The following is a 60948-nucleotide window of genomic DNA, read 5'->3' on the forward strand; positions in this document are numbered from 1 at the left end:
CTGAAATAATACAGGAAATAACACACGTCTTATAGAACAGATGTCTACAAGAAGACACACTTGCATCAATACACTGAAATAATACCAGATATAACATGTCTTATCAATAGATCTACATGTCTACAAGAACACAATCACATCACATCAATACACTGAATACCAGAAATAACACGTCTAGGGCTGTCACGGTTACAAATTTAAGTTGACGATTAATTGTCAAGCTTGTAGATCTGTTATTTCTGATTTTTTTAATATTTGAAAATGTGTGTAAAATTTTCAACATGGAAACGATTATGCAAAAATAATTGCGATAGACGATTATGTAATAATTGTGACTGGCCTACACACGTCTTAAAGAACAGATCTATCTACAAGAAGACACAATTAAATCAATACACGGAACTAATGCCAGATATAACACGTCTTATCAAATAGATGTCTGCAAGAACACATAATCACATCACATCACATCAATACACTGAAATAATGCCAGAAATAACACACGTATTATAGGACAGATATCTACAAGAACATATAATCAATCACATCAGTTAAATGTACTTATAATAATAAACTAACGACAACGTTAAAAGCAGCAAACGGAGTAAAATAAGATACAACAATCATAATCAAACGGAACATAAACAAGTTACAAACAGGACGGTCACATGCAAAAACAGTGAAGAAAAACACTTGACATAGAGATGTCAGAAGCGACTTCAAAGAAGCCATTCTGTTGCTAGACTTAGATCCTGAGCCAGGTAGGGCGTTTCAAAGCCTAGGTGCCGCAAAATCCTGATTGCCCCGGGTAATGAGGCTAGTCTTAGGGACAACCAGGAGGGCCCTTTCTGAGGATCTAAGGCACAGGCTAATAAGAGATCAGCATATTTGAATATTAATATTTGTTAAAGGTCGGAGTCAAACATCACACCGAGGTTGTGGGCTGCGAGTGTAACATTAAAGCTTTCATGACATTCACTTTTACACCACATTCAAAGTCTTTGTCCTGGTCCTTCAAAAGTGTACAAAAAGTTTAAAGTGAAAATTCCATTCCAGTGATCAATGGCAGGTGTTTTTCTCTCACATTTCTAAAGCCTTTTCAACTGCAATGAAAAAAGAAATCTTTGCCTGCGGGTGTCGCTGGTGAGGGATTTTGCCTGTCAATCATCGCCTTTGCTCCGCCCCCCCCAAAGGAAAGGATAGGGGAGGGGAGGGGCGAGGAGGAGAGTGGGCGGGATTAATCGACTGTGACCTCACTGTCGAAGGGCCAAGCTCAGATTACTTTTCAGCCTAATTATTCAGAAAACCCCAGACCACAGAAAATCCACTGAATGTTCTAAGTTCAGTTTTTTTGGGTGTAATTGAGGTCATAAAACCCCAAATAAAACATTGAAAATAAAAAAAGTGAAAATGAATGTCATGATACCTTTAAAGGATAGGAAACCAAGTTCTGACTGTAAGGAGTGGGTGGAACTAGGGCAGCCGAATACAATAATCTGATTTTGCCTCATTTAAAGGATGCATAGCCTGCGAGCTAGTTCAGGCAGATACACTCCAGAGGTTTACATGCATGTGCATTGTAGCTCTATGTGGACGATGTACTGTATGTGACGGGTCAAGCAGATGACCAAAATTGGCAATGTGCTTTGTTTGAATTGCTGCCACCACCACCAGTAGGCTCTGCTTTCCCTAAGGGTTCTGTTTCCCCCTGAGGGGGTTTGTTATAGATCTATATCTATCTGCTCTCAATGGTTGTCTGCTAATGTGCTGAGCAGGGGGTAATGTATAGCAGAGCCTGAACGCCAAGATCAAATATAATATTCACACTTGTTTGTGTTTACATTTTATAAATAAAATGTTCTCAAGCTATTATTGATCCCACCTATTCATGAGTTCTCTGACTGAACTGGAGGAAATTCTGGGACATCCAATGCTATCGGACTGTCGGACAGACATGACAATAAACGGGACAAATTGTCTGCAATACCGTTTTTTAGCGGCCTGTAGAGCTGCGTACCGTCAGCATAACAGTGGAAATTAACTCATTCAGTGCCATTGACGTGTTTGACGTGTTTTTGAAAAAAATATAAATAAATATCAATATCTGCGGGTGTCGCTGTTGAGGGATTTTGCCTGTCAATCATCGCCTCTGCTCCGCTTCCCCCCAAAGGAGAAGGGGAGGGGAGGGGAGGGACGGGGAAGAGAGGAGAGGGGGCGGGATTAATGGACTGTGACATCAAAGTCCAGGGGCCAATCCCAGCACCTTTTTTAGCCTAATCATTCAGAAAACCCCAGACCACAGAAAATCCACTGAATGTTCAAAGTTCAGTTTTTGGGAGTAATTGAGGTCATAAAACAAAACAAAAAATTTAAAATAAATAAAATGAATGTTATGAAACCTTTAATGTCATGAGTACAAATGATGTTACCAGGTATGTAGGCTGTTATCGTACCTGCATGGCAGTATCCTGACCACATCGTTGGGTTTGTAACCTTCGATACAAACAGCACAGTTGTCAAAGTCGGCCTCGGTCTCCTGGTCTCCTTTCCTGATGGTTCGAACCTGCAGTTTACTGATGGCTTTCTTAGCGGCATCACCCAGACGACGCTGAGACAAGAACAAAGACATGACAGCCTCAGAACATAGTGTATATGATCATCGCACATATGCATGCATGAATACTGTTTGTCTTTCTGGGTGTGTGGTTGTGTGTGAATCAGGGCTGAAACTAATGATTTTGGTAATAATTGATTAATCTACCAAAATGTTTTTCTTTAATTGACTAATTGAAGTTCAACTAAATACAGTTTACTAAATTAATCAAGAAATGGCACATAATAGATTATTGATGAATTATTTTAACCATTATATACTTTGTTGACCGGGGTACCCCTCAACACCAACACTCTTTGCCGAAAATAGACAATCTTAGGCCTGTCACAATTATTTCATAATCGTCTAATCGCAATTATTTGAGACAGTCGCAATTATTTTTCCATAATCGGTTCCACGTTGAAAACTTTTCACACATTTTCAAATATTAAAAAAGAAAAGCAGATCTACAAGTTTACAACGTGTCACTTTGTGACGCATTGTAAGCTTGTAGATCAGCTATTTCTGCTATTTTTTCATGTATAAAATTATTAAACATGTCAATACTTTCTTTGAATATTTAAGTTATGTCATATCTTTTTGATTACGAAGCCTAAAAGGCAAACAGAATTCTTTTTTATTCATAATGTTCCAATGGCCAAACCAATTAAATCGTTAAATGCAATTATTTGAGTGACAATTAATCGACAATTAATCGACAACAGCCCTAGACAATCTACAAGCTCACAACTTGTTGTGAATCCATTACATTTCACTATGGGAGTATGATGATCCAGTGTGTGGACACTGCAGCTTGTTCTTCTGTCCAACAACTGATGTGTGTGCTTTGTTAAAGTTTTTTGCAGACCTGAAGACGCACACTGCTACCAAAGAAGCTGTGTCAGCAGTCACTTCAGTGAGTGGTGGGTCTTATCACTGAGCCAGTGCAACCAACCATGGAAGAATGATTAAAATTCAGTGCTGCTCAGCTTCAAATCGGTAATAAAGACCAAGCCAGGAACCTCAGACCTGAACTTCAACAGCCACATTAACACAAATACAGAGTAAGTCTTCTATCACCTTAAGAATATATCAAGGATTAAAGGACCTATGTCTCAACAAGATTTTAGAAAAACTATCTATGCATTCATCTTCAGCAGACTTGACTAGTGTCTTTACAGGTCCCCCTAAAAAGAAATTGATAAGATGCCAGCAGTTCATTCAGAACACTGCTGTCCTTACGAATAGGAAAGTGGACCATATCAAATAGACTTGCCTCGCCAAACAGCACCTGACAGAAAGTGGACGTACACTTCATTCACTCTTTGTCTTCCCATTGCATGAAAGTAATTCTACTGACACCGCCGCTGATGCTTCCTATCGTGCATTTATTATGTGTGGGTTTGAATTTAGCTATAACTCTGTTATGATGCACCAGCAGCACAATTTCCTTCCAACAATGTTCCTAATCCTCGTCAATTTTGTCGACTTACAGTTACTAGTCCATACCCGTCTGTTAAAGACCATGAAAAACGGGCGTTGCTGCTCCGTGCACATGCCAATGATCAATCGCCGTGTGCAAATACAGATCAATTGCTCCAGCCACTGAGGAGAACCGGGCAGAAGAGATTTTGTGGACAGACAGACAGACAGACAGACAGAGGTTTGGGGAATTCTTGTAAGGATGTAAGGATACTTAGCTATTTTTGGAAAATAGCCGTGATTCGTTGTGAGCTTGTAGATCAGCTATTTTCAAATAACCAGGTTAAAGTATACAGGGGTAAAGTGGTTCAAAAGATGTTTATGCTAAATCAACTTTGCGTGTGGGTGTGGGGGGTACCTGGTTCCTGTCGCGTGCGTTGGCGTATCTGAACCGCTGGATGTAGTAGAAGACCAGCCAGGCCAGAGAGATGATCATCAGGACGATGAAGGAGATGGACACGAACACCACGGACGTCCTGCTCACGTACTTCTGCAGGTTCCTCGTGCCGATGCTGATCGTCATGGTAACCGTCACGTTGCGCTCCAGCAGGGAGACCACCTCACGACCTTTTGGCTCGGGGATCATGATGGCCACGACCTCGCCTGTACCTGAAGGAGAAGGATTGTAACGGATCAATCAGGGGTGCAAAAGTTCATCGAACTAATCGACTTGATGTATAATAAAAAAAGATATCTGAAATAGCCGATCTACAAGCTACAATGCATTGTGAGCTTGTAGATTCCAGTAGGCTTAGCTCTGACCTCAAGACTAACCCTCAGTCCTTATCAATACAAGGATAACTTAAGCACTATGTGTGGTTGTAAGGACACACACACACACTTTCTCAGTGACTCTGATAACATTCAGGACAGGAATTAACACAAACCATAAAACTTGGCATGTATGAAATCAAAACGTGTGTGTGTGTGTACTACTACGCCAAGGCTGTTCTCGAAAATCAGCAGTTTACGGTCAACCTTATGACTGGGACCTGCAGCCAAGCAAGTATGCGGTCAAACACACACACAAGCCTTTTCTCTTGAGACTGTAAATAGCACAAGGAAGGTCATTCTGTCATTACAGTACATATGGACTGTGTGCGCACCGTGTACACACACACACACACACACACACACACACACACACACACACACACACACACACACACACACACACACACACACACACACACACACACACACACACACACACACACACACACACACACACACACACACACACACACACACACACACACACACACACACACACACACACACGATCCCAGCTGTGTTGATGACAGGATGGGGAAATTGTCACGTTTCAAACAGGAAAGATTGTCTCTCTGTCTGTAACACTAACACTCCTCCAGGTGTACACTGAAATAACACACACGCGCACGTGTATGTGTGTACACACACACACACACACACACACACACACGTTTCTCTTTAGCTGTACTTAACGAGCAGCACGTTACACAGGCAAACACAAACAAAGTGCACATCACCACCCACACACACACACACACAAATGTCAAAGCCTGCCCTTCAAACAGTTAGGCAAGAGACTGTAAACATGTTAGAGCCTGTTAAAATGACCTACCCAGTACCTGTCCCCCCCACACACACACCCAGGGCGTTCTTTCCACAGAGGAGAGGAGCAGATCCTGTTACGTTTATTTCTATAACCGTTCTAGGTTTATACTAGTAGAAAGGGACATTTCTATTAATAGAAAATACCGTCACTATTCTGTTCCGATTTCTTTGGCTAATAAAAAATAGCAGCTATACAAGCTCATAGCGCGGCACCGAGTGCCCCACTATGAGCTTGTAGATCTGCTGTTTTTGGGGAAATTCATGAAAATGTGTGGAAATCTTTAAATATATATATGTTTTAAAGCGAACGTTTTTTACTTCGATCTGTGCTTCTGGGGGTCCCTGGAACAACACAATTTGAGATGGGGGGGTCCTTGGCCAAATACATATCATTTTGGGGGTCCTTGACATGAAAAGGTTTGAGAACCAATGATTTATAGAAACATACGTTTTTTTATTTTTAAACTGTTAGGATTTAGAAGACATTTGCAGGAACCCTAGAAGCAAAGATTTGAGTTACAATTGTTTGCTTTAACAAATATATATATATATATATATTCAAAGATCTGCACACATTTTAACAATCTTTCAAAAGATAGCAGATCTACAAGCTCATGAATGGCAGATTAAAATGGCAGATATGCAACCTCATAGCGCGGCACCGAGTGCCGCGCTATGAGCTTGCATATCTGCCATTTTTTAATAGCCAAATTATAAAATAATGGTTCTAGCTAAAATCTAAAAATGACACAGATGCGTTGCCGGTCTTAATGGATTAAATAAATTCTAGCCTGTCCTGTGACTCTCCAGAACCCGTGGAAGTCTAAAAAAAACAAGGTCGGGCAGTAGGAATGCGTGCAGTGAAGTAGCATGTATATACACAACTGCAGGTTTACACATGCTAAACGACACAACAGTTTGGCGGTGAAGCGGCTGTTTGTGTGTGCACTGTGCAGGCACACTGGCACTCTGGCAGCACTAGTGTTGACATTTCTGTGGTCAACTACTGTGGTACCCATGCGAATATAACTGCACATTAAACTGCCCAGATTACAAACAACCTCTCTTTCTGTGTGGGAGACCTTAGAGTGGCCTTTCACCAGACAAGTGAGCGTGTGAGCAAAAGTTAGGTTATTTTTTTTTTAACCACATGATCCCTAGTGAACATTCGGTGAATATACAGCCGATCTACAAGCCCACAAAGTGTCGCATCCAGCGAAGATACTGTATTTTAGTGTATGCGGAAAACAGGAGGTGGCCTGGTATGGAGCCATGGGGGACTCCGGTCAACTAAGTGTAGGGTTTTAAGTGGTTACAACTCTTGTTTTGGTGTTTTGTAAAAGTCGCTGCAACCAACCGTTCTACATTCTGCTGTGTTTTTTTCATTCATTTATCATTTTATCATGGTTTTATCACTTAGATTCGACATGTTCTCATTTTAAGGAAACCAAATGAAATGAACGGAACTAATCTCCTTTAGAACCGTGACAGACAAACGAGGAACCACGGATCACTGATTTCCACAGTGGTCAGGATGCGTGTCTGGTCTCATAGGCGTGCGCACACGCACGCACGCACGCACACACACAGTCCAGCTGTCACTGGCGAGCTGGGCACCCACCGGGATCAATTAGGTCCACTCCTAAAAATACACCCATGGGATCAATGACATGCACACATGCGAGCTCGCATGTTGACATGGATGCCCTTAACCGTATCCCCCCCGGCATGACACGCCTAACCTTCACCATTGACCCCGACCTCACAAATATGCTGCTGTGACTCTAAAATGACCCCTTATAAACGTTGCCAACGGACCCTGACTTCATAGGGCATGCCATTTGGTCTTAGTGACAGATGTTTGCACACACACACACACACAAACTATTTTCATGTTAATGGCTTCATTTTTAAATCCCACATGTGTTTACATATTCTTTCACGCTATGGTTATTATAATAATTTGACCTGGTCCGTTTTATATTAATGTTAACTTTTGTTAAATAAATACATACTTTTTCCAGGGAGGGACTATATTCAGCTACACTTTTCAGACCAATCAGCGCTTAAAAATACATCAAAATCATAACTATAGCCTACCTTGAGAAGACATAAATATATTTACATTGTTTGATTATCAATTATGTTTAGATGTATTTGTATAATTGATTAAATTGATTTGTTTTATTTAAAAAAAGGGGGTGTTCAGTTTGTTTGTTCAGTAACAGATGTCTCCATGTCTCCCAGCTCTTTAGTAAACAGAAAATACATTGTCAGGTTGGGATACCAATATCATCCAATCATGTGAAAGAACTCAATACAAGTTACAGGATGGAGGATAAACAAGTGAAATTGGAAGTGCTGAAAGTAAAGAAATGAGCATAACAAATTGCAAATGGAACACCATAAAATTGGACGGTGATAAATATGTTCTCCCCTGATTTAATTGGAAAAGAGCTGGAGAGACGGGGAGACCCTTGTTACTGAACAAACCCTCCATACCAGGAGTCTTCTTCAACGTTTTTAACTTTTCAGGCCAAGGACCACTTAGCTGAGAGAGATGGAGCAGGGACCCCCTACTACATTTCAACGCCTTGCACTGCGAGGCGTTGTGAGATCGTTGTAGATCTGCTATTTTTGGCAAAAGATCTCCTCAGAATAGGGATGCTAGGGTTCAAAGTGGTCAATGTAAAAAAAGAAGTTCCTATCACACAAAGATTTGGCGGCCCCCCTGTAGTAACTCTGAGGACCCCCTAGGGGTCCCGGAACCCCTGTCAAAGACCCCTGCTACTCTATATACTATAGCAACGATTCTCAAAAGTGGGGTCCAGCAACCCTCAGGGTTCCTTGAGGTGGTTCCAAATGGACCCTTACGTAAGTCTCTGAGTTATGGGGGTCGTTAGTCGTCGTTAAGTCACTGTACTAAACTGTACTGTAAGACCAGACCCCCCCCCCCCCCAAGTCCCCAACCACTGTGGAAATGCCAGACCACCCGTATGGTCCTGTAACAGTTGTGTGGTACTTAAGGCTTACAAATAACAGGTGATAGACTATTATGACTCTACACATCTCTATATAGGCCAAATTGTGAGTGTATAATACCATGTCCTTTGCAAATCTCTCTTCCACCTTGTACAGTGCTGCCAATATATATATGTGTACTGATTCATGCCGAATTCAAAAATAGCCGATCTACAAGCTGACAACGTGTTGTCAGCTTGTAGATGGGCTATTTATGCAGGACACTATAATTGTACAGCGATGTATACAATAGGTCATAAGTGGTTAATTAGACTAATCCATTTTCCAGTAGTCTGAGGCTTTCTAACTGTAAATCACAAGTTCCCCCGTGCTCTGCCATAACCCTTTTACATTCTTCCAAGTTACCAAGAACCACATAAACCTAAATCATGCATAGTGACACACACAAACACACACACACACACACACACACACACACACAGTTTGCAATCCCATTTTAGCAGGTTTCCCTTGCATTGTATGCTTTGTATGGGTGCCTTGACTTTGATACTTGTACTCCATTCGTTCGTTATCTGTAGTTGTATCTAGACGCTTGAACATCCAGAGCTGACCCAAGTTCAGTTAAAAAGGTTGAAAATGGCCTTGTTTAGGCATTAGGTTAGAGATTGGTGTACAGACATGTCTGTATTCACAGCTTCGGCCATAGGCTATGGAGTACATTTCCGACTAGACTTTTCAATCAATCCTCGCTTTGCAGAGCAGCTTTTAATTAAGAATAGCCCTGCAATCATGTTTGCCGTGTCGAGCCTGGTGAAAGCTAACCTCTTTAGACTCCAACTCATCCCCTAGCACTCCTCATTCGTTGTATTGGCAACACTTCATGTTGTCAAGTTATTGATAAATGCTGGTTATACTAACAATGCAGATCTTATGTTGGTTTGTTACTTATTCACATGTTATTTGAAAAGACACAGTTTGCTTTATATAAATGTAAAGATGTCTTTTTATTTGCACTCTACTTATGTGACCATTTACCAATGTACACTTAAATGCCTTACTTGTAAATTGTGTATTATACTGAAATGGTCATTTAAGTTTAGGTAAAGTTACGTTGAAAATGGTTGTTTAGGCTTTACATTAGGGGGTTGTCTCGCAGTAGCCAGATGATCCAACATCTGAGGCACTAACCCTAACCCTTTAAAGTGATTAATGAACATAAGTTTCAAGTGTCTATAATTAAGTCACGATCTAAAATCGGATAAATCTGCAACAAAAAAAAAAACATTCAGAGGTGGAGGAAATGAAAAAGACCCGATTTAGAGGTTAAACGCGTGGCAATTGCCATCCCCTGGAACCCCAAATGACGCCCCCTGCGTGAGACTACATCAGAGGCGGTTCAGTTCAGGCTTCGGTTTGTTGTGTGAGACTACATTAGAGGTGGCCCAGTTCAAGCATGGGTTTGTTGTGGTGACAGTGGCTCAGGATTGCAAGGTTGAGCTAGACACTAAACCCCTTGACCTCACGTCACCAGGCTTTCCACACAGAGGAAAGTCTACCAGTTTTCATTCCGAACTGACCAGTGTGATTCAGTCTAGGCCACACCTTCTAGAATGTGGTTTACGGGTTGTTTTTGTTCCCCCCATGAATGCTGAATCGAGTAATCTAACTAGTATCGGTACGAGTTGGAATAAAAGACGGACGGATTGATCAAATTACTTATTTTATGTTTTGTAGAGGGGAATCATTGTGTGTATAACAGTAGCGCCAGTTTTCCAGAGGGTGGTACATCCATTTCCTGTTCAGTTTCACTTTCCCATAGCTTTGTTTGATTGGCAGCAGATTTGACCTGGAAACACATACCTGTATGACATCTTCACGTGTTCCCCCTTCCAGTTGTAAATAACACATATTACAAATGTTTACACAACATAACACCTAATTAAACCATTACATTACTAATACTTGCATACATGTTATTCCACTACTCTAACCTATTATAAATCTTGACTGATTATTCTCTTCAACTCTAGTTGACAGTAACGACGATGACCAATTATTTGCATAGTCAAATCAACCAAATCGATACAGATATTGCGATACAGTTTCCAGTAGGGTTTACCTTACACCTGTTATACAGTAGCTATGATTGTAAAAAAAAAATGTGAATTTGAACATTTTTCAAACAAAGTTTGCAGCCTCATCACAGAAAGCTTGTTCAGCTTCACATTCAAACATAAATATATAATAAAATATCGGCTAAAACCGATATATTATTCTGATAAGTCAGATTTGTGATTTTCTTTTTTCGGCCGATATTGCTTTTTAATGCAGATGGCAATATTGCCACTACCGATATGACTGTTTGCTGATTAATCGTGCAGTTACTGGGTTCTGGTCATCATAATAACGTTACCTGGGTGAGGCATGGTGATGGTCTCGTTGGCGTTGCTGGAGCCCACGTTGAAGATGACCACGGCCGACGCGTTCTGGTTGACGGCGTGGCGGATCTTCTCCTTGAAGGTGCAATTCCCGTGGGCTATGAGGGCGATCCAGGGCACCGCCTGGCCGGCGGGCAGCGCGAACCGGGCGTTGGCGTCGCACGCCGTCCGGTCGTGGGGCGAGCCCGGCAGCACCACGATCCCCTTGGCGTCGCGCTTGAGGGAGTGCTCGCCGTAGCGGCCGCACTCCGTCTTGTCGGTGCGGAGCTCCGCGGCGGCGGGGTCCAGGTAGGTGATGTTGACGAAGGCGGTGTACCACTCCTCCCGCTCGGCCACGGTGAAGTCCAGGCACAGCAGGTGGACGAAGCAGAAGGACAGGAGCCATGTGGACAGAGCCAGGCTACGGCACGCCGCCACCAGAGACCCTGCCATGGTCGGAACGATATCGGTATATCGATATCGGTCCGACGCCGCGGGAATCGATCCCACGATATATCGTACCACCCGAAAGAGACCGAAAAATCGAAACACCCGTCACTCCACCATGCTAGCACACGGAGACCCAGCCTAAGAGGTGTTCGGTTCGACTTATCGCTCCTCTTCACATTTATTTCACCATTTATTCATCAATCCACTGTCTTTTCGGGTTCCGTTCCCAGCGTTTAGCACCCAGGCTGCGTTCTGGGACGGCTTTTCCGGTGGTTCATGTTTACACACGGCATCAGCGTCCAGTATCACAACATTATATAACGCCCTGTTCAACGTAGAACATGTTTTATAAAACAATAAAATGTGTCATTGTTCCAGCATGCTAACAAGTAGCTTCCTAGCTAGCAGCAGTGAGTGAGTGAGGGGTAAGGGGGTTTGTTTCCGTCGTCCTCCTCTTGTGTTTTCGGGGTCTCCTCCTCCTCTCCTTTCTCTTCTCTCTTTCCTCTCTTCTCGTTGTGTTTGTCTCTCACGCCTCCTCTCTCCTCCATCCACATCACTTCTTTATGTTTCTTCAAGCTGCTAGTAGCGGCGGAGGACACGCAGAAGAAGCCATTTCACACACAGGTTGGTTCAGTTGAACCGACGCCGAGGAACAAAAACAAAACAAACGCCCCCCACCGCCCCCAGTGTTGCCAGGTTTCGCGAGAGAAACAACAAGCAAACAGGTCTATGAAAACAAGCCTAAAAGAGGCGTTGTGAGCTTGTAGATCAGATTTTTTTTTTTTTTTTTTAATCTTTAAGACATTTTCAAAAATGTTGGAATATATTTTTTAACATTTTAACAACACAAATGTTGTATGTGGGTCCCTGACTCCCTGTCATAAAATATTTTCAGATGGGGGGGTCTGCAGATATATTAATTTGGGGGTGACATGAAAATGTTTGAGAACCACTGGTTTAAACAACATTAGGAAACAAGCCCAAATAAGCATTTGAAAAAAGCCCCCCAGAACTACAACTTGCAAATATTTACTAGCAACTTAAGCCCAAAGTCGCTTATAATAAGCGGACATGGCAACACTGGCCCCACTCCCCCCCCGACGACCCTCCTTTATCCCACCGCGATAAAGAAGAGCGGTGCGCTGCTTTTCATCCTCCTCCCGCTCCGTTTCCCCATTTTAGTTTCTATTCTTTAGAGATTAATTAAAACACTCGTCTCTTCCCTTCTGTCCACATTGTCTGGTCTTATTCTGCTTCCTTCAGCATCAGCAGACAGAGCAGAAGGAGACAATTATTTATTACACACCGCATCCCCCCCCTCCCTCCCCCCATCTAAAACAAACCGCCCACTGGAAAGGCTCCACACACACAAACCCAACGGACTTGCACTCATACACAGTGGTGGAAAAAGTACTTTTTTTTTTATTTTTTTTTTTTACATAAGTAGAAGTATCAATACTGCAATGTAGAAATACTCTGTTAAGTAAAAGTGTGGTATGCAAAAGTAATGTTATCAAAATGTACGTAAAGTACAAAAGTAAAAATACTTATTTTGCAGAATGTCCCATTTCCAAATGTATACAATTTATTTAAAATAGCCGTATATAGGGCTGAAGTGGTTAATGTATGTTTTGTAATAATTAAAATCTACAAAGTAACTAGTAAGTAACAAAGTTTTCAAATAATTGTAGTGGAGTAGAGATGTAGTGGAGTAGAAGTAAAGGTAGGCCTACAGAAAATTGGAAGTAGGCCCTACTCCAGTAAAGTAAAAAATACCAAAACATTGTAAGTACAGTACTTGAGTAAATGTACTTAGTTACTTTACACCACTGATAGTGATAATATGCTGCCTACAACGAGAGGATTAGTTCTAATGTAGTTTCAGTTTTGCTGTGTGTGTGTGTGTGTGTGTGTGTGTGTGTGTGTGTGTGTGTGTGTGTGTGTGTGTGTGTGTGTGTGTGTGTGTGTGTGTGTGTGTGTGTGTGTGTGTGTGTGTGTGTGTGTGTGTGTGTGTGTGTGTGTGTGTGTGTGCGTGTGTGCGTGCGTGCGTGCGTGTGTGCGCGCGCGCGTGTGCGTGTGCGTCAGATGAGGCGTGTGTTGAGTGTGTGCGTGTAACAACTGGCTACGGAGCATATTCGACGGACAGACACCTAGCGACCTTGCAGAACAACTACACTCACAGAAAACCATCCATCTCAAATGTATTTTATAATAGCGTTATATAATATTACTAACAAAAATATAATGATAATACATTATATAATAGTGTTGGATTATACAATGTAATGATTGTATTGAATGTATAATACTATTTGATTATCAAATTTACATTGATTTTGTAAATTTTATATACACACACACACAGACACACAGACAGAGTTTGGCCTTCATCAGAAACCTGATGAAGGCCAAACTGTGGGCGAAACTTTGTGCTGACACTTTGTGTTAAGGAACATATTTTTGAGCAAAACGCAAAGGAAAATAAAAGCCTCGAGATCGAGGCTAGGAACATATTTGTCAGATCAAAGCTGTTGTGTGGATTCTTTTCATTTTAAACTCATGAATGAGACACAACATAGAATTTATATACAGAAATTATTCTTCCCTGCAGTCCATTGTTCACTAGGTTTGTGCGTGCAATGCCGAGTAGGTATTCCTGTGAAATGTGTTTTGTGTTGCTGCAGTATCCCTCAATGTCTTTAGATAATACTATTGTTTTTATGGAACAAATTAAACAACATATTAGTTTAACTCATTTAAAAGAAACCTATAATGACTGAGAGTTGTATGTGTCAAACAGTACCAGAGTAGATGTAATCAAATAAACGATTCAATCAATTGATAACATTGTTGAAGAGACTGGTGGCAGAGTTGCCAATGAATTATGTATATATAATGTAAATGATTAACAGATTAATTGCAGACAATGCTTAGTTTTTTGGAAATCAAACCATTTTCTCACAATGTACATAAAAAATAGATAGACCTTTATTGATCCAGAGAGAAAATCAGTTGTCATAGCAGCACTGCAGTAAGGATGAAATGGGTTTAAATTAAAATACATTGAAATACAATGTAAATACATTGCAATAAAGTAAAATAAATGTTTTTAATCCAACCAAAAATAATTACATTTGAAACAATCGTTCTAATTTGATCAAATTACAAATGGTAAAATTGAAATGATAAAAATAAAAAAGTCTCAAACAAATACAGCATAAAATGATCAAAATCACTCTTCATGAAGAAAGAAGAGTGACTATCTATAAAAGTGAATTATTACATCAAGTGACTCTTTGCTTCATGGATCCATCAACACTTTCTTTAAGCAGCACCTTTACACTGTGTTGTCTGTCAAAATAGTATCAAAATAGTTCACAAATCAGTTTTTGTTTTTAAAGAACAGCAGAAATGTCTGAAGTTATCACGACTGTTCTCTTTCACATTCACTCCCTATGAATATTACGTTTATTCATGTTGAAGTTGGTCAAAACTCAGTTAAAGGTCCAACCAAACAGACTATTTCTTTTAGACTGCACACACAGTAAAACCCTCAGGATTTCTGAGGATCCAGAGAATGAAGAGGCTATTCTCCCTCTCTCTACCTCATCTATCTGTTCTCTCTCTTCGCTCTGTTCCATTGTTAAAATACATTCTCACAGGGCCAGATGTTAAACAGCTCCCAGATCTCTATAAAGGCCTGAACACACCAAGTTATTGTCGGGAAATCGGGTTGTCGAGAAGCGGATGTGAAGCCCCATCAACAGATTCAGTTAGTTGATTTGACGCCAGTGGATATTGTCGGGAACAGAGAGTTTTTCCCTCACATTTAACCCTAATAATACATTATGTGCAAACTGGAAAGATAATTTGGACAGCACACTCAGACAGAGAGACAGAGACTTGAGGGCACTTCAGGAACACACTTATTTCACGGAACACAGTCATTTCTGGCAATATAACGACATAGGTTCCATCAGGAGGTGTATGTGTGTGTGTGTGTGTGGGGGGGGGGGTCTGTCTGTCTGTCTGTATTACTATACTTGTGAGTAGACCATTTTCCTGGTAGATACTAGATACATATTTATTTAACGATAAAGAGGGATTGCAGCAGTACAAAAGTTGCAACTAACACAACACAAACACAAAGTAATGGTTGTTTTTAAGGTTAAAATTTGTTTTAGAGTTTGAATTACAACTAGACGCGTCGCAATTATGGGAAATTGCTAAGTGTGGTTGCGCCGACGCCGGTCGCAGGTTGCCGCCACCCGGACTTGAGGAATATGCTTGGAGGAATACCGTCGGAGGTCGCGTGACGTACCATTCGAATTTGGTGCTGATTGGATCCTGTGTTCGTGATACATGGCGTTTTGATTTGAAGAAATAGGCCCCTCCCACTAAAATAAATAAGCCCCTCCCACAAATGTAGCGGGCCAATGACATCGTCATGTCACTCCTGAGATCACCTGCTTTTCAATTTGAGAGGAGTGATCCCCCCAAAAATCATGTTTTTGCATCAAACGGTTACGTTTTGCAGAGTTGTGGTGCCCCCTATGGGTCAAAGTGGAAATGCTTTTGGGGATTCGTTGAGTAAACCTCCCTCGACATGTGATTCAAATTTGGGATCGATTGGACGTTTCGTTCGTGATTTTTGGCCTTTTTGGTGAAGCGGGCTCCTCCCACTAACTTTGGAAGCCAATTACGGACGAACGGTAGGGACTATCAAAATGCCGTTTGGATAGGTTTATCGCATGAGTCCATAGATCACGTGTACCGATTTTTGTGAGATTTGGAAAAAAAAAATTGGAAAAGGTGCAAAAAGTGTGTTTTGAAGAAAATTAAAAATGGCGGAAAATCTATCCAGACGCAAATGGGCGTGGCCTATATGGGGAGATGCGTAGTGACCCAAGGAATCCAGGGGAAAATATTTTTTTATTTTACGACCTACGGTTCAAGAGTTATAGGCCAAAACGTGAAGGGAGCTGTTATAGCGCCACCATGAGGCCGACTGGTGTATAATTTTGTTTAATAATTTCGCACTAAATCATGAACCTCCCCTGCAAGTCTTGTAACTCTAGCCCTTACAGTTTCTGAGAAAAAAATACTTGAATGGGCATTTTTTCATTTTCCCATTAAAGTGGATGGGAAAATTTAATGCACTAATAAATCAATATCAATTAAACTATGTAACCAATCTCTTAGCAAAGTACAAGCGCACGATTCCCGGTGAAGCCGGTCATTTTGACATATGGCACAAAATTGGGCAAAAAAAACTGTGGGAGAAGTAGCAGCCCGAAATACAGTTTATCTAGAAACATCAACATATGGTTTTTGCATCAAAAGGTTACATTTTGAGCATTTGTGGTGCCCCCTATGGATCAAAGTGGAAATGCTTTTGGAGATTTGTTGAGTAAACCACCCTCGCCATGTGATTTAAATTTGGGATTGACTGGACGTTTTGTTCGTGATTTGTGGGCTTTTTTGTAAAACGGGCCCCTCCCTCTAATTTTGGAAGCCATTTACGGACGAACGGCAAGAACTATCAAAATTCTGTTTCACTCCAGATTATCGCATGGGTCCAGAGATTATGTGTACTGATTTTTGTGAAATTTGGAGCAAATATGTGGGAGGAGGAGCTAAAAGTGTGTTTTGAAGAAAATTCAAAATGGCGGAAAATCTATCCTGACGCAAATGGGCGTGGCCTATATGGGGAGTTGCGTCATGACCCAAGGAATCTAGGGGGAAAATGATTTTTATTCTAGGACCTACGGTTCAAAAGTTATAGGCCAAAAACGTAAAGTGGGCTGTTATAGCGCCACCATGAGGCCGACTGGTGTAATGTGTTTTTTAAATAATTTCGGACTAAATCATGAACCTCCCCACCAAATCTGGTAACTCTAGCTCTTACAGTTTCAGAGAAAAAAATACTTGAATTTGAGTTTTTTCACTTTTTCATTAAAGTGGATGGGGAAATTTAATGCACTAATAAATCAATATCAATAAAACTATGCAACCAATCTCCTAGCAAAATACAAGCACACGATTCCCGGTGAAGCCGGTCATTTTGACATATGACACTAAATTGGGAAAAATACACTGTGGGCTGTGATACGGTTAGAAATATTGTTTATCTATAAATAAAGAAAGAATAAAGTTTCTGTAAAACAATAGTCTGGTTGCCCATTCGGGCAACCACACTAATTAGGAAAAGATTCAGGTTGAACTTAGGGATATCATTGGAAATTTGGGGGTTAGGGTTGGAGTTATGGTCAATTTATTATTATTTGCACGCCGCGCACCGGAAAACGCAGCGCCACACGTTGTGAGCGTGTAGATCTGCAATTTTCGGCTTTAGTAAAAAAATCGCAATATTTTGTAAAAATGTCATTCATATAATCGCTGTGCTAAAACGTTGATGTCTTCACAAGTATAGTAATACAAACGTCTGTGTGTGTGCATGTGCCTGTGTGTGCTAAGTGTCTCCCTTGCCGTACGTCCCATCAGGAGGTCTGTAGTGTTTGGGGAAGGTGAGCAGCTGAACGCTGTTGAAGGCGTACTTCCTGTTTCCTGTGTTCTTCTCTACGTTCTCCATCCTGCTGCCCTCCCTGGAGGAAACACACACACACACACACACACACACACACACACACACAGTGAGTACGCACATAGTCAGGTATATTGTGTATGTTCATACTTATAGACACACGTTACGTAATGTATACTGTACACTATGTCCATGTGTGACATGTGTATAAAATGTAATAATAAATACTTATATAATACAATATTATGATAATATTTATAAAAATACAAATCTACACTGTCTCCCTCTCAGCCGCCCTACTGTGTCCCTTAATAGAGATGAGACAGCCCAACTGACCATCACATCTGGATATTTCCAGGTGTTTCCTGTTCACTGGTATTTTCCCAGTAAAACCACCAGGCTCAGTATGAGCCAGAGGACCAGTACGTGGGAGGTGACCAGTAGAAACGCTACTGGGTACAAGTGGCGGCCGGGGGCTTTAGGGGCCCCGGCGTGCAGCGTCTGGGGGTCGCGGGGGTCCGGGGGCTGGTCCCCTAACTCTACCCCAGATATGGAGCCCCCTGAACGGGCATAGCAGCCCTCCATCTGACCCCAGGACTGATGGGACCTGGAGGGTGGTGACAGGGTGACGGTGTGTGTGTGTGTGTGTGTGTGTGTGTGTGTGTGTGTGTGTGTGTGTGTGTGTGTGTGTGTGTGTGTGTGCGTGTGTGTACAGGTAGAAAGAGAAATGAAAGATGGAGAAAGAAGAGGAGGGAAGGGAAGCAGAAAGCAAAGAAAAACAGGCAAAGTGAAAGAAAGAAAAGAAAGGAAGAAGAAAGAAAGAAAGAAAGGAAGGAAGGAAGGAAGGAAGGAAGGGACAAAGAAGAAAGAAGACGGCGACACAAACCAAAAGAAGAATAACATGAAGAGAATCCATTTTAGGAAAGAGAAGAAAAAAGAGAAGGAAACATAACATTAGAATAAAAAACTTAAATTAAGAAATTTAGAAAGGAGACGAGGAAAGGAGAGAATGAGACTAGAGGAGTGGACAGGATACTAGAGGAAAGGAGAGAAGGAGACTAGAGGAGTGGATCAGGATACTAGAAGAAAGGAGAGAAGGAGACTAGTAGAGGAGTGGATCAGGATACTAGAGGAAAGGAGAGAAGGAGACTAGAGGAGTGGACAGGATACTAGAGGAAAGGAGAGAAGGAGACTAGAGGAGCGGACAGGAGACTAGGGAAACTATTCCCAAACTGTTTTGCTGGAGCCCGCTGAGCTGTGATGCCAGTGGGCTTCCAAATCATTGGCAGAATATTAAGATTTAAAGATAATATGAAATATAATATAAATAAGTAATGTTAAAATGTTTGTTAAGTGGTCAGATAGTAGGTGGGCTATGAACGGCCCTGATCCATAAAAGGTTGGGAACGCCTGGTCTAGGAAATAGGAAAGGACTCAGAGGAGACTAGGGCATACAGTAGGAGAGGAGGATACTAGAGCAGAGGAGACCATTTCTGCGTTCACACTGGCAGCTACAGTACAAAGATACAGGCTGCCATTATTTTTCAATGGAAGCCAGTGACATGAAGATGCAGAGATGCATCCGACATTTGTAGCTGCTACAAAGCTACATAAATGCTGTGTAGCTTTGTAACTGCCAGAGTGAACGCAGGATAAAGGAGCAGAGTAAAGGAGGGCAGTTCATAATTTATGCGGGGAGAATGGTTCATGATGTTTTCAAATAACACACACACACACACACACAGAGTGTGTACCGTCTCATGCAGTCCAGTGCAGTGTAGAAATGTGCGTTGCTGAGTGTGTGTTGGTCTCTCAGTATCACACACTGTTCCAGTGTGACAGACATGGACGTTCTGTCTTTGGCACTTTTACAGCTGGTCAGACGCACTGCCTTCAGCCTGCGACACAACTGAGACACACACACACACACACACACACACACACACACACACACACACACACACACACACACACACACACACACACACACACACACACACACACACACACACACACACACACACACACACACACAGTGAATAATGTATTCATATCCACATAAATACAATATAGGAACATACTGTACACAATGATGATGCAAATAGATAGTGTTACAGTCAGTTGCAGTACATCAGCCACATTGTTGCCTCCACACAGGATGGTAACAGTGCTGACATCACAAAACGGTGTACATTTCATGGGTATGAAAAACAACACCTCCTCCGTATCGAGCGGCTACCAACGATACTGAACTAGGGGTGTGCCGATAAACAAATGTCACGATACGATACGATATTGGGCTCACGATATCGATACGATATCATTATTACTATTATTTTTAATTATCATCAACTTTGGCCATCATCTTCAGTTTAAAAGTGCTTTATCTATAAAATACATAGTGTTTTACACACAAAAAGAAATACAATTATACAAGCTTAAGGAACAGGTGAAGTAAGTTCTCACTATAAACGTCTTTGTTTCAGAGGACATATGGACACAAATATAATATAATTACTGCATAGATATAAATTCCACTAAAATCAGAGTCATATTCTTGATCATATTCATTTTTGACAAATAAATAAATATATATTTTAAATATATGGCGGGACGATATATCGGCACACCCCTATACTGAACAATATCTTGTTAAATGCTTGGCCCTTCTCTTAAGCCCAGTACAAACCAAAGATTCTCGACATGACGAAACTGTTGCTCGTCGCAACGAGCCGAGTTGAAACTTGCAACCACTTGCAACAGAATCTCCAAGACTGTCCATTTGGTGGCTGTGCGCTACTCTTTAATAAAAACTGTGTAGCCTACATTTACAATTTGTTTCGTTAGTTATACATTTATGTCTGCTAATGTTCCATTTCAATTATTTATCAATGGGAAGGTTGGCGCTACCAAAACAGGCAAATAGTATCGTATTTTATTCTCTCATCACAACTTTCTTGTAGCCTAAGTTAATACTGATGATAAAAGTAATGCTTGCAAGGCAATCCTCTTCATAAGAAATGACATGTCAAGAAAAAACATTTTGTAATTATAGGCTACCATAGGCTGAGACACATGAGAACAGGTTGAAAAAGACAAAGGCAACGTGTGTGTGCTTTCCCGTGTGCACAACAGGTCTGGCCTGCAAGTAAGTTGCATCTTGACCAATGTGGGCTGTGAAAGTGTGTGTGTGACAGTCCTGGGCTGATCTACAGGGTTTCTGTGGTCCAGTCTTACCGAGGCCGCATTCCACAGAACCTCTACATTCTTCCTCTTTTTGCTGTTCAAACTCCTCTCCAGAGACCACAGCTGCTCTGACACAGATCCCAGGTCAGCTGGATGCACAGAGAAACACATAATAAAATCATTCAGTGACATTCCAGTCAGCCAATAGTAAGGAGTACAAGGATCAGATGCAAGATCAGTGGACACATAATAAGAGATAGTAGTTATGCTTTTCTTTTCTTTTCAGGTTACAAAACTAGTACAAACAGGCAGATACAGAGAGACGGACAAGTTGAAGACAGACATTCCCAAGCCAAAACCCCGCCCCAATCAATGTTGACTGGCTGAGACGTGCGGACTGCGGAGGGAGCGCTTGTTTAGGTTGATGTTACAACCTATTTTGTCCACCACAGCTAGCCAAGTCGTTCATCGGTGCTCGTGGCCATCGAGTGCGCATGCCCTGTTCTGAGTCTCCCATCTCAAGTAATCTAAAAAGTCATACATTTACTGTAAAACCTGGCACAATACTGTATGCAGGATGAGCGTGAACCAAAATGTGTACTCCCCAAAAAATTGGCTTTGGAATCACATACAAAAAGGACACACACTCACAGGACAGACAAGACAGACAGACAGACAGACCTGTCTGAGGGAGTTTTTCTCTCAGTTCACTGCAGTAGTTCTTCAAAAGTTCACAACTCTTGTGGTTTATTCTGTCCTGCAAGGAGCTATCACCAAACCTAACACGCACACGCACACACACACACACACACACACACACACACACACACACACACACACACACACACACACACACACACTTATAAGTTAAGATAAACGTTTATTGATCCTGTGGCTAAATCCATGTAGCTGCAACAGCAGTAAGAATGAATCACAGGTACAGGTAATAGTAAAAAGACGAGAATAAGGTCAAATACAAATCCGCACTTTTTATTGTATACCAATAGTATAAATGTACAGTCTATTATTAGCATGAACATACATCTATGACCTATAAATGTCTATATATGTACAGACTAAGCAAAGCCAATTTTATATAATGATATTATGCGTGTTTTGTTTCACTTTTTATGACTTAAACTTGACAGACTTTTTTTGAATACAATTGGCTTGGTTTTCGTCTACCAAAACTGCCACCCACGCTCAGCAAACCGAGCGAAATCGCTCATGTCTCTCCGTCAAGGCTTTGGCGCGGACGGAGAGGATGAGCCTGCAGCTGCATGTGCTCCTCATCCCCACTAGATCGTCATAGAGGGGATGACAGGGTTCATCGGGACAGTGTCCAGCTAACCTCATCAACCTCCCGCCCGCAATCACGTCCACACTGTCCAGTTTAACTCCAAATACAGAGCTAGCCTTCCTCCGTTTGTTGGCATCCCTTGTGTTAATGTTAAACCATTTTAGTTTAGTTTTAGTTTGTTTTGGATATTTCTTTTCAAATTCAGTTAGTTTTAATTAGTTTTTAGAGCGGATTTGATAGTTTTTTTATTCCTTTTTACTTTTGAAAATGCTAATAGTTTTAGTTAGTTTTTATTAGTTTAATGTTAGTTTGAGTTTTTTTTAAATACTTTAGATTGTCAGGTGCAGGATTGAAAAGTAAGTATTGTGTAATCAAACTTAACAAAAGATAGCATTTAAAAATGTATTCAGTTATAGATGAACCACCAACCATCCACGAACGAAAACTAAGGGCATTTAGTCTATAATTTCAGTTCGTTTTATTTAGTTTTGTAAACACACAATACAGTTAGTTATCGTAAAAAAAAGTATTGTAGTTTACGAAAAAAAAATTGGTAACAGTTGTTAACTATAATAACCTTGGTGTGCACTTGTATTACTATGTTTGTCCCTACAAGTAAGGTAGGATTTCAGGAATAGACATCATGAGGACACAAGGGAAACGGCTATTTTATGGTTCAATAATGATTTGGGGGGTTAGGTTTACAATTAGGAAAATATTCAGGTAGGTGTTAGGTTTAGGATTGGATATTTAGAGGTTAGGTTTAGGGATTGGGGGTTGGAGTTATGCCTGATTATATACAATATATAATATATAAGATATATATAAGACAAGTGTGTACATACCTCTCAGCTAAACTCTGTTGTTGGTTGATTCCGATGTTAAACAGGACAGGCTGAATCTTTAAGACACACCCCTCCTGCAGTTCCCGTGGTAACGAACCGTACATCTCCGGGGGCAGCGGGACCTCAACAACAAAATGACCCCTAGAGGGAGAGAGGCTCTATGCTGAGTGAGAGTCTGTGTGTTTTGTTTCAAGAGATTCAAGATTCTCTATCGTTTGTTCATTTTGTTATTGTCGTTTGTGTGTGCAGTCTTGATATGCAACGTGTCATATGCCAGTGCGCGTGGTATGTGTTTAAATATTGAAATATTGAGGTAGTTGTGTGAGAGGGGGGCAATGTACGATTGCGTGCGTGCGCGCATAGCTTCCACACACATACTCACACAGGCAGACAGATACTGTAGTTAGCATCTGAAACAGTCTATGTGAGCTGTGAGCTGTGTCGACACAACGTTGGCGTGTATATGCACAGTTGCACGTGGGCACGTACCGTGTTCCAGTGAGCGTGGGCAGGAGGTCAGCTGATTGGCTGCTCTCAGCGTTAGTGATGGTGAATGTCACTGTTCTCAGGTCAGACACGCCCACGCTCATGTCCTCCAACATGCCTAGCTCTTCACCTAACACACGCACACGCACACGCGCACGCACACACACACACACACACACAAATGAACAATGGTTGTGATAAGGTGATAAACGTGCATACATATTTCACATATTTGTTTGAAATACTGTACAGTAGATATGTTTGTTTAACTTTTTTTTTGCAGATTTATGACAAGTCTGCCTCAAAAATTACAATTTACATGTATTTGAAATATGTTCAGTCGGTGTGTGTGTGTGTGTGTGTGTGTGTGTTTGTGTGTGTGTGTGTGTGTGTGTGTACATACCATATGTACTAAGTAGTCCTTCAAACTGCACTACGAGTCCCACTGTGTGAAGTTGTTGTAGAAACACGCAATCCTCTAGTCCTCCATACAACTTTAATAGAAATCCACACACTACTGCTGACAACTAGAGAGAGACAGAGAGAAAGAGACAGACAGACAGAGAGTCTATTTTTTGTTCATTTTATTTCTCTTTGTGTGTCTTATGGAAAGAAGTTTACGTATGAGATGCGCTACAATATATGAACACAAACACACAATGATATGACACGACAGCGTCGGGTAGACTACATTTACAACCTATTTTGCCGGTGTAATGCCGGGCAACGGGTAAGGCGATATATAGGAAGACACACACAGTGCTGAAGTCATATCTGAAGGCACAGTGCTGACATCACATTATTGACGTCATAGCTGACATATAGACTGGCCACGAACTATATCACAATAACTTCGGCAAGCTGATGATATAATTAGTCCTCTTTTAGTTGTTGTTTGGGTATTTGTCACTGTACATTTGCACATAGGCCTACGTAAACTTTGTCCTCTACATTTACCAATCCTAACTATTAGGAGCAGTGGGCGCCATTAATACAATGATCAACACGGTGTCTGCTTGGTACATACAAGTTAAAACATGAGAATTAATTACAATAAAGCAACAGCTCAATAAAAAAAGAACAGGATAACCACACATTTTGAACATACAGTAATATAGCTAAGATCTTGTGTATGTTTGTATTTTGTAGATCTGCTTTTAAAAGACGACACTGTTGTATCAGTCAGACCTTAGCTCAAGTGTAGAGTTCCAGAGAGTAGGACTTTGATGACTGAACGCACCATAACCTGATTTAGAATGAATTCTGGGTTTATGAGACGTTTATGATGATCTAAGGGATCTGTCCAGCTAAATCTGTTCAGTGTGCATTCAGGGAAGTTAGGTGTGTAATCAGTGAGTTTGGTGGGTATGCATGTAGTGAGCATTCAACATTGCAAAAGACCCGGCCGTAGCTTGCTCCTCCAAGGGAGCTAGCTCTCTTTGCGTTGCTTGTTACCTGCCGGTCTGCCGAGCTGCAGACCGGGGTTCGATTCCACCTCGGTGCGCGAAATGTTACATTGGTGTCGGAAGTGGTTGAGGACCAGTGGAGTGTGGCCTTGCGTGAGGGACGTGAGTGAACCGTGAAGCGCAAAGGCGCGCTTCTGAAAGAAGGGGGTAGTGTAGCGAGCAAAAGACCCGACTGTAACTTGCTCCTCCAAGAGAGCTAGCTCTCTTGGCGTTGCCTGTTACCTGCCGGTCTGCCGAGCTGGAAACCGGAGTTCGGTTCCAGCTTGCTGAGCTTGGTGCGCAAATCTCTACAGTATGAAGGACCTAACCAGTTCAATACAAATAATAAGAAGTACTTTAAAATCAATTCTTTGTTTAACTCAGATTACGTTAAAATAGGATGTGTGCAAAATGTTTGGGGTTTAGTTAAAACTCTGGCTGCAGCATTCTGGAGTTTATGTTTGCTTTCTCAGTCCAGTAAAAATGCACTTAGAGAGTTATCTAATCTACTGAAAATAAAAGCATGAACCAGCTTCTCACAATCTGACTGTGATAGGGAGAGTCTAACTTAGATATGTCCCATAGATGATTAAAGGCCGTTTTTGATATATTAGATACTGTATGTGCTTCTGAAAGTTAAGCTCGGCATCTAAAAGCACACCTAAGCTCTTGGCATGCTCACAGGGGAGTTAGCAAGGAGTGAATGTGGTGCCTTAAAGCCTTGGAACCCACTAAAATAACCAGTTTAGTCCTTGAACAGGCAATATACAGTATAAAGCTGGATTTATACTTAGTATGCCAGTTTCATGCACCAAAATGAGCAGATATTCAATGTTGTGAGCTTGCAGATTTGGCTATTTTCAGTGTGCGACGGGATGCCCGAGCAAGTATAAATCCACACACTGCAAGCATGCACGTTATCAAACACACCCATTGTTTACAACGGCTGCAGCCACACCGGAGGCGTCAAAACCTGTAGGCGTTTTTCTGAGAGCTCGGTTTTATTTTTGAGCTTTTTATTTCAAACTTGTATTGATGCACGTCAGTGACGCTTTCAGTGTGTCACGGGCACGGCCATAAGGGGGTGTGTGTGTGTGTGTATTCATTTGCATATGTGTGTGTATCTTACAGCCTGGCCTCTGAGACACGCACACACACACACACACACACACAAACAACATGTAGTAGGGTAAAATAGTATATCTCACAGTCTGGCTGAAGACGGCATCTCGTCTCTGTCTTAGCTGCGGGGTTCCCTGGGACACGGTGGCCTCCAGCGCCTCCTGCAGGAGGACAAAGTTCATGGCGGCCCTGGCCTTCAGCACCGCCTCCCTCACACACTCCCTCAGAGTCACCACCAAGGGGAGCAGCTGCTCCTGCCAGGTGGAGGCTGTGCGGAGAAGGAGAGAGATATCGTCACTGTTGGGCGGAAACCTTGCATGTCCAAACCAGTGTTGATTTCGTCGACTAAAACTATGACAAAAAATGTTGGTCAACTACCTTTTTTCACTGACGAAAACTAAATAAAAACTAGTCTATGATGACTAAAACTAAGACTAAATAAATTGTCAATTTCGTCAAAAAATAAAAACTAGACTAAAATGTCAGTGAGGGACTAGTGGAGAAGAGATCGGGAACTAAAAGACAAGTCATTTTGTGTTTGGTTACGCTCGGGTGTTGCGCTCTGAAAATAGCAGATCTACAAGCTCACAACGCGTCGCTGTGAGCTTGTAGATCGGCTATTTTCAGCAGCAACCAAGTGTAAAATCAGCCATTATGACGCCATCAAGGCACCGCCAAAATACATTTTAGTTGACTAAATCAACTGTAGATTTAGTCGACTAAAATGTTATGATATTTAGTCGACTAAAACTAGACAAAAAAAATCAAATGACTAAAATATGACTAAAACTAAATGGAATTTTGTTGAAAAGACCATGACTAAAACTAAATCAAAATGTGGTGTCAAAATCAACACTAGTCCAAACATACAATGTTATGTTTCAAATATAGCAAAAAGAGCAGATCTACAGAACAAGAGACAACATAGAGAAAGAGTCACACACACACACACACACACACACACACAAAGATGGAAGGAGAGAGGGAGGGAGAGTGCAAAGGTGAATGTGGAAGGACAAGAGATACCAGACTAAGGGATGAAAAAGATGGAGAGAAACATAATGTCACGTCACACACCGGTGTCGTGAGAATTCGTGTCCGCCGGAGATTCCTGTGGCTCTAGTGATGTCACTTCCTGTGGGCGGGGCGCTCGCTCTCGCAGCCGGTCGACCATGGCGATGATGCAGTTCAGACTCTTGGCAACGTTAGCCCATACCCTGTCCTACACACACACACACACACACACACACACACACACACACACACACACACACACACACACACACACACACACACACACACACACACACACACACACACACACACACACACACACACACACACACACACACACACACACACACACACACACACACACACACACACACACACACACACGCAGGCATGCATGCAAACACACATGAATAAAATAATATATATATTCAACACAGCATCTTGATGGACATAAATTAAGTTAATCTCACAGTCACACACAACAAAACATAGACATACACACAAGCAAATAAATAAATAATGTGCACGCACACACACACACACGCATATGGACATACAGTATATGCTAGGGCTGGCAACAAATATTCAATAGTCAAACCTATATTCAAATGAACATTTGAATGTGAAAACGAAGGTCAAAATAAAACAAAATTATAATAATCTGCCTTGTGTTCTGGCGTGACCCTGGGCCCCTGGAACCTTGCACAGCAGCTGGCCTTGTGAGATCACAGAAGCATTTGTCTGACTACACTTCAAGTTACGCCCTTCTGAGCCCTTTCTCGCTGCCTGCGCTCCACAGACTCGGTAGAAAGCAGCACTGAAAAACCCCTAACAACATCAATTTGACTGATTCAAAATGACATTGTGGCTGAAGCTGAAACGATCCATGTGGAAATGATGGAATACCGTTCACAACCAGACCCTCTCAACTCAAGATGGAGAGAGTGATTTGCACTCCTTGATCTGAAAGCCCTGTTTGGAATTATCCCTTACGGTAACGTCCTTATTGTCACATTTCTTGGAATTGTGTGCCTTAATTTTGTTTAAACAAAAACATGACAGAGTAGGCCATACTGAGTCCTATTTCATGTCAAGGAATAGATTGTTCCATGTTTATCACAGCATGTCACTCGGAGCATTGTGTTCGTTCTACATAAAACTAAAAGTAATAGCCTGGGCTATTTAAACCATTATAGTATTACCTAATCTTATTGAAATGAGGCTCTATAATAAGATATGTACAGTAGGAATCATTCTTTTGAGCTCGCAAAAGAGTGCTTTTCTCAACACCAACAAATCAACTTCAACCATAGTTTTACGGCATACAATATTTTATATTAAAAATCCGGTTTCCAAACTGGAAAGGTTTCTAAGGTTTGTATGTTTAAAAAAAAATAACAAATATGCAATTTTGACAGCCCAAACACACGAGAGAGAAAGAAGAATAAAAAAAAAGGTTTACTGATGAACATGAGAGTACGAACGCACGCGCTCACACACACACACACACACACACACACACACACACACACACACACACACACACACACACACACACACACACACACACACACACACACACACACACACACACACACACACACACACACACACACACACACACACACACACACACACACACACACACACACACACACACACACACACACACACACAAAACTTGCCCACTCTTCTTCGTCATACTCCCCGTCCTGACGAGCGGCCTCCTGTTGCCATTGAGACAGTGGCCCCCCTTGACTGGCTGGTGGTTGGCCCCGAAGCGTTCCGTTCCCCGTGGCGACGGGGGCGTGGCCGTTGCGGTGGCAGTGGGCGGGGCAGAGGCTGTGTAGAGAACCCAGGGCGCTGTGTACCAGCTCGTCTTTGAGCGCGTGCACAAACTCATCTGTCTGTTTGCGGAAAGTGAAAATGAAAGTCACAAATGTATTCATTATCCCATTTAGACCTGAGGCCGATTCTAAAAACGCCTTCTAAAACCTGACCTTTTTTTGTTTTCTGAAAAACTTCAAATATTTAATCAAAAATTACAAAACAAAAATTTTCGCTATATACTGTACAACTACCCCAAAAGGGGTTCCCAGATTTTTCAACAGAAAAAGTACAGAATGTTGATAGCTGAGTTTTAAACTAGCAGTTGTAGAAAGTAATTGTGGTATATTAGCCCGTATGGCTTATAGTTATTGAACAGTATGCAAGTAAAAAATCAGATAGGGATTATACTAAAGTAACAAGGAATAATGTATTGATTCAGACCCAGCCTGGCGTCGGCTAATCAAGGACACTCTGCATAGCTGTGAAGTGTGATCTACATCTCTTTTGTTAAACCTGACGACATCAGGTCTGGCCATTGTGACACCCAGAATTCCTGGCATACGTTGCTTATCAGGTCAGCCAATGTTCAAAGGACTTAGTTGGGGGGCTCTCACTGGCCCCCACACACACCTAATGTACCCGCCTGTATTGTAATGTGAGCTACCTAGAGTATAAGAGTTGACTGTAAAATGTGATGTTAGAGAGTACTGTCGTAAGCCGTGAGGCTGGGGGGAGCAGTTTACTGCCTCAAATACACGACATAATCAAGATTGAGCAACTGCATGGCCTATTTCTCACCTAAAAAGGTATGGATCAAGCAGTCAAAGATGCACACAGAGTGTCTGTGGTTCTCCTCCCTGCCTGTGAATGTTGGATTGCTAAAGTAGACCACGTAGTTTAGTCTATTGACCCCTTCAATCTGGGAACACATCTGTGTCATTTTAGATTTTAGCTATGGCCATTATTTTATACTGGCTATTCAAAAATAGCAGATCTACAAGCTCATAGCGAGCTTGTAGATCTGCTATTTTTGAAAAATCGTGGAAATGTGTGCAAATCTTTGAGTATTATATTTTTTTAAGCAAACATTTTGAACTCAGATCTTTGCTTCTAGGGATTCTACAAATGTCATCTAAATCCTAACAGTTTAAAAAAAAAAATTATGTTGATATAACTTTTTTCATGTCAAGGACCCCCCCCCCCCTTCTCATAATATTTTGTTCCAGGGACCCCCACCAGAAGCAAAGATTTGAGTTACAAATGTTTGCTTTAAAAATATATATTTTCAAAGATTTTCTCACATTTTCAGGATACAAAAAAAAGCAGATCTACAAGCGCTCTGTGCACTCTGTGCCGCGCTATGAGCTTGTATATCTGCTATTTTTGAATAGCCAAAGAAATCTTAAAATGACACAGATGCGTTCCCGGATGGAATGGGTTAACCACGTCGTTGAACCATTAGGATGGTGAGTGTGTGTCATTGGAGGGTGTATGTATGAGTGTGACTTCCGTGCCAGCCTGAACTACCATGACGCTTCATTTGTGTATTAGTTATGAGTTTGTTCACCTTGTGTATCAGTCCATCTACAGTGGCCTGCATGAGGTCAGGGCTGAGCTCCACACAGACCCCCAGCAGCTCCTCAGACAAGCCAAACACCAGAGGCTGCAGCTGGGCCACGCTGGCCAGCAGCTCCCTGGCCCTGGACACCTCCTCTGGGGAGTAGGACACAGCACTGCACCATGGATGGATGGAGACACAAAGATACAGTGGCGTAAAGTAACTAAGTACATTTACTCAAGTACTGTACTTTTACTTCTACCCCACTACATCTCAAAGGCAAATATACACATAATATATACACATAATATATTTACATAATACACACACACACACACACACACACACACACACACACACACACACACACACACACACACACACACACACACACACACACACACACACACACACACACACACACACACACACACACACACACACACACACACACACACACACACACACACACACACACCTGTTGCAGTGCTGTGTGTGTTTGTTGACGAGTCTCTGCAGACCTCCATGTTTAAACGCCTGGCTGTGGTGAGCAGGCGCTCCCACTGTTATGACGTCATACCACACCCCTGGACGAAACCAATACACAACAGAGAGAGAGAGAGAGAGAGAAACACACACACACACACACTGACATCATACCAAACACCTGGACGAGACACGTAGTTGCGCCGAAGTGGGGGTAATAGGACGAGGGACAATGACAGTGCATTGTGTGACTGAGTCTGGGTGAGAGGGACAAACAACACACAAACTGCCAGATCTGCTGGTGAAAAGTCAACAAAAAGGCCCGCCCCTCGCACACAAAGTCAAAGATTTTCACATGAAAAAAATAAAACAAACGACAAAAAAAAAAGTCCATTGCTGGAGTCGTCCTTGCTGAAAACTGGTGGTGATGTTGGTAAAATAGTGACCTTCTAGAAACAAACAGCCAAGTCCTGGCAAAACACGCGTAGGCTCAAAAATTGCTGGGCATCATTTCAATGACCTCAGTTCCAACACTTCACCCTGCAAATCACTCCACGTATGCTATGCACCAGCTGTGGTGACGCGGCGCCCACTCTCATTAACACCTGCCCCCAGAACCCCACTGAGCCACGCTGTCTGTTAATTAACACCAAGTCACACACCCAGAAACATCCCCACACATCATAGCAAGCTGCTCTCTAACAAGGGAATGAACTCGTTCTCATGCTATGCAACAACAATGTGGAATGCCCTACCAAAAGGAGTAAAGGAGTGTAAAACCCTACTCACTTTCAAAAATGCCCTGAAAGAATACCTTCAGGAGGCTGCAATCCTAAACTGGCCCCTGTCAAAGTCCTAACCTACCCCCCCCCCCCCCCTCGTTTATTGTACATATTTCTTGTTTTTCATACCAGTAACCTGTAGTGTATATCGGTCTGTTTTCTTAAATGTCATCATGATTTGAGTGCGTGGGGCTTTCATTTTAAATAAGCCATTGTGCTTTTATGGGCGATCCAGTTTAGAGGACCTTGTATTGTTAACCCATTAAGACCTGGAACTGTGTCATTTTTAGATTTGAGCTAAAAAGCATTATTTTACACTGTGGGCTATTCAAAAATAGCAGATATACAAGCTCATAGCGCGGCACCGAGTGCCGCGCTACGAGCTTGTAGATCTGCTATTTTTGAAAAATCGTGAAAATGTGTGCAAATCTTCTGAATATATATATTTTTAAAGCGAACATTTTTAACTCAAATCTTTGCTTCTGGGGGTCCCTGGAACAAAATATTTTGATGGGGGTCCGCGGCCAAATACATAATTTTGGGGGTCATTGACAGGAACAAGATTCAGCACCACTGATATAGAAACATACGTTTTTCAGAATACTGTTGAGATTTAGGAGACATGTAGAATCGGCTTCAGGTCTCAATGGGTTGTACTTCCATGTACTTTTTGCACGTCTTTCTAAATAAAGTACTTCAATCAATCAATCGATTCATTGGTACACAGGTTCTTTTTTCCACAACGGTATGTGACATATATGGACTGGTTTCCAACTGACAGCAACAATATATTATTTTGAAGGCATGATATTTATAAAAGACATAAATCACGCGTTATTGTACCTGAGCTGTGTGTGACGTCACACACCTGCATCCTCTGTGAGTGCAGGTTGGTGGGAATGAACTGAAGATGACCGTCTGACTTCACACTGCTGGACTTAAAACAACCACTGGACACTGAGGAGAGGAGAGGAGTCTTTAGAATAAAACTTTTCAGGCCGCGACCCCCCAAAAATGATCATATATATATATACAGTATATATCATATATATGGAAAAAAAGGGCAATGCTCATGGATTGTACAGTGCATAGGAGGTATTATTTTTAGAAGATGAACAGTTGTCACCAACGTGTTGAGCCTCACCGCTGTAACTGTTGAGCTCTGTCAGCGTTTCCTGGTAACAGCCAATCAGGTAGCTGCAGTGGCAGATGACATCACGCCTTAGCCCCTCCCAGTGGGGTGAGAGGTTACCGAGCTCCATCACCTCCTGAACCCTGAGAGAGAGAGAGAGCGAGAGAGAGAGAGAAAGAGAAAGAGAAAGAGAGAGAGAGAGAGAGAGAGAGAGAGACCTGAGTTGCAACTGTACTTGGTCTGCTTTTGTTTCCTTACTACACCGAATCTCTTCGTCAGAAATAGCAGATCACAAGCTCACAACGTATCACATCGCAACGTGTTGTGAGCTTGTAGATCGTTTATTTCTGCCGACTGTTCCCACCAGAATAGTTAGGGTTCAGGTGGCTAAATCGTTCGATTGGCTGTTGCACCCCTAATTCATATAAATACTACCATCTGAATTAAATTAAATGTTATTGAATTAATCTCGTGTTGCGAAGTCTCTGTTAAGTTGAAGTAACTTCAGGCTTAACGCTTGGTTAAGAGAGAGATAAGAGATCAAGGCATGTAAAAGCACATTTCGGTAGACGGTGCGTGTGTGTGTGTGTGTCTCTGTGTGTGTGTGTGTGTGTGTGTGTGTGTGTGTGTGTGTGTGTGTGTGTGTGTGTGTGTGTGTGTGTGTGTGTGTGTGTGTGTGTGTGTCAGTACCTCTTCATGTCTTGTTGGATGAGTAGAGCCAGTAGTTGTTTAGGGAGACTGAAGGACAGAGGGGTTTCTGACATCTGTTCTCTGACCAGCATCCATCTGTGGTCTTCAGTCTGAAACCTGTACACCTTACACACAGAGCTACGCAACACTGCGCATGCACGCGCACACGCACGCACACGCACACACACACACACACACACACACACACAAAAACAGGTTAATACATAAAGTAGTCATGACAATTAACCCAACCAAAACGTTTTCCCACTAGCATTAAAAGCTGTAAATCCACTGGCAATTTTCCATATTGTTGGAATGTGGAAATAGGCGCCGGGGGCGATAGTTTCACATTCTACAAAAGACTCACTTTTGTTTCTCCTTGTAGAGACAAGACTTCAGTGCCATGTAAATTAGTTGATAATACTATATGCATGTAAAAAAGTTTATTTTGGTAAATCTGCACCAACATTGTTCTTATGAAGCAGTTTATAGGTGAACTTAGACATTGGCCAGATTACAGTAATAAAAAAACTAAATGTACATAGCGATCTTTATCATCTTCACCATTAAGAACAAAGCTATTTCATAAGAACAATGTTGTTGTAATAAAGACATTAGCTAAAAAAGGGTTGGCATTTCCTGGTTTTACGCAAACACTGTTTTAATTTAATAACAGACTCTTCATCCTGACTGCATCTAGCTTTACGTGTTTTAAGGCCTGAGCACACCTGCTGTCTTGTCCTGACTAACTGCCAGTAAGTCAGGAGATCTGATCGGTGAGTTGTTTATAATATAAAATATTGTCTGCCGTAAAAGTAAATGTAAAGACTTTTACATTGACGCTCTCTCTGCCTCTCTGTTGTGGTAAGCGCTGAGAAACACACTCTCTTGCGAGATCAAATGAATGATTCCTACTTTATATATCTTATTCTATAGCCTCATTTGAATAAGGTTAGGTTAACCATTAAATAAATATCCTGGGCTTATATTTATTGGCTTAAATAAAAGCCTGTGCTGTGATGAATATGGAACAATCTATTCCTTGACATGAAACAGGACTCAGTCAAATCTACACTTTTATAATGCTTTTGTTAAAATAAAATTAAGGCACCCAATTCAGAGAAACGTGACAACAGGGACGTTTTACCCTGAGGGATCATTCTAAACGTGGGAATCGAGTACAAATCACACTCTCTTCGTCTTCGGTCGAGTGAGTCTGGTTGTGAACTAGTATTCCACTATTATCACATGGATCGACATTTTCAGCTTGACATACAATATCATTTTGAATCAAATGTGTGTATTATCACAAGACAAATTTCAGTGAAAGCTGATAATAAAGTAGTATTGTAACGTAAAGTGATGTTATGCGACTCCTGTGTTGTGCATACAGTGCAGCATTCTGCTGAGTTGGGGGATCGTCTCAACTTGTCTGTGGAGTGCCTGCCAATAAAGAGCTCAGAGGGGCATAACTTGAGTGCAGTCAGACAGATGGTTCTGTGATATTACGTGGCCAGCTGCTGTGCAAGGTTACTTACTGGGGCCCAGGGTCACGAGAGAACTCACGAGGCAGATTTTGATAATATATTATTATTATTTTTGCATCCGAACCTCAACTTTCATGTTCAAATGTTTGTTTATTTTTAATATTTAAACATTGACAGCCGTAGGACACACCGCACAAGATGTGACCAATTATCAGGCACTATTACGCTTCTTGACGACCTGATTGCCCGACATCAACTTGTGTGTTCAGGCCTTTTGACAAACACCCCTCATGAGAGTATTACTGTAGCTGTTACAGTCATCGTCCGTCTGTCTGTCTGTCTGTCTGTCTGTCTTTGCTATGTTTCACCCGTTTCAATAGAAACGGGCCCCCACCCCATCGAGGCCCTCTCTCTCTCGCCCCGTCTCTCTCCTACGCTGTTAAGTTACACCTACTTCCTGTTAATAATACTGTATCTGGGCAAAAGAGGCATGGGAGGTCAACGGGAGACACTTTATTGTGAAGGGACGACAGAAGAGGAGAGGCGTTGTTGCTGCGAAGTTGTCGAGAGAGATGGCAGCGCGCGATATTGAACAATGAGTCAGAACTATTTGTATTAATAAGAGTTAAAATATGCCACAGACTCTTTCAAACGAGAGGGCGATGCACAAGCAAGACTCTGAGGTATTAAGTATTTGTGATGATCATTGTGCAGTCGCACAATGATCATCACAAATACTTAAATCTACTTTCTCGAAGCTTTCCCAAGCAGATGCATGCTGTCCACCACAAGAGGGGGGGGGGTATATGGGGGCCCCATATTAGCTCTTGAAACGGGCCCCCAGCTCCTAAAGTCCGCCCCTGTGTGTGTGTGTGTGTGTGTGTGTGTGTGTGTGTGTGTGTGTGTGTGTGTGTGTGTGTGTGTGTGTGTGTGTGTGTGTGTGTGTGTGTGTGTGTGTGTGTGTGTGTGTGTGTGTGTGTGTGTGTGTGTGTGGTGTCTCTCACAGGCTCTCATCATTGGACTGTTCTTTCTGTCCTTCCTGTCGTGGACAGACTCAGAGCCATGTAATGACTCACACATGGAACCCTAGAGACAGACAGAAAAGAAGAAGGGAATTAAGACAGTTATCTCTTTCTCCCTCCTTCCCTCCCTAAAACCTCTCTATCTCTCTTCTACTCTATCTCCCTCCCTCCTTTACTCCCTGACGCTGAATTCACACCAGCAGCAGCGAGCAAATTTCTGCAGTGCTCATGGATTAAAGCAAAAAATACAATCTGAGAAAACTGTTGTCAGGCCATAAAGTCCTAATCTGCGATTTCTGAAACAGCGTGAAAGAAGCCCCCCCCACACACCAGCGCTTTGTTTCATAAGCAATTAGCACAATATGTAGAATTATGATGTTTTGGTAACCATACAGCCAACCAGTTGAAGCAATTGCAGAATGAGGCCTTTTAACCGTTGCTGCTTTTATAAATGGTAAATGGTGCATTTATATAACACCTTTATCCAAAGTGCTTTACATAGATTGTGCATTACATTCTTCCTGCTCATCGGGAGCAATTAGGGGTTCAGCGTCTTGCTCAAGGACACTTCGAAACTAACTCTGGGGGAGCCCGGGATCGAACTGGGAACCTCACGGTTCCCATCCGGCCACTCTACCCCTGAGCCACTGCCGCCCATGAAATATCTGAGATCTTTTAGGATTTTCTGGAAGATTCAACATGTATTCTATCGCTAGTTTGACCACTTCAAATACTCTTTAGTTTTAAAATAATAAATAACATGCATGACATGCTGACTTCTACGGAATCCAAATGACGGTGGAGGGATAGAGAGACATAGATGGACAGGGTTGTGGTGGTGAGTGAGAACTTTAAATCACGAGTGCGGGTTTCCGCTAAACGGGCATGTCCGAGGTATGACTGAGCCCCTCATAACTAAGGGAGTCGTGCTCCAGCGAGAGCTCCAGTCGTCCGAGTAGATCAAAGCTCACAGACAGGGAGAAGAGGTACAGACACCTCATGCTCATCTCTGGCAGCTTGTTTGTAAACAGTCCATTTTAGGTAAGAAATAGTACCACGTAGTCGCTCAATCTTTGTTAATTCCACATCTATAAGTTCTAGTTTAAAACTTAAGTTGTCAATATTCGGTACTTCCATATACAGTCCATTTCTGTCCCCAGTGCTCATTTATGCTCATTTCAACGTGGCATTGAGACTAGCCGTGAGTGTCACCTCCCCGGCCCCAATGGCGCCTTCGGAGTGGAGGTCTCGGTCACAGACAGAGCTAAGTTGAGTGCGTTCTGTGTTGCAGAGCACATTTTCACCGACTTTCTTACCGTCCGTCTCTGCAGATAATGACCACAAACGTGCTCCACATAGATGAAGATCCAAATTGCAACTTCCCGGAGGCTTTCGTTTGCGTTTCACCTCACTAAAGAAAACCTCCATGGTGTTCAGCAGTGCAGTGTGCACTTGAGAATGACTGCGTTTCAATCGGCTGTTATAGCGTTAAGCGTGGCTCATTCAATATGCGAGAACAGACGATATGGAACTGTGCACGAGCACAGTGCGCTTGTGTCAAAGTTGAACTTTTCCCAATTTTGCCACTCCACTTCTTGCCTGCTTCACCCTCCTGCCGTGATGGGGAAAGCGGTGGTCGCTCCTCGCCATAGACTATGCATTGAACCTCGCCTTTTTCTCAGAACGTGGAAGTGGAATATTGCTAATGTGTGAATTCAGTGTAACCCCCCCCCCCCTCTCTCTCTCTCTTCATTTTCACTTTCAAATGATTTGTTTGTTTTTCACCACCTGGGGTCCAGGAGAGGGGGTGTTGTCTTCTCTCTCTCCCTCCATATGTAGTTTGGCCACCTTCACCTCCCCTACCTCACTCACTCCATCCATGGTCCTGAGAGAGAAAGAGAAAGAGAAAGAAAAAGAAAAAGAGAAAGAGAAAGAGAAAGAGAGAGAGATTAATGTCAATTATGTCAATTAGCCTGTCAACCAAACAATCAGCAAACCACTCAGTCAGCTAACTAGTCACTAGATTACCGGTATGTCAAAGTCACACAGTTATGGTTGCAGCTTACTCCAACCGACCTTCCGGGTAGGGTCAATAAGAACAAAATTACATCATTAAGAACTTCTTTCTGCAGTGCCTTTCAGAACTTTTTCTTGCACCCTCGAGATGTTCTAGCTAGCCAAGTGGGCTAGCTTGACAGAACATCGTGTTTAACTGGACAGATGTTCAAGGTGGGCGTGATTTATTTTGTTTTGTTTCTGCATTCTTCCAAACTTTCCTCCATTCAGCAAGCCCTTACGAGGCAAGCACTTTAGTGGCAGTTACTTGTATATGCTGCAGCCTTTAGTATGTCAGTCAGACAAAGCTGTCAGTCAGTCAGTTACTCAGACAGACAGACCTTCAGCCAGTTAGTCAGTCATTTCTTTATTAATACAACACCTGTTTTGAGTATTTCGAGCAGCTACTATGTTTGTGATAATAACTAGATAATATTTACAGACAATCAGAGATCTCCGCCTATCAATACGGTCAGGGGAAATCTAAATGTGATGTAGTTGCTGAAACAGTGGAGAAAACCTCCGCGAACAAAGCTACGCCCACTGCAGTGAAAACACTGTACTAATACCATCCCAATATGAAGGACCACACTCTTTGCATTGGTTCTGCAGTGCAGTTTTCATTTTATTTTATTTTCAAATGATGCAACGAAGGCTGTTGGATTCTTACCAGTCTCTAGTTGAGCGACGGGTTTAGACTTGCAAGCCAGTTGAAAGTCTATGTTTACATTTACAATTCAAATTCCTTATTGCTTTGTTCTTCATGCTCTACACATTGACTGTTTCTGTACCATTCACTGCAGCAACATGATTGGACACGCTTTCAAAGGTCTGCGGCACACAGGGTCAAAGCTGAGTGGCACGACAATGCTTAAAATAAAACAGAAAAAACAAACAAAACCCAGGATACCATCAATGCTTAGTTAGTCTTACCTGTCAGTCATGTTGTAGAGTATTGATGTGCGTCATGACCCCACGAACACTGGTACTGTCACCACTCATAACATTTCACTTCCACTACAAAAGTGAATCTCTCTCTCTCTCTCACTCTCTCGCTCTCTCAACATCAGTGTGTAATAGTGCTTGCTTCTGGTGTTATCATGCAAACGCAGACTCTGTCTCTTCTACTGTCCATCTATGTCTCTCTATCCCTCCATCTAACTGCCTGCTACTCTATGCATCTGGAGATGCAGAGAGTGAGAGTCAAAACAGGAAGTGATCTGGAAGTCTCTGCTGTGGGTGGAGGCGGAGTCAAACCCTTGCGTCCCACTTCCTTATCTGGCTACAGGTATCACAACAACAGCCAGAGCTGGGACTTCTCTAGCCTGGTAAACCCTCCCTCCGGAAATCTCATTTCCATTTGATCCCAGGATATGAGATTTCCGGAGGGAGGGTTTACCAGGCTAGGACTTCTCTGGGAGTGGACTCTCTTTTTTCCGGTGTTTCCCCCAGGTTGACATGGTTTTTAGGTTAGGTTTAGGTATCATTTCTGTGAGGTTAGGGTTAGGCATGGTGTTTGTGATCATGGTTAGGGTTAAGGTTAGGGTTAGGCATAGTGTTTGTGAGGTTATGGTTAGAGTTAAGGTTAAGCATAGTGTTTGTGAGGTTAGGGTTAAGGCCCTTACACACCGGGGACGATTTTTTTCATGCGAATAATAATTTAAATTAAGTCAATGCAAGCTTCCACGGAGCGAAAAAGCGAAGCGAAAAAGCGTCTTTTATTTATTCGGAACGAGTCCGAATTTTGCGTATATTCGCATAATCGCCGGTGTGTAATGACCTTTAGGGTCAAGGTTAGGTTTAGGCATAGCTGTTGTTGTAAAGGTTGGGGTTTAGGCGCAATCTGGGCGACACACCAATGAAAGAGGGAGTCCCTCTCTGGGAGAGAGCCAGTTAAAATTCACTGAGTTTAAGTCTTATTTTTACCTGAGTTATAAACTACAAAAATGTATAGTGTAATTTTTACCTGAAGTTTAAAATTCAACCTAAATCCATTTGTTTTGATGTGAGAGGATCAATAATAGCGTGGCAAAGAAACAACAACCCGATCTTCTGTCTATTGTATGTCTCTACGAAAATGTTGACATTGTGGAAAGATGTCAAAGGTCAAGAGTTAAGGAGAGTTTTAATGACTGACTGGTTAAAGTAATTATGTGTGTGTGCGCGTGTGTGTGTGTGTGTGTGTGTGTGTGTGTGTGTGTGTGTGTGTGTGTGTGTGTGTGTGTGTGTGTGTTTTACCTGAGGCTCAGAGAGATGTGAGGCTCGTTGGATCTGAACACATCTCTCATGGAGAAAGATGTGAAACCCCGAAAACTTCTCTGAGGAGGGAGGGGGAGAGAGAGAGAGAGAGAGAGAGAGAGAGAGAGAGAGAGAGAGAGAGAGAGAGAGAGAGAGAGAGAGACATTCAAATAAAACACAACCCTTTCACTTCATATAAATGACGTATTTTCAAATGGTAAAAAATATGTTTCATTCAAATATTGCTTTTGTGAATGCTTTTCACATTTTGTCAATTCCCATAACTACTAGGAGCAGTGAGAAGCCATTAGTACTTCGACACATTGCTAAGGCGGCCTGGAATCGAACGTTGGATCTTCGGCTTTCCCAGGCGGGCTCTCTAAACTATATTTTAGAATTTTCCTTTCTGCTAAGCAGCAAGCTATATTTTGCTTCAATTAATCAGATCTACAGTAGGACAAACTTGTGTAACTTGTGTAAAGGCGAAACGGATGTGTGTGTGTGTGTGTGTGTGTGTGTGTGTGGGGGGGGGGGGACTTTACTCCCGTATACTTTTCAGCACTTCCTTTGTACAGACTGTGTGACGGAAGCATTTGTAAATTGTGTGAGTCACCAGTCTGTTGTGATGATAATGAAGCAGGAAGTACACAAACATGAATTAAACAGTACAGCCTGAGTGTGTGCGTGTGCGTGTGTGTGTGTGTGTGTGTACACAACCAGGTCAAACAGGTCGTCGTCATTTTGAAAAAAATCTCTAAAGCTACAGAATTAGAATCACTCTGTTGCTATGACGATAATCAGAAGCTCAGGGGATTACCTTGACATGCACGCACGCACACGCACACACACACACACACACACACACACGACAGATTGTAAATAAATAACAAATGCAACCGTCAGGACAAAGTCAGAAGTTCAGAACTAATCTGTTCTATTCTTTCAAAGAAAGAAAGAAAGAAAGAAAATGATGTTGTGGACATTGAGACATTGTGATGTTAACATGTGAGGTTGCAACATTTCCTAGCTTGCACACACACAAAACAAGAACAAGGGGCTTTTAAGATTACACGTTACAAATTAATCTATGCAAACCTGATAAACACACACACAATTCTTGAAGACATTCTCAGCTTTAGCATGTTTTTATAGCCTCTATATGTGTTCGTCTGTCTTTAGAATGATAGTTCATGGGCAACCGTGTGTGTGTGTGTGTGTGTGTGTGTGTGTGTGTGTGTGTGTTGTGTGAGAGTGTCGGGCTGTGTGAATCTATCTGTATTACCGTACCCGTCCAGGGGGGGCGCTTTCCTCGTTTCTCCAAGGAAACAGCCAGTCAGGACGGTCCATGTTTCTTGCCCTCTACTCCTACACACCTTTTCCTCATTAATATCTACTTCCTGCTTCATCAACGTCCTCTTTACTTCCTGTTTGTGTCAACAGCCAGATCACTAACACCATCCCTGCCTCTGTGCTCTTATGATGCAATAATTATACAACGTAGTGTGACTAGGAGTAAATGATGGAGCTTGAACAAAACCAAATTTCAACAACTGATTCACACCTGTAAACCTGTGTCAATAAAACTGATTCTGAGACACCAGAATTACAACTCAATTACACAGCAAAACCGTCCTACTGTCTGTCTGTCCTACGATGTCTATCTAGTTACAAAAAACTCCTTATAAAATATGAGATAACCACTTTATCTGATCTCAAATCTTTAGTCCTTTATTCACTAGACATCTCTCTCTCCCCCCCCCCCCCTCTCTCTCCTTCGGAAAAACAAGAATATTTTCAAAATAGATAACAATCACTTGTTTGAAAACCTCAAATTATTTAAGATAAAAACAAAAACTCCATCCAGCGATCATGTACAGTGTCTGTGTCTCTGTCTGTCTGTCTGTGTGTCTGTCTGTTTGTCGGATTCTCTCTCTCTGTTCAGTTATCTATCCATCTCTCTCTCTCACTCTCTCTCTCTCTCTCTTTTTCACTCACTCCATCATCTCCTCAAAGGTTAAACAGTCCAACCGACCAGCTACATTTTATCACTCCTCTTCTTTCTTGCTCCGTCCATCCTGAGTGAACTTCCTCCTCTTCTCTTATTTCTGTTTCTCCTCCTACTCTTTTCCTCTCCTCCCATCCCTGCCGGTAGGATTAAGTGATAACCGCTGGGGATCATGGGAAATATGGAGATTAGTGGCGGGGGCTGGGTCGGGGTGGAGGGGTGAAATGATTATATCAATAATAACATTATGTATTGTCCATCTGTGTGTGTGTGTGTGTGTGTGTGTGTGTGTGTGTGTGTGTGTGTGTGTGTGTGTGTGTGTGTGTGTGTGTGTGTGTGTGTGTGTGTGTGTGTGTGTGTGTGTGTGTGTGTGTGTATGTGTGTTTCTGCCTCATTTAGTCTATAAGCTGTGAAATCTGTCAGAGATAAATGAATAAATCTCTCTCTTTCAATCTCTTCTTTTCTCTCTCTCCATTTCACCCTTTCCGTTTGTCACTCTAGGGTCAGGGTTAGGGTTAGAGTGTGTGTGTGTGTACTGCTGCACATGTACACATCAGCTACCCTGATCCTCACACACACACACTGTATTACGTACTGTGCTGTGGTCCTTGATGCTGAACAGCGTGAGTTTGATCCTGGTGTGAAGAAACAGAGGATACTCAACGGGAAAACACACGCCTGTTAGAAACACTGCCTCCCTGTGGGCCTGGAACACACACACACACACACACACACACACACACACACACACACACACACACACACACACACACACACACACACACACACACACACACACACACACACACACACACACACACACACACACACACACACACACACACACACACACACACACACACACACACACACACACACACACACACACACACACACACACACACACTTACTTATGTCCACATAAGAGATACAATACAGGGACACAAATATTACAATGTGCTGTAAAAAATGTACAGTAACAGCGTCTTCGCCATTTTTGGTGGCTACCGATAGTAGAGGAGATTCCACAGAATTTTGCAAGCCGTTTAGCTGCTTTTTTTGGCATCCCAAGTTGTTGGAAGCCTCTTACAACCAACCTATGTACATGTCCTAGGCTGCCAAAGATAAACACAAATAGATTGCACCTATAGCCTAGCTCTGTGATGGTATGGAGGAGCGGCTGGTATTTAATGACTTTGGTCATAAAAGCTTCCTCTAAGCTAGAGTCAAAGGTGCAGTCAGGCCATTTCAAGAATGGGAACTGATCTGGAGCCTTCATTGACAATAACAACATCTGGTGTATTAGCAGAGAGATGTGCAAAGATTTCAGGATTTTCAGTACAGAGTTGTCTGTCTGTCTGTCTGTCTGTCTGTCTGTCTGTGTGTGTGTGTGTGCGTGCGCTACAGTACAATGATGGCTTGGGGAACGCGTTTGTTTTTTCACTTCAGTGAAGACTTTAAAGACTGCAAAGCGGAGAAATGAACTGGCTCACTCTGGGACAGACTGAGGGGTTGACTGGAGTTGCGTGCAGTGGTTAACTATTGTCTATTGTTTTCTCAAGGAGGCTACTCACCAAGCTGCAGACAGTAGAGAGAGATAGCAACAAAAGAATGGCCAGAGAACAGCTGTTGTACAGATACATACAGAGAAAATAGGCTTGCACACTGACAAATCAACTTGGATGCAGAAATATAGTATTTTACTATATTAAGTAGGACGTTTCGGTGTGGACGTTTGGACGTGGACGTTTCGGTCCTCAGACCATCATCAACACTGCAGCAGTGTTGATGCTGTTCATCTGTCAGTGTCAGTGTGCGAGCCTATTTTCTGTTTATGGACTTTCATGCTGGCCTCTCGCCCATATCTTCAGCCCAAGTAAGTCTTGAGTTTAGAGCTTTTTGTACTTGAGTTTAGAGCTTTTTGTACAGATACACAAGACTCATTTTCAGAAGCAGCCAGACTCGCTGCTTGAGGCCGTCAGTTTGATACCCCTGCTCTCACTGTTAGCTTTTCCCAAATATACGTGTGTGTGTGTGTGTGTGTGTGTCTGTGTCTGTGTCTGTGTGTGTGTGTGTGTGTGTGTGTGTGTGTGTGTGTGTGTGTGTATGTGTGTGTGTGTGTGTGTACCTCCACCGTCTCAGTGCAGCAGTAGTGTTTAAGTGAGTGTGTGTTTTCATCCACGACAGACACCTCAACCTGAACTCTGGCTGCCACGGTAACGAGACCTCTGCACTCTGAGAGAACAAGGAGAGAGAAAGAGAGACAGACAGACAGACAGACAGACAGAGGGGGAGAGAGGGAAAGAACATTTTAAATTTAATTTTTAATGGTTTCCTTTTGAAAATAAAATCACAATAAATCTTGTAAAGACCAAAACAGCTACTATATGAAACAGAAATAAAGCTCATCACACTGACCCAGGGACAGATCCAGTGGGGAAACTTTAGCAGCGGGATTGTCTCCACCTGGTGGCCAGACAATGACAAATCAAATCATCAGCAACTATGACATATCAAGTTATATAATTTTGTTTGTCTTTTTTTACATTATTTCTAGTTGACAGGACTTATTTTTTCCTTAAAAGGTTAATTGTTTACACATTTAGAATATAGGCTGATGTTTTAAACATTACCAAATGATTTGGTGGAATTCACGGCTGAGGACACAGTGGAGTTTATCTGGTTCAAAGGAAGCAAAACACACCTAGAACCATTTGATGTCTCACAGAACGTCTACACAGAGGAAAACCAGATAAACACAGCTTCAGTGGGTGCTTCGGGTGCCAAGCACCCATAACCAGCAACGCAGACTAGGTTAGAATATTGTTTATAAAATTATAAACGCCTACTCTGACAAAGCCCCCGACACTATGACTCAGACATGTTGGTCGTATTGGCGGTGCGGCGTAGGTGTGAGGGCCGCGTAGCAGCTTGAACTCTAGATATGAAGGCCGAACCTCTAGTTAACATAAAAGTGCTAAGTTTATCTCTATGACATGTCAGAACAGGAGAGAATAACAAACAAATACAACTTCATATATGATAAATGTACCTAAAACAGATACACATACAGATACCTCATTCACAGAGTATTGATATAGATTGGTCATTCGTCGTTACCCGTGGCTAGGTTACCGAGGGTTACACTGAATGCTTGGGTGTTATTTAGTTTAGTCACTTTAGTCACTCCAACTGTGTCCAGATAAACTCCACTATGTCCTCAGCAGTGAGTATTACCAAACCATTTACAGCAATGGTTCCAACCTTTTTTCCTTGGAGGCCCCCTTTCTTACATCTGACGCAAGCTGAGATCCCCCAGATCCCCCATGCACACTCTTGTGTTTGTCAAATACAAACGACTTAAGCTCTATATACTTCTTGTATGACAAATGGCAAAAATAGCGCTGTAGAGCGGCTGTTTTTTATATTTTTTAAAAACCGTGACTATTTGTCAATTTTATTTTATATAATGACACAAAAATGTTATGATTTGTCAAAAACGTTTGACCACCTGGACTACCTGCTTGGTGTGAACAGCCGTTATCACATTCTGTATCAATGTTTAAACATTAAATACATGCTTGTACAGTATAACACACACACACTTTCTGACCTGCATTTCCCTCGTCTTCCATGCAGCTGGTGGTGTGTGTGTTGTGAGTGTGCCAGACAGCAGAGTGTGTGTGTTCTGTGTGTCTGTGAGAGTGTGTGTGTATGAGCGTGCGCAGGCGTGCGATGCGTCGACTCAGGCTCTCCGTGTTAGCGTTGCCCAGGGCGACCATCCAGGACGCACATTCCTGGGGGCTGGACACGCCCACGTACAGAGAGGGATCTCCGTTCTCGAACCCTACACAGACAGACAGACAGACAGACAGACAATTGATGACATCATTGCATTGAGGCTACATCTACAATAAGAACTTTTCAATGTCAGGCGAAACTATTGGAGACGTTAACGTATAACCCCACAGTGTATCAATCATTTTAAGGTATTTTTTCCATAACTTTCGAGATAGAACTAAGAATAGAAATAGGGCGGTAGTTGCCCTGGTCTAATTTGCTTCCTTTTATGTACAGAGGGGTTAGTCTCGCAAGTTTGAAATCTTGGGGGACGCCCCTGTTTGATGGAGAGGTTTATTATGTGGGCAATGATTGGAGCAATGGAAGCGGCTGAGTCTCTGGGAAATTTGGAGGGGATATTGTCATGACCAGTGGCCTTGTTTTGTTGCAGGGCGCTAAATTTTTTAAACACATCATCAGTTGTCACCATGGTGAGTTTAAAATCATCTTTGCGTACACCTAGATTTTTGTAGAATGCTTAGATGTGCTTTATACCATAAAGCCCAGAGTGAGAGGGCAGTATGTTAACCAGTGTTATGGCTATGGTTGTAAAGATGTGTGGTATATCCAGGACTAAAAGTAGTTATTACACATGAGAATATTACTACCAGGTTATTTTGTTATAACACATTGGTTTAATAATAAGCAACTAGGTTAAATAAATTGATGTCTCACTCAAAGTCCACTGTGCCAGCAAAAAGTGACTGAGTTTGCCTAACAAAAGACTAATCAGTTCTCACATTTACATTGAAAGGTGTGATGAGTACATCACCTGATGAAGCTCCAAGAACTGAACTACTTTGATAAGGAGAACAGAGGGTGGTCACCAATGTAAATAGCACAAATCATGAGTTCCTCTCTTCTACTGATTCCCCAGGCGAGCAAGACAGTTGCTGGAAGCCAAAAAGCAAGTTTGTAAGGAAATAGATAAGATAAGTAAGATAAAATAGAGTTGAGTTGCAGTATCTTTCCCTGACTGTGAAAAACCAAAGGTCACCAGGCTTAAGCATTTAGCTAATGTAAATTAGCTAATATAAATGAGTCTAATTATTAGGTTGCAACTTTTTCTAAAGTAGACTTAGGATGAGAAATAGTAAAATGTAAGATCCTTTAAAAAACTGTAAAATAGGTAAATAAGACTTTAGGTGGAAATATAATAGTATCTTGGGTTAAATATGATCACTCATTGAGTTTGTTTAGAGTTACAGAGAATGGTCAAATGTATAACTGGATGAAGAAACATGACTTCCAGGGGTGAGCTGAAGGGGGTGCTAGGGGGGGGTCGGCGACCCCTTAGTTCTGACACTATGGGGCTGGGGGCTCGCGCGTGCTCCACATGCACGAGCAGCTCCACATGCACGCGCGAGCACACACCGTCAGCCGCCCGCGAGCCGTCAATCATTAACACAACAACGCACCGTCAGGGGCGAGCCGTCTTTAACACCTTAAACAATGGCCTCAACCTGGCTGCTTTGCATAACATTAGGCTACTCTAGAAAAGCCATGGAGTGTGAAAGGGTTAATCGCTTATCAGAGGACACAAGAGCTACAAAGTTATCCCTGTCTAGCTCTGGTCCATAGCGTTAGAAGGAGTTCTCCTTAACGTTATGGTACTTTCCATTCTTTCCCCTCGCACCGCGGTAGCGCAGCCTCTCGTCTGTAGTAAAAATAAAAAATACACTTTTGGTACTCACCAAAACAAAGACGGTTTAATGGAGTTGAAAGCCTATTCTATTAAGTGGGAACACTCTGAGCCCCCACCTCACGTCTAAAATACACTTTTTGGCCAGAAAAGAAAATATTTCACCGGAAGGAAGAATCTGGTCAATAGGAAAATTCCATTGACCATATCTGTAGAGGGCACTGTGGAGTAACCAAAAACAGGTTTTAATTCCGGTGAAATATTAAATTTTCTGGCCAAAAAGTGTATTTTAAACGTGAGGTGGGGGCTCACAGTGTTCCCATTTAGTAAAGTAGGCTTTCAACTCCAGCAAAAGGGTATTTTTTTATATTTTTTACTTGTTTTAAAAAACACTGTTTTGAAAGCAATGTAGGCCTAAGTCTAAAAAAAAGTAATTCAAGTAAAGACAAGTTGACTGATTATTTTAAGTACTTATGTGTGGGTGAATCTATGTAAAGGGCTTTTATATAAAACTAAAAGGAAAATAAAATAATTAATTAATTGAAACAAAAATAAAAACAACAAATTAACAATGCAACAAAATAATAAGAAATATAAATACATTAATAATCACATGTTGAATACAGTATTTCAACTAGCACTGAGCTGAGTGGCTATGTGCACATGCCCCGCGCGTGCACATGCAGGCGCGCGCGTGCACGTGCGCACGTGACGTCATAAAATATAGCCCCCATAGTTCAAAAATCCACAGCTCACCACTGATGACTTCTAAATATTAAATAATATCATTTGGTTTACCCTTCAAAAATTATTTATAGGAATTAGGTAAAAATAAAACTTTGGTGATAAATAGTCATGAAATTTTTATTGGATATCATGCATAAAGTCTATTTGTAGTGTAATCATTTTAATTCTGTTTTATTTTATTATTCTGGGTTAACATAAACTGATAACATAATGATGAATAATGAGTTTCTATTTTTAAAGTCATACCTTTGCAAAATAACTGTTGTAAGGATATTGTTTTAAAGTTTTGTGCTAATTTATTTCTTTGAAAAAACCCGCTGATGTGAGAGGTGGAGTCAGATGCATTTTATCTGACAAAGTTATTGGCTGGTGAGAAAGTAAAGGCGTGTCTAAGTTCATTGTTAAAGAAATGAAGGTATACCTACTGTTCAGTATAAAAGGTGTGTTTGTTGTAATGTAATTTGCACTATTCTCATTCGAGTAAGGGATGGTTTTGCCTCTATGACAATAAAGATATTGTTATAAATCTAGCCTCGCGTGGCCAGACAATATCACACGACACACTGCGTGGATAATAGTCTGGTCCCTATCAACGATAGATTTTTTTCCAAGGGGCGGTTACAAAAAGATCCAAACAGACTCTATTGGTTAGACCTAAACCAATCAGAGCAGTGCTTCCTTTTTCACGAACCAATCAGAGCAGTGCTTCCTTGTACGTCATTGCTCCAAATAAGGTGATAAGCCCGCCCACATTTGGATACTGGGCCCTGGTTGGTTCCGCACAACTGCGGAGGGAGAGAAATGGAATCTCTATGGAGGGGGGCCAGACCTAATCTGCCGAGGGCTAAAGTGCGATGCAATTTTGCAAAGGCAGATTCGTCTGGAACCAGGCTATTATAAATCCACTTCTGAAACCGGAGCCTTGTTCATCATTATAATACTCAGGAGATAATACCTGTTTTCGTTCGATAGACTTTGACCATATACCACAGATGTTTAAGCGATTAGCCACATCCAGCTTCTCTGTAATGACAGTGTCGTCCAAATTAATGTTGATGTTTGTAAATCTTGTTTTCAATTTCTGTTTCACGATGCAACGCATTGTGAGCTTGCAGATCAGCTATTTGTAAAAAAAAATATCTTGAAAAAGTGAAAATGTTTGAATATTTATTTGAACACAACAACAACACAAATATGGCAAGGGGGTCCCTGGCACAAAATATTTTTAGACGGATCCATGGACAAATAGCTACATATTAATTTGGGTGTCCTTGACATGAAAATGTTTGAGCCAGTGGTTTAAACAACATTAAAGGGACTACACCATGAATTTTTACTTTTTCTTCTTTTTTGTGTGTTTTTTTTTTAACACTCAGGCTTTCACAGCAAATCTGGGGTTTTCTGTAAATTGGTCTCAAAACAGGCCAAACTGATTTGCACCCTGACGTGACGTCACGTCAGGATACAATCCCTCCCGTTTTTCAGTTCCAAAAAAAAGAAGAAATATATATATTTTTTTAATTATTATTTCCACACAGAACCAGGAGATAACATGCATACAAACTGGCTCAATAGCGCCCCGTGCCAAACAGGACAATGTGGTATTGCAGGTGAAAGTGCTTTATAAGCCAGAGAGAAGTTAGTTGGAATGAGTATATCTGAGGCTTGATTTAGGCTCAAACCTTTTGAAAAACGTTTGAGGGACATAAACAATATGATATTATTATTATTATTATTATTTTAATTCATGGTGTAGATCCTTTAAGGAAACAAGTCCAAATAAGCAACTATACTTTAGAAACAAGCCCAAAAAAAACACAACCCACAACTACCAATATTTACAAGCGACTTCACAGAGGGAAAGAGAGAGGGAGGGAGAAAGAGCCTATTTCGCCCATGCAATACAATAAACTGGCCAATGCTGGGTACCAAAACCTGGACACGTTGATCAACGAGTCACGACAAGAAGCGATCGCATTGTCAATGCAATAACCCCTACAATGCCGGGCAAACCGGTAACATGCCGTGACATCTTGTAATCAATAAGAAAAGTGTTTTCCAGCAGCTAAGAATGGTGGCAGTTTGAGCATGAACCTGGATGGGCACTAGCCTATAATTTACCCTCATAATTCCTACTTGACCTGTGAGGATGTGCTATCGTCTCCATTATACAATATAATCGTCATTCAATACAATCGTAATTTATTCCATTGCATAGCATTGCAATGGAAAGAATAATATGTTATTATTAAGAACATAAACATGCAGATATACTCTAGAGAGACATGTGGGTTTTTCAAGGTCATATGTAGGGCACATTTTATGAGCTTATACTATATAATGTAACGTTATAACAGCTGCTAGCATACTGCAGACAACACGGTCAGCAACGCCTGTAATTCCTTATTCATTGAATTAACCACTCCACTGGTAAATTAGTATAGTCATTGTCTGTTTTTCTTCAGGAAAAGGGCACGTATAGCAACATGACGAATCGGGGAAGGATATCGTCTATGTCGGTTACTTTTCAGGATACAGCTTGAGCTTGTAGATCTGCTATTTTTTATACTTTTGTGTGACGCTGTAGTATGATCAAATAGGGCATTAATTTACAAAAAAAATAATGTTGTTACTGATATGATAAGACCTAACCTGGAATCTAATGTCTGTGTAATTATTTTCAAAAGGTCTCCGTTCCCACAAAGCAACGCAAGAGTTGTCAAAACTAAACATGGTCAGCAGTGTTTTTAAAGATCTCTGGAGTCAGAAACGCCGGATTAGTGTGGATGATGAAGTAGAAACAGCAAAACGTATGTGTTTCAAACAAACAACATCCTAGTGTAGATGTGTGTATAATGTACATGCACTGTGTACGTTTGTGTGTGTGTGTGTGTGTGTGTGTGTGTGTGTGTGTGTGTGTGTGTGTGTGTGTGTGTGTGTGTGTGTGTGTGTGTGTGTGTGTGTGTGTGTGTGTGTGTGTGTGTGTGTGTGTGGTTGTGTGTGTGTGTGTGTGTGTGTGTGTTTCCTACTGATCATCAGCTGTTTGTTGTTCTGTGGAACTTCCACAACATCACATCTCTCCAAGACCAGAACTTCCACTGGATCACTGCCCTGCATGCAGATAGAGAGAGAGAGAGATAGAGAAAGAGAGAGAGAGAAAGAGAGAGAGAGAGAGAGATGTGATGAGATGCGATGCGATGCGATGTGAAGCGATGCGAGAGTGCGGATTAGCCTACATCAACCATCAGGGTCCAGAGCTCTGCAGTGTTGCTAGCTCGTGTGTTTGCACCGCCTATGTAGCAGCGTCTGGATCCCTGAGTGTGTCTACATAGGCGGTGCAACCCCTTCCCCTCCCAGCTGCACTTTGGGTTGGCTCCCACAGTGTCAGTTTGCTCACTACCAGTTCCGGGTGCCTGACACAGTGCCCACAGTGTCCAGCCGGCCTTCATCCTTCTCTCTCTGACCTTGTCCTTGACCCACGGGAGGTCTCAGTCAGTAGAGGTCAAGGTTTCTGATATTCTAACTAGATTAGGACTGAATATCATAATGCTTTATCAGTTATAAGATGCTTTGATTTAGTCTCAATGACCATACTGACTGACATGAAAATAAAGCTTGAACGTTTTGTTGCCGTCTTTCACCAAAACGACCGATCAGTGCCAAATCTCTTGTGCACACTGCCAGTAAGGTCAGGTTTTAATGTCTTTTGCACACTGCCAGTAAGGTCAGGTTTTACTGTGCACACTGCCAGTCAGATCGGGTTTTAATGACTTGTGCACACTGCCAATAAGGTCAGGTTTTAATGTCTTGTGCACACTGCCAGTCAGATCGGGTTTTAATGACTTGTACACACTGCCAGTAAAGTCCGTTTTTAGGCAGAGATCCACATTGGAGTCACGCTGTTCCCATGTGGATCCAGAGAAGCACATGATTTGATTTTTGTCTCCACCAGGCCGAAAGGCATGGCCGAGACTACATTTTTCACCCTGTCAGTCAGTTCGTCCGTCCGTGTGTGTCTGTGGATTCGTCTGTGAACAGTTAATCTCCGGCACCGTTGGCGTGATTGCAGCGAAACAGTGGACACACACTCTTTGGATGCCAGAGCAGAACCTCTGCCTCAAATCTTTCACATGGGCCTGTTATAGCGCCACCAGGAGGCCGATTTTTGAAAACATTTCTTTTTTTACAGTACTCCTACATATTTTGTCCAAACATCACGCAAATCGATACACAGTATCTCTATAGTCATTAAACCAAACAGGGTCTTTCCGATTTTTCATATTCCATCCTGATTGGCTAAGATTGGCTTCCAAAGTTTGCAGGAGTACTCCGTTTTAGACAAAATCCCTCAAATCATGAACAAGTGCAACGAGTGCAATTTCCGATTTTTTAGCGCACATTCCCACTAGGCCGAGGAAGAAATGCCACTTGAAATCTTTCAAATCAGCCTCATGGTGGCGCTACAACAGGCCGATTTGTGTTTTTACCTATAACTGCACCGATCTGTGTAAAACTTTATACGCACTCCCTAGATGCCAAGGAAAAACCTTTGCCCTGAATTTTTCACATCTGCCTTTTATAGCGCCACCAGGACTTATGTAAAACACATTTTTTAATATTACTCCTTCAGATTTTATCAAAATTTCACGCACATCAGTATACATGATCTCTATCAGCACTTTGAGCTGCATTTCATGTCATGAAAGGTGCTATACAAATAAAGTTTATTATTATTATTATTATCATGTGATCAAGACGGATCTGTTTGATTTTTCATATTCCAACCTGATTGCCTATGATTGACATCTAAAGTTTGCAGGAGTTGCCCGTTTTGAACAAAATTACGCAAATCATGAACACAGCGTCCGATTGCGGTGAAACTTTACACGCACATTCGCACAACGTTGAGGAACAAATGCCACCCTTTTAACATTGCCCTATTAAAGCGCCACCAGGAGGCCGATTTTTGCTAAACTGTTTATTTCATTACTCCTAAAATGTATTCCAAACATCACGCAAATCGGCACACATTATCTCTATAGTCAAGTGATCAAGACGGATCCGTCTGATTCTTCATATTCCATCCTGATTGGCGAATTCCGACCATTGCTGGCCCACAATAACCTATACTTGACCTGGCGGAGACCTGTGCACCGAGGAGCACTTTTTCTAGTTAAACATCATTCAATACCATTCTTGTCAAAACGATGTGGGAGAAAACACTTAACCATTCAAATGCACACGTTCATATCAATATGTATGGGAAAAGTGCTGCCTTTCAAAATAACATTTTATCTTGAAGAGGGTTTAACACTGGTAGGTTTTAAATATAAATATACAAGAACTGAGTCTAGAGACCAAACACCTCTTTCTCTCTCACCTGTTTCTTCATGATGAACAGCAGGTTGCCCCTCAGACGACAAAACCTCTCACTGAGACCTGAGAGAGAGTAAAAAAAGTATTGGCATCAAAATATACTTAAAGTACCAAAAGTAAAAGTAGTAAAATAGCCTATGTATAGAATAGGGCTGAAGTGGTTAATGCATGTTTTATAATATAATAATTTATATCTGAAAAGTAACTAGTAACTAAGTGGATGTTAAAGTATAGACAATTGGAAATACTCCAGAAAAGTAAAAGTACCTCAACATTGTACTTAAGTAATAATAGATGTACCAGTTTGGGTTGGTCCCACTCTGAGTGTTCCTTCTCTCTGGAAGTTTCCAGAATGTCCTTTAGACAGAAACACCAGCTGTCTGCAATCTACCCTAATCTTCCTCATTTTTTTTTACCATCCTCCTCCTCCTCCTCAGTACTGCAAAATGTCACCTGGTGGTGACCTTCGCTGTCATCTTCTTCATCATCATCATGGTCTTAGTGCAGGTCATCATCTATATATCAAAAACATGAATCAGTTTACCACTTTACCATGATTTTGTTATGTTGTATAATTTAGGGCTGGACAATTAACCAAAAATATATCGAAACTTATATTTAGAACCAATAACCGACTCATGTAGGTTAATCGATTAATCAAGAAGCAGTTTTTTTTTTAATTCATTATGTATACATTTGTATTTGTATTTTTTGTATCAACGAAATGACATGAAGAAATTTGAATAGATAGAAAAATAAATAAATATGCATTGAATATATACCCTACACTGGTTAAAGTCCAGTGAATAGCCTGAAATGGTGCAATGGTAAAGGATAAACTGCCAGTCAGAGAACGTTTGGGTTATCAAAACTGAAAAATAATGTACATTTGTGAAAAAGAGTATTTTCTGGGAACAAGTACTTCCAGCTGTTCAGCAGCTGGAAGCAAATTAAACCTTGAAAGTTGATACAAACAATTCCTATGTGTCATGTGTCCCTCCCAACATGTGATGACTGTGTGTGTGTGTGTGTGTGTGTGTGTGTGTGTGTGTGTGTGTGTGTGTGTGTGTGTGTGTGTGTGTGTGTGTGTGTGTGTGTAAAAGCAGTGTTGGAACAGACTGTATCCAACAGTTTGTTTATTTGTTCTATAATGTCAGAGTACACTGAGACAAAGTATAGGATACTGACTATACAACAATAACCACGGAGAGAGAAAACTTCAATTAAATAAAGTTTTCTATCAGTGTTAGTAGAATCAGAGGTGGAAAGTAACTAAGTGTACTCAAGTAACTGTACTTAAGTACAAATTTGAGGAATCTTTACTATACTGGATTATTTTCAATTTTCAGTACTTTTACTTCTACTCCACTACATCTCAGAGGCAAATATTATACTTTCTACTCCACTACAATTATTTGAAAGCTTTAGTTACTAGTTACTTTGTAGCTTTTTATTATAATTACATAACATGCATTAACCACTTCATCCCTATATACTTTGGCTATTTGAAAATAGCAGATCTACAAGCTCACGTTGTCAGCTTGTAGATCTGCTATTTTCAAAAGATTTGTACATTTTTAACCCTTGTAAAATAGGACATTCTGCAAAATGAGTACTTTTACTTTTGTACTTTAAGTATATTGATACCAATACTTTTGTAATTTTACTCAAGTAAAACAGTGTACAGAGTATTTCAACATTGCAATATTGATACTTTTCCCACTAAGAATCGACAAACAGTAGTTGACATTAGAACACCACACCAATAAACAACAATAATGAAACAACAATAACAGACGCTCAGAGATGCATATATGAATACACAGTATAGAATGCGTCAATCTTCACTGTGTCAGTTGTTTTATATGTGTAATAATGTAATAATATAATAATTCTTACCTGAGACAGATCATATTATGAAGTTATTCTACATGAGCTAACAACAACAACGTTGTGATCAGTGTTGCCAGATTATGTGAAAGAAATAAGCAACCAAGTCTAGGACAACAAGCCCAAAAGAAGCCACATAGCACTTTAAACCTATCGGCTATTTGAAAATAGCCAATCTACAAGCTTTGCAAGCTATTTTCAAAAACTCTTCCAATAATATGTGGAATATTTGGATTTTTATTTTATTTATTTTTTTAACATTCTAACAACTCAAAATGCTCCCTGGCTGGCACAAAACATGTTCGTGAAAATATTTGAGAACCACTGGTTTAAATAATAATTAAAACATTAGGAAACAAGCGCATACACTTTAGAAACAAGCCCAAAAAACTGCAACCCGCAACTAACCAATATTTACAAGCAACTTTACAGCAAAACAAGCCCAAAATCGCTTATAAAAAGCAGACACGGCAACACTGCATTGTAACGCTCGGAAGTTGAAAGCGAGACGAAAAGCTACCCCAGTCTCACGAGATTGCAACTCCTCGACAATTACCCAAATCAACCACCAGGTGTCACCCAAACACCACTTAATATCCTGAAAGACATTAGACAGCTGTGAACATAATAACAATAATGTCTGGCTTAGCCTATTGGCATGGAGCCAGTGGTGGAAAAAGTACTCACATGTTTTACTTAATTAAACGTATCAATACTGCATTGTAGAAATACTCTGTTACAAGTAAAAGTCCGGAATTCAAAATGTACATGCATTGTAGATTGGCTATTTTCAAATGGCCAAAATGTATATAAGGTTGAAGTGGTTCATGTTGGTACATGTTTTGCAATAATAATACAAATCTACAAAGAAACTTGTAAATCAAGTTTTCAAATAATTGTAGTGGAGTATAAGTAAAAGTACTGAAAACTGGAAATACCCTAGTTAAGTAAAAAATACCTCAAAATTATACTTAAGTACAGTACTTGAGTAAATGTACTAGTTACTTACTTTACACAACTGCATGGAGCACATGCATGTTCAGCAGGTAGGCTATAGATATCAAGCATGCTTCACATGGCCAGCAAGGAAGAAGTACTTCATCATGTGCTCCATGAGAGAGAAGGTGACAAGTTAATATATATCACCTTTGTCTCTCTGAACATTCAAATTGGTGGATGTGAAGTGTAGGAACGGAAGAATTAAGTTGTCTACCCACTGTCAGCCAGTAGGATGGAGATGTGCAGTGTCCAGGTACTGCTCTATGTGTTCAAATGTCTTTGGCCCAGTTGACAGAAGCCACTTTAAGAGGGCTGCTGATACACTTCAAAAGGCACTCATCGCTTTCACTCAGGACTTTGCCTGCATTTCCAGTGCTGAACCTCGCATCGGTTTTGCATTGCAGCTGGGGAATGACTGTATAACATGGATCCCACCGGGATGCACAATCATAGAACTGTACCAGCCGATTCTAGCATACCTGCTACGCTGTAGGTTACAACAAACAGCTGCATGTCAATGGTGAGGTGAATACTGTACATGTCATTCCCATATCAACCAGTGATCATATCTGCTGCCTGCATGCTTGGATGAGAAGGAGGTGCAAGACTGACCTTGACCTGACCTTTAGCGCATAAGATTGACTCACTAATATGTCTCCATAGTTTTTACAACTTTTGCTGTCTTCTGGTCCCTGGTGCATTTTTTGTGTTATTACTTTGGAACAGCATCTCTCAACCCTAATACAAATATAAAGTAATTGTCATTTAATCCTTGACACACACAAATACATTGTGTGTATCAACAGAGGGGATACAAATGATAGTAGAAGCCCCATCCATTATCCAAATCCCATTTATCTATACATAATTGCCACCGTTGACTTCTCCTGTGCTTCTTGTGCCTCCAGGCGACCTCTGTATCACTACAGCATCCCATCGAATCAGCTCCTAAACAGCATTCCATTACATCAGCACTGAGTAGTTTGTATAATATCTACTTATTTCCTAGCAGATGGCTAATATCTTATCTATAACTATGTCTCTGAGACCCAGAACTCCAGTCACACCTAGCTCCCGGACCTGGAGTAGCCTCTAAAATTCAGTGTTGGTCATGTGGTCAATGTCCCCAGCCAAACCAAGCACTCCCTCTCTTTTTTTTTTAGAGGATTTTTTTGGGCTTTGTTATGCCTTTATTTAGAGAGGGATAGGGAAAGTAGTCTGACAGGAAATGGGGAGAGAGATGGGGGGGTCACACACAGCAAAGGTCGTCGGGAACAGGAGTCGAACCCGCGACACGCTGTCAGGCTGGCATTGCAGCCTAGGGGGCCTGGACCGTCACGCTACGGCCCAGGCCAGCACTCCCTTTCAAACTCACACATTGGCAAGCTATAGGTTAAGATGGCCGAAAGGGTCGCAGACTGCCACCAACCCTGAGCCACAGGCTCAAAGACCAGCATGGTCTCCGGCATGACTAACTGGGGGGTCATCAGATAACCCACCCATGCCGGACAACCTGGCTGTTGTAGATGAACTTGATAAAAAAAATTGACCTTCCTCTCCCCTTGTAGATCTGTTTATTGCATGATTTAATAACCATGTCTCTGTCTGCCCTATGTGTGTGTGTGTGTGTGTGTGTGTGTGTGTGTGTGTGTGTGTGTGTGTGTGTGTGTGTGTGTGTGTGTGTGTGTGTGTGTGTGTGTGTGTGTGTGTGCGCGTGCGTGCGTGCGTGCGTGCGTGTGTGTGTGTGTTGCTTACATATACATCCCAACAACACGCAACAATGGGGTAAAGGGAAGGGAAGTATATATGTATATGTATTTGTATGTATATGTATATGTCGACGGGGGGGGGGTGCGAAGTTAATAAAGATAACATCACCATTTTAATAGTGGATTCATTCTGATATATTTACATTTTTTAATTTATTTTCATATATTGACCCATCAAATGTTCGGTTAGTGCTATAAATTAAAATGCATGATAGCACTCATGAAGCTATCACTGGTGCAAGGCTATCACATGTTTTCTAACTGTAGACATCTATACCTTGTGAAGTTGTGAAGTTGTGAATGCATGGTGACTCAGCCGTGGCGGCGGCTGTATGAGGTCGTATGGCTGAGGCTGTGAAAGGGGAACCAGACACGGCTTCACAACCACTATCAGACTTCAGGATTCTCCTCTGCCCTTGGCTTCAAGGTGGCTCGGGCCCAGCTGTGATGTTACTCCGCTGCTCAGATCATACTGTGGGGTTAATTTGGAACCATTCCACAAGACAAATCTGCTAATATTGTTTATAATTACAGTAAAGTTATTGGCAGGATGCAGGGTACCTGCTCCTTTCAGTACATTTCGGGAACATGTGATGTGGTGTCCTTTCTTTCAATAAAATAAATAAAAATAGAACCCATTTAATCTTTCAATTAAAAATCACAGTCCTTTATAACAATATACAGTCCTTTAATAATTAGAAGAAATTAAATGTATGTATGTATGTAATCTAATTAATGTTTTTCTTCCTTTTCGCTTCACTCTAGATTCATTATTCACTCAGCAATGTAAGGTCTGCCTATTCTCGTCTCTTTCTTTTGGATAATGTCATGGGGTAAAAGACTTGATCACCTTTTGATTCTTTTGACGTATTCCAATTGTTACAACAGGGTGGACTTGATAGGTCTGTTTTTATCTACTTTATCAATTAATAATTACTTGTATGTGTAACAATTTGCATAAGCCCAAATCATATTACTTTTCTTATGATGAGGTTTTGTGCAGCTCAATTGTGGTGTCAAGCTGTCGCCTTTCACCTAGAAGTCAGGCCTTTCTCGGCATGTGTTTTGAGCTAAAAGAGCGCATGCCCTCCAAGGTCACAGACTATATCTCTTAACGAAGACCTGCCCTTACCCATTTCAGCCTCAAGGCCTCGCAGACTTCACATGAACGCGCGCCAAAGTCAGCGAGTCTGTAAGGGAGCGGATTGGAATTGGGCCAATCATGAAGGTTTATACCCCTGTTGTAAATTCAGTTCATTCAGCATCTCTGTCAGGTCTACGAAGAAAGCCAAGACCACCCCCCCTCTCTCTCTCTCTCTCTCTCTCTCTCTCTCTCTCTCTGTCTCTCTCTCTCTGTCTCTCTCTCTCTCTCTCTCTCTCTCTCTCTCTCTCTCTTTTCCTTCTCATCTTTGTCACAGGCATATGTCAAATAAGTCAGTGCAACTGTAAGTGACATGTTTATTAATTTATTCTAAAAATTGCAATAATGTTACATGTGACAAGGGAGGGAGACACGGGTCTACCCTTTATGTGGAAAGGAGCCAGTTAAGGTGGCTTTGGCATCTACTACGGATTGCTTCCTGGGTCCTTGGGGTACGTCCAACTGGGATGAGGGCCATGGGGCATACCAGAGACCGGATGGGGTGATTATATCTCCACGCTGGCCTGGCAATGCCTCGGGATACCGCAGTATGAAGAACTGTCACCACCATGGCCTGACTCCGGATAAGCGGATATGGATGGATGGATGGTTGGATGGATGGATTGTTGCATATAATATATATATATATATATTTTTTTATGTGTGCAGTCTCAGCATGTTTAAAGAAACACAGAAGCAAGGCAAATGGTCAAACATCCTGTCACAGTAATAACTACATCGTAATGCATTAATGATGTTTTTTTTATATATATAACCTTGTTTTTGACATCAGA

At 41.6% G+C, this 60948-nt stretch overlaps 2 protein-coding genes across 11 annotated transcripts in view; both read right to left on the reverse strand.

The window, feature by feature from the left end:
• The window catches only part of rnf150b (ring finger protein 150b), a 21537-nt gene extending 9336 nt beyond the window's left edge, over nt 1–12201 (reverse strand). For both annotated transcript variants that reach the window (XR_013934630.1, XM_080451945.1), the window contains exons 1-3: nt 11070–12201; nt 4434–4684; nt 2454–2608 (exon numbers count right to left, since the gene is read on the reverse strand). Coding sequence is in view for 1 of the 2 variants with exons in the window: in XM_080451945.1 (XP_080308071.1) it covers nt 2454–2608; nt 4434–4684; nt 11070–11526 (863 nt within the window). In the remaining variant the exon portion in view is untranslated. The remainder of the gene's footprint in view (nt 1–2453; nt 2609–4433; nt 4685–11069) is intronic.
• Nucleotides 12202–14525: 2324 nt separating this feature from the next.
• On the reverse strand, nt 14526–56290 carry LOC308101880 (type II inositol 3,4-bisphosphate 4-phosphatase-like). Of its 9 annotated transcripts, none has more exons than XM_080451403.1 (26): nt 56255–56290; nt 54656–54870; nt 54360–54418; nt 52009–52090; nt 46364–46597; nt 45169–45216; nt 44879–44985; nt 43346–43456; nt 40746–40825; nt 38241–38337; nt 36435–36516; nt 33944–34091; nt 33266–33396; nt 32965–33078; nt 31332–31440; nt 30863–31028; nt 29151–29372; nt 27529–27673; nt 26538–26719; nt 24288–24411; nt 23888–24014; nt 23399–23539; nt 21935–22032; nt 21305–21402; nt 19822–19976; nt 14526–18128 (listed from the first exon to the last, which is right to left on the reverse strand). In XM_080451403.1, exons 2-26 carry the CDS (start codon nt 54759–54761, stop codon nt 17996–17998), a joined length of 3099 nt encoding a protein of 1032 aa, XP_080307529.1. In that variant the 5' UTR covers nt 54762–54870; nt 56255–56290; the 3' UTR covers nt 14526–17995. The 9 variants fall into 9 exon arrangements, with proteins under 9 accessions (XP_080307529.1, XP_080307528.1, XP_080307530.1 ...); XM_080451402.1 differs by having other exon boundaries at nt 38238–38337; XM_080451404.1 differs by lacking the exon at nt 46364–46597 and having other exon boundaries at nt 38238–38337.
• Between the last annotated feature and the right edge of the window lie 4658 nt (nt 56291–60948).

Source organism: Gymnoscopelus braueri (assembly GCF_963280865.1).
Source record: "Gymnoscopelus braueri genome assembly, chromosome: 15".
In the NCBI taxonomy this organism is placed as follows: domain Eukaryota; kingdom Metazoa; phylum Chordata; class Actinopteri; order Myctophiformes; family Myctophidae; genus Gymnoscopelus; species Gymnoscopelus braueri.

Bases quoted from the DNA above. Each gene is read 5' to 3' on its own strand.
- LOC308101880 (XM_080451402.1), bottom strand. From the start codon at position 54,761: ATGAGGAAGATTAGGGTAGATTGCAGACAGCTGGTGTTTCTGTCTAAA. The intron at 24,015-24,287 runs GTATGTACACAC...TGCGTGTGTTAG, and splicing joins AGGACTACTTAGTACATATG to GTGAAGAGCTAGGCATGTTG. The intron at 22,033-23,398 runs GTATGTACACAC...TGTGCGTGTTAG, and splicing joins CAACAGAGTTTAGCTGAGAG to GTTTGGTGATAGCTCCTTGC.